The sequence below is a fragment of the Barbus barbus genome, assembly GCF_936440315.1.
Source record: "Barbus barbus genome assembly, chromosome: 49".
NCBI classification, from domain to species: Eukaryota; Metazoa; Chordata; class Actinopteri; order Cypriniformes; family Cyprinidae; genus Barbus; species Barbus barbus.
The window spans coordinates 3,663,924-3,723,845 of record NC_136727.1 but is presented as its reverse complement, the minus strand read 5'-3'; the positions used below and the strand labels follow the sequence as shown (position 1 = coordinate 3,723,845).

At 36.1% G+C, this 59,922-nt stretch overlaps 3 protein-coding genes across 4 annotated transcripts; 2 read left to right on the top strand and 1 right to left on the bottom strand.

Annotated features, from left to right (window-relative positions):
- Positions 1–251: 251 nt before the first annotated feature.
- Positions 252–5,747, bottom strand: LOC306867867 (SLAM family member 9-like). 2 transcript variants are annotated; one of them, XM_079413798.1, is made up of 6 exons: positions 5,609–5,747; positions 4,699–5,034; positions 4,284–4,571; positions 4,097–4,207; positions 3,813–3,877; positions 252–1,280 (listed from the first exon to the last, which is right to left on the bottom strand). In XM_079413798.1, the coding sequence occupies exons 1-6, from the start codon at positions 5,643–5,645 to the stop codon at positions 1,227–1,229; spliced, it is 891 nt and encodes a 296-aa protein (XP_079269924.1). In that variant the 5' UTR covers positions 5,646–5,747; the 3' UTR covers positions 252–1,226. The 2 variants fall into 2 exon arrangements, with proteins under 2 accessions (XP_079269924.1, XP_079269925.1); XM_079413799.1 differs by having other exon boundaries at positions 876–1,280; positions 4,097–4,189; positions 5,609–5,728.
- Positions 5,748–15,692: 9,945 nt separating this feature from the next.
- Positions 15,693–21,545, top strand: LOC306867873 (uncharacterized protein). Its single transcript, XM_079413807.1, has 5 exons — positions 15,693–16,014; positions 16,461–16,796; positions 17,140–17,475; positions 17,836–17,966; positions 19,227–21,545. Exons 1-4 carry the CDS (start codon positions 15,963–15,965, stop codon positions 17,928–17,930), a joined length of 819 nt encoding a protein of 272 aa, XP_079269933.1. The 5' UTR covers positions 15,693–15,962; the 3' UTR covers positions 17,931–17,966; positions 19,227–21,545.
- Positions 21,546–50,487: 28,942 nt separating this feature from the next.
- LOC306867863 (uncharacterized protein) lies at positions 50,488–53,058 on the top strand. Its single transcript, XM_079413789.1, has 5 exons — positions 50,488–50,650; positions 51,093–51,437; positions 51,713–52,042; positions 52,201–52,331; positions 52,863–53,058. Exons 1-5 carry the CDS (start codon positions 50,599–50,601, stop codon positions 52,944–52,946), a joined length of 942 nt encoding a protein of 313 aa, XP_079269915.1. The 5' UTR covers positions 50,488–50,598; the 3' UTR covers positions 52,947–53,058.
- Positions 53,059–59,922: the final 6,864 nt, after the last annotated feature.

Below are 59,922 nucleotides of genomic sequence, written 5' to 3'. Positions count from 1 at the left end.
CAGCTGCTAACCAAAAAAGAACTGTTGATTGCAAAATTAGCATTGTATTGTTCAGTTGAATTGTTGTATGAATTGAGTTTAATAAGCTTAATTGTGAACGATGTGTGCATTTTCTTATATCTTTGAGTGTTGCACAAATCCTTTGGGAAACTTGTGTAAGAATGAATTGGTGGAAAATAACATTGATTATTAAGAAATTTGCCAGTAGCAAGTCTTGAAACAGCTGATTCATTCAAACTGGCTGATTAATTCATGAGCGAAGCAAGTGACAGTTTTTATAAATGGGTGAATAACAGTTCATTTTCACAGTTCATCATGAATCATTGACAGATTGGATGTTTGTTAAAAACGCTGCATCATTCAAGAATTAATTTTTTTGGAAAACTGTTCTGCTTTGCTTAACTTTTGCTAGCAAAACTGGGCAAAAACTGTCAATAAGTATTAACTTATGGTTTACTGAACTGTTAAACCTGTTGTATATCAACAGTGTTTTTTTTTTTTTTTAGTTGCTTTCTGTAAAGTAGAAGTCAAACTGTGAGTATCATGAGCAGGAATGGAAAAAAACACCTTCAACCACACATTATTCATACAGACACACTCCTGACACCTCAGACGCACTCACAAACTGACATCAAAACACCAACGTCTAGCAGCAGATATGCTCGTGCAAAACATGTCTGTACAGAATGAAGCAGGGTTCACTTTGACTACTTTTGATGAGTATCTACGTTTTGCACTTGGAGATACACACACATACAAACCCATAAACACACATACGTTTGAGACTTTAAAGGCATAGTTTGCTTAAAAACTGAAATATATGTCATCACATGCTCACCCGTTCCAAACCCATAAAACTTTTGTTCATCTCCATAAGATACATGAAGGTGTGTTTAATATTCTCTCATCATTTTACATTATCCATTGAAAGTCCACACAACTAACCTCTTCAAGCTTCAAATAGTTTCTAAAGACATTGGGCTTTAATTCACATATATTTACTTTTTGAAGCTTCAAAATAGACTTTTAATGGATGGACCAAATAAAAAGATAATAGGACATTAAAAGTAACCTCATTTGTGTTAAGAAGTTGGGTTTGATATCATGTTGTCTATGTGAATTTTAATGAATGCATGTGGTGATTCTCACCAATCCCAAAACTTAACATCACAAAAGTTTAATTGAAAGTGACCACACAGCTGGATCTGGTACTTAAAAAAGTTTGATCATCCTCTTATGGCGACAGATGCATACTCTACGTGGGTCTCCTCTTTGATTTTCTGTAAAATAAATAAACAAATAAACATTACACACGATATAATAATAATAGTGCTGTCAAACGATTAATCGCGATTAATCGCATCCAAAATAAACGTTTTTGTTTACATAATATATGTGTGTGTACTGTGTATATTTATTATGTATATATAAATACACACACATACAGTATATATTTTGAAAATACTTACATTTATTTACATGTATATAATAAAATGTATATTATTTATATTACAGATAAATATATTTAATATATAAACATGACATAATCTTCTTAAATAAATGCATGTATGTGTGTGTATTTGTATCATAATAAATGTACACAGTACACACACATATATTATGTAAACAAAAACTTTTATTTTGGATGAGATTAATCGCGATTAATCGTTTGACAGCACTAAATAATAATAATAAAATTATAATAGTAGAAATGTGGCATCCAGAAAATGTTTGCCTTCCTATTACTGCTATGGTTATTTGAGCCAGATTGAGATCAGATTCTCAGTAGTGTTTTTTTTTTTTGCTTTTGCTTCAAGGCCTTTTTTTATGAATAGCTACTTCATGAGTTTTAAACCGTAATTACAAAAATTCTTACAATGAAAGCAAATTCAATGCCTTTAAGGGTCGGCTACAACAGCTTGTTGCAAGCAAGCTGTCTTCAAAGAGATACATTTGTATCCTTCTTTGTAACAAAAGAGTGCATATTTGAGCATGATTACCAACCTGGGAGTTACGACCCCCAGTAGGGGTCCCTAAAGATTTACAAGAAGTCACCAAGCTCACTCTAGTTTGAGGGTTGCAAATAGCGATATGATAAATTCTGTTTCTGTTTGTTTCGTGTGGGAAGCATGCAATCTGCGATCCCGTGCAGTTACTGACGCTCATGAAAGCGTGCACTGGTTTTTTTTTTTTCTTTCTTTCTTTTAGTTTCACTTTCGCGTTCAAAATCTATCACTTTCAGCAAGGCCTTGAATAAGATATTTTACATTCAAAAAATCTAAACAGTTTGGATAATAAGGTATCTAGAATTAATAACAATGCAGATAAAATACTATTTATCATTTTGACTTACAGTATATGAAGAGTTCAGATGCAAAAGCAGAAGTGCCATCTGAAATTTTTATCTAAAATGAGCATTTTTATCAGGCTCCCATGTTTAAGTTCAGTAAAAATTACTCTAATGGTAATGTATAGGTCATTTTCTATGCAATTAAAGTGAAATAACTGAACATAAATATAGGAGCCTGATAAAAATGCTCATTTTAGAAGAAAATTCCAGACGGCACTTTTGCTTTTTCATCTGAACTCTTCATATCTCTTTCCTTAAAAGTCTGAAATGTAAGGTTTATAAGTTTAATTATTTATTATTTTATTTTATTATTACATTATAATCGTTACATTTATTACAAACTTAACAAATTGTTTTTATTTTATTTATTTATTTATTTTAATAAAAATTGAATGTAAAAAAAAAAAAAAAAGTTTGGGAACTACTGCCTTAGAGTAATCATCATTAAACAGAAGGTGCGATAGTATTTTGTCCATCGGGAATTGATCAGATGATTGTGGTTTTCAATTGGTGCATTTCATTGACTGATATGTTATTGCCCAGATCCTCGAAAAGCTGTCAACTTTAATTTCTTGGTGAGTTAAGAGTAATAAGAGTAACAAGTAATGGTACTATTGTGAGTGCACAATGAACTGCACAGACCTAGCGGTATGCAAAAATATAAACGTGATGCAAGCTACAAAGAAAAATTCACAGTTTTTCCAAATGCATAAATAACAGCAGATGTGTGACCGTCTTTGAACAGACCTGTGAACCATTTTTTTTTATTGTGAAGTAGCATGTGGAATTTCACACTACAATCCTGCAACATGCAGAGTGCAAAAATCATAGCATCATTTAAACGTGTGACATTATAAACAAATTCTGTTACATGATACTATTGATATAAACTGTGTAAAAAATGAATACAACTAGAGTACTTATCAGATTAAAATGAAATAATAATATTGAAATAATAACAGAATGGAATATATATATATGATGTGTGATTTTGTTGTTGCAATAGCCAGTCTGTGCCAAATGTCTGCGGAAAAAAGAACCGTGTGAATGCAGCCGTGGCGCTAAAAAGCAGATCTGACTTTAATCATGTGATTTAAAAGCACTGTTTCTTGGATTGTTGTACAAACCATGAGAAATGTGTGCATCACTGTGACTTTCACTTTCTGAAGGCTTTACTTTCCTGTCAGAATGTTTCTGCTAACATAAACATGTACGTGTGTAATTTACTTGGGGGAAAAAAGTGCCTCTACTTATATTTTTGCTGAACTTGTTACCAAAATGGTACTAGTACATACAGTTCAGTGCATTATTCACATTTAATGACGATCTTATGGGTTTCATGCATATCTGATATGGTGCTGTTACGTGTGTAAGAATGTGATCGATCATTATACAGACAAAAACACAAGCGCTCACACATCTAAATGTGACTTGACACTGAGACTAAATACAGAGATCTTACCGATTGTGCGTTTCTTTTGTAGAATGCTGGCTCAGAATAAGTGATCATTTCTTCACAAGTCTGATCTGCAACAATAGATGCATTAAACAGTCAATCGTAACTGCTTATTTACAATATATGTATCATCAAATGTAAGCATTAATATTTATTTAAAAATATTAGAAAACTAGATGGCGTTACAACAAAATAATGAGTATAATAGTGACAATTTTGGCTATTAATGGAGTAAAATATTTAGAGTATATTTTCACATTTCTTGTTTAAAATCTGTAGGTAATACTTGCCTTCTCTGTCAATTTTTCTAAGTTTCTTGCAGATGCAATACATCACTACTGCAGCTACAATCAACAGAGATCCAGCAGCTGCAGAAATCGGCACTATATGAGATACAGAGTCTGGAGGATGAGAAGGAGAGTAAAGGAAAAACATTCATGTAAGTAAATGTGTACATTAATATGTGCGCTGCTTTACCTGAACATGTGTGACAGAGTTGATTGATGTCCAGATGTTGAGTCTGGTTGCTGATGGGATTGTTGAGCACACAGCTGTAGGTGTTTTTATCCTGATATTCCACCTCCAGAGGTAGAGAGAGACTGATGCTGAGATCAGACACACTGATGCTGGACAATAAACTGTTTCCTTTGTACCAGGAGAGAGTCACATCACTCACATTCAACACTGAACACATTAATGAACAATATGATGATGATGATGAACATTGTGAAGAGTTTCTGCTGATGACAGGAACAGGCAGACGAGCTGAAAACATGAGTTAAATAAAGAGAAATCTGAATAAATCTAATCATCATTCTTATTTTCACGTTAATGTTTTGAGAGAATGTTAAAATAAATATTTGAAGGGCAGGACAAATTATCTGATACTCACGATAGACAGAAACACTGAATGTTTTTGATGATGATGTTTTTCCAATTATCTTTACTTCATAGAGTCCAGCGTGTTCAGTTGTGATGTTTGTGATGGTCAGAGATCCAGTTTGATGATCCAGCTTCAGTCTGTCTCTGAATCTCCCATCATGAATATCAGATGTGGGGAGGATTTGCTTCTCTTTGTTCATTTTAGCTATGAGAGACGTTTCATTTCTAATAATCAACTGTATGTGGTCGTTTTCACATATTTCAGTAACATCATTGTGTAGTAGGACAGAATCTCCCTCCATCACTGACACTGACTCTATTTCATTTGTTTCAGCTCCAAACACACCTGAAAAACATGGACAGATAAAAGCTCCCTTTGCTTTATAAACCCTGAAATCAGCAGTAGTTTGCATTGTTTAAATATAAACTCAATACAGCAACAGGTACTGTATTTTAAATTAATCTGCTGTATAGTAAAATCCATGTGTAAAGTTACTTTTTTTAAAGAATGAATACATTACAATAATTACAACTGAATTCCTTCTTATAGAGAGAACAAGACGTAAATAGCTCCCTGCATTTGACTCCCTTTAATTCACTCAGGGTTTCCATATTTTTATCCATGCAGTGAATTTCCATGACTTCTGCATGTTTACCGCTGAAAATATTTCTTAGATATTGCTGGAGTGGATTATTTGCATTTATAATCCTTTAAACTAATAACAAAAGACACATGAGATTTGAAAACAGCTTAAGGTTTGGGTTTGTGAAATTTACAATCACCATTTGTTAAAATTATGTTTAAAAACTGAGACTTTAGCAGATGAAAATAATCTCATCTGAACGGTTGCTTTACCATGAAATGGAAAGTAGGCAATATTATAACATTTTATTCAGAAAACAAAACTTGCATAACTTACCGAGCAGGTGCCACCAGCTTAAACAGAACAAAAACATGTGAAATATTAAAAAAAATCAAAGTTCACTAAAAGGTATAATCTAATAAAACCATCTACTGAAAACTCTCAACCTGTTCATCTGGTCTGTAAATCCTCCCACAGCAGTATAAGACCCACCTATTTTACATGTCCATGCTCTGAACATGGTTTGGAGAAGAAGATATATATATATATATATATATATATATATATATATTGCATGTTGTTGTTTTGGAAGTACATTTCAAGTACATGGCAAACTGAAGCTGGATGTACATATATTTATAGTTTTAGTGCATGCAACACAGTTAAAACCATCTGCCATCTCACAGTATTCGTTTTACTGACGCTCATCTTCACAGTCAAACTGAAACCTACTGCGGTGCAAATTTTTCTTTCTTTTTTTAATTTATAATTTAGTTTGTAGGTCAGAGTGGACATTCAGCGTTTATAGGTGAATAGCGTCTTCCTGTCCTGCTGCTAGGTTCTTTGACTCTTTAATAATCAGACAAAAACCATGACGAGACACTTTGTTTCACACAGAGGGAGAGAAACAAAGGAAACACACTGATTCATTTGATCATATTTAATAAATCAAGTGTCGGTTCATGCAAGCCACATCAGTCAAACATTTGAGACTCTCAAAAATATCTTGTAATATGTTGTTTGGATGGTTTTATACAACCAATGCTACATGGATAGGCAGCCAGTTCTCATATGCAGTGAACAAAGCCTATGGTGTATATATATATATATATGGGGAGGGGACATAAATGGGTTTTATGATATGAAGTTGTAAAATACATCTATGAGACATGTAAGTTTGTCTGATGAGTGAAGTTGTGAATTGATGATTCATCTGTGTCTCTCACCTTCACAATCACCAGAACCACTTTAAGACCTTTAGTGTTACTGGTGATTATAATTGCATAATGCATTTTATTAGATTTTTGGGTTTTTGTCAACCATGTAAATTAAAAAAAGTTAGCATGCATTTTTAGTCAGTTTTCTGTTGAGCTCACAGTCCTATAGTGCTGTTTTAGCTGCTGTTGCTCAACCCACCAGAGGGCGCTATTTATTTGTCTCTTGCTTCCTTATTTGCAGCTGTTTCATGAACATTGGACTGAACTGTCAATCATGTGTGTGACGTCACAACGCTCGACCAATCAGCTGCCATGCAGGCAGAATAAAAGGCCCTGTTTACGTTGTTTGAGTGGAGTGAGTGAGCCATATTGGTGTCAGACCATGTTCAACTCTAGCCCTCAAGGTCCATTTTCATCCACAATTTAGCTCCAACCCTAATCAAACACTCCTGAACAAGCTAATCAATGTCTCTAGGATTACTAGAAAGTTACAGGCAGGTGAGTTTGATCAAGGTTGGAGCTACACTCTACAGGAAAATGGAACTTGAGAACCAAAGTTGAGAACCCCTGGTGTAGCCTACACCATCTTAGTGCGCTTGTGTAACACTTTCTGGTAATAATTAGCCAAGGTATCAAACACTGTGTGTACATTAGTGTAATCGGTTTTTAATCTACATTTTCTTTTTGGTAGTTAGTTTAGTTTTGGGTTAGTTGTGGAAATTGTTTGGATGTGAATGTTTTGACCGACACTCTTGTTTTCTATATTTGTATTTCTTTTATTTAGCCTATATTGTTTGTAAGTTATTCACACTGCAGTCTCACTAATATTAGGACATATGAGGCTCGTTTGAGATGAGCAAAATCTGTGCAGAACCTTTCACCGCAAGATGCATGCCGGTTAGAAATGTGACCGAGGGTAGTCTGCCTTGCTTTGATGTCATGCCGATGTTACATATGCCACAAATCTCAAGCGCAGTTGTTCTCTCCTCCAGATTTCACGTTTAGATTACTGCAACTCACTATATTACGGTATTTCAAAATCACAAATCACTCGCCTACAATTGGTTCAAAAAGCTGCTGCTAGATTTATTCAAAATAGTCGCAAATATGATCACATCACCCCTATACTGAGGGCCCGCCACTGGCTGTAAAATGATCTTATTGGTGTACAAATCTTTACATAACCAAGCCCCTAGCTATCTTTCAGAGCTGTTGCATTTTTATACTCCCACTAGAAGTCTAAGATCCAGTGATCAGAATCTCCTTTTAGTCCCTCTGTCCAGACTTAAACATAGAGGTCATCGAGCTTTCTCTGTGGTCGGGCCTCGGTTATGGAACAATCTGCCGCCTGAGATTAGAGTGGCATCTTCTCTATCCGTTTTTAAAAACACACTTGTTTGATCTGGCCTACTAATATTCCTTTCTTATTACTCTGTATTATGGTCTGGATTATTACTCTGTTTTAAGAATGTCTATTTGTCATTCCTCTTTGGTTTTTAATTTATATGTTGTATTATCTCTGTTTTATGTGTTTATGGTTTGATTTTTAATGTACAGCACTTTGGTCAGTCTTTTAAATGTGCTTGATAAATAAATGAACTTGAACTTGAAGTGTATGTGTATTAGTGTCTGTCTGTGAAGCTAGATGCGGAGAGAGAGCTCTAGGAGGAAATCGTCATTTGCCATCACCCTGATGTCCAAGGTAACAGATATATATCTCTGGAGAGACCTATTGCGTCTGACCTCTGATCAATTGTCACCAAAATAATCGTTAGAAGATATGCTTCGAGTTTTATGTCCATGTGTGGAGATTTTCTAAGTTTATCTACCAACCAGAATCTTGCTTATCTATGTATTGACGTAATCTCATACATTGAAGTGAATGTTCAGTTTATCAGTATATATTGTAATAAATATTTGAGAAATGATGTGTGTCTGTTGTATTAGTCTATAAGTGATAGTCAATGTAAAAATGTTTTAGGAGTGATTCAAAACCCACCAGATGGTGCCAATCAATACTATACATAAAAATGATGCCAGTATAAAGGTGTAAATGTGAGACAAAATTGATCTACTTACCTGCACGAGCTGGACAAAACCACTAGTTTCGAGACCTAGTGTGTTAAAAGAATGTTTAAAAGGTAACGTAAAGTATTCTGTGTTTAATTGAGTTTTTTAATTTTTATTATTGTTATAACACAATGCAATCCATATTCAATTCTATATTTATTTAACGAGGAGTAGACATCGATAGAGACAGAACACATTGAAGGGTGATATCAATTTTAATAGGCCCTAAAGTTCATTTCCATGTGCCATTAGGTTAAAAATAAATAAACAAACAAACAAACAAAAAAACAGAATAAATGTGACTAAGGAGCTACGACAAAACAGAGAGACGAAAAACATCCTTGCAGAGAATAAATGTGAACTAAGAGTTGTGAGTCAGGGGTCCGACAGATCAAACATTTATTTGAACTGATTTTTCATGGCGATGTTTGCATACACAGGTTCCTTTGATTTCTGCAAGGAAACACAAACTCAATCAGGAACCTGCTGATCATTAAAAAACATTTATAAAACATTGTAGAATTTTGAATCAAATTCACTCAGAATTAATATTAACTTGAGCACCAACATTTATAAGACATTATTAAAGGTGGGGTATGCATTTTTTCAAAAATGCTTTAGAAAACAAATTGGGCCGAGTACCAAAACAAACTTGTAGCCAGTCAGCAGCGAGGGGCGAGTCTACTCATGGTTACCAAGTCGGCTTATTATACGTCACTTTGGGCTTCTTTTTTTGTAAAGCTGCATGAAAAAATCCCTGGTCGGAGATTGCGGGTTTTTGAGCTTTTTAAAAAAATATGGATGGACATTGGACATTGTTTCAACATTGTTTCTTAATTTATGTTTGCGTATTCTCCAGTGCATTGATTGATACTCTGTCTGCTCGCAGTTAACAGCCAACCAGTGCAATAATATAAGTGCCGTAGCACAATTTGCCAAATGTTCAGCCCCCTCATTAAAGAAAAATCACATTCAAAAGGAAGGCGTGTGACGCTGTAATCCAAGCGATGATAGAAATAGATGTAGAGGAGTGGGATGACTTTCTTTTAGCCTCATTTTTACAATGTTTTTGTAATGTATTAATTATCACGGGTTGTAATAAAAAACAAGTAGCCATATCCTAATACTAAGAGTAAATACATTTGGTTTGAATAGCTTGGTATGACAAGATGTCTTAAAATGTATTTAAACTCAGACAACATTATTAAATTACCTTTTGACTTCATGAATACACATAAATGACAGCTTAATGATTTTTAAATATTCTTAATAATATTATATAATATTTCTTATATATATATACTGTATATAGTGTAATTTATAATTTAACTTAATATTTTTTTTATATTTTTCTATAATATTTATTTGCCGTTTTGTTTTCTATGTCAATTATTTGATAGTTGTGTATACATTATTTTATTTTAAATGGTAGAAAAAACTGTTTTTGACTGTTTCCCCTCTGTACATGGCTGTGGGGACAAGCAGTTTTGTGGTGCTTGGAATTCTTTATAATTAATTACAAAAAATATTGCCACATTGATTGCTCAAGAAGGTATAATTATTCAAATAACACATTGTTTCATTTTTAAAATAAAAACAAAAAATGTAACCAAGTGTAAAATGAAAATGATTTGAAATTTGTGTCAATATGCCATAAATAGAACGCGGCAGCAGTTTACTATCAGGGATTTGTCATGCCACACCGCGCTCGTGTCCGGGATAGACGGTGTTACGATAAGGCAAAAGAACAGGACCTGTGTAAATATCGGATCAGCTTTCCAGCACTGGAGAGAACTCAAGGAGCGGGAAAGCCTGCGATCGGGTGCTGAGGTTGCTTTGTTTCTTCTCTAGGGGAGTAACATTGGTTTTGCTGTGTTTCACAGGACTAATCGCTGCCATACGTATATGTGGGGCGGTGCTATCAAAATAGGGGCGAGACCCTTTTGGGGTAGGGGCGTGTTTGTTTTGGTGATTTCAAATGTCAATATTGGCTACCAGAAATCACTTACCCCACCTTTAATGTTTGTGCAAAAAAAATAAAAATCTTGACTGATCATGGTTTCAGTATTTTAACATCTTCATTAACTTATGCATTCTTTAATGATCACTGACATTTACTTGATGAATAGGCCTATTTTTTTATCTGTAGGACAGCATGTATGTGTTCTAGTAGTAACCATAACAAATATAAAGACACAAATATAAGAGAGGCTGCTAACTGCAGGGCCAATGGGTGGAGTTAGAGGTGGAGCTAGACTAAGCTAGACTAAGTATATGGATACACGAGTGTGTATCCATATACAATTTTGTTTAGCTAAGCTTAAGAGGATTTTCCATTCCACTTCGTTACTTTTCCATTGTTTTTCTATGTTATTTATCATTATTATATGCAGCTATGTTGCTTTGGGTGTACAATGTTGCCATGTCCACTTATTATAAGCATCTTTCAGAATCCTATTTTGGGTACGACCAATCATTCACTGAAGTAACAACATAGAAAACTGTTTTTGGTGGTAAATAAAAAGCAGATGAGCATTTTGAGGCACAAATTTCTCATCAAGTCTCCCCAACCCCGACAAACACGGAGGTCTACCGTTTTAACCCGCAATGAAGATAAACGTATTTTCTTCCGGGAAACACAAAAGGTGTTGGAAAACAGATGCAATGAAAGTTAATGGCAAGTGAGGCTGACGTGCTGTGAGTAGGCTACTGTGAGCAAATTAAGACTATTTTTATTTTTGCATGAACTAAAACTTGTACGTAATAATTTCTGCGTGATAATAAATATAGCTTTGTGCAAATTAATTTGAGGAAATACTGTTAATATTTACAGGTGCATACAGTAGTTTAAATAGCATAAAACATGCTTTTTTCCCCCTACTGAAGATAATATGATCAAGCCTGACCACCCTATCTGTTCACTGACTTTCATATTACACAGAGCATCTCAATCATCAAGCTTTAATCAGACTGCAACATCGTCTTGCAATGACCTTACCGTTTTTTGTGGTTTCGGTTTAGGCAGTGTTGAATCATTTCCGTATATCTCGTTGATCACGACTGCATTAACATTAATCACAGCCATGTTAAAAGCTTTCAATTTTATATTTAAATGTATGCCTTAAAAGAGATAAATATTTCAACACATGCATTAATTACTTGCATTTCTGACTTATACTTCTACGTTTCCGGCAGAAACAGTACATCACGAGGGCAGCTACAATCAAAAGAGATCCAGCAGCAGTAGAGATCAGCAGTATGTGCAGTAAAGGGAGGCCCTGATCTGTAATGAACAAAATGAGCCATAAGAGTGACTGAATCTGTCCGTCCGATCTACAACGAACACTATGAAACATCAGCTGAGTAAATCAACGTTAATGTCAGCTCTGCTGTACCTGAACATGTGTGACAGAGTTGAGTGATGTCCAGATGTTGAGTCTGGTTTCTGATGGGATTGTTGAGCACACAGCTGTAGGTGTTTTTATCCTGATATTCCACCTCCAGAGGTAGAGAGAGACTGATGCTGAGATCAGACACACTGATGCTGGACAATAAACTGTTTTCTTTGTACCAGGAGAGAGTCACATGACCAACATTCAACACTGAACACACCAGTGAACAATATGATGATGATGATGATGATGATGAAGAACATTGTGAAGAGTTACTGCTGATGACAGGAACAGGCAGACGAGCTGAAAACATGAGAGAATAGCCAAAAAACTGGGTAAATCTAGTCAACAAACCTATTTTTGGTGTAGCGTGTTGACAGTCAGTGAGTATTTCTGCCAATTCAAAGTACAAAATTAAGTTATATCCTAGTTTCAGTAAATGCTACCAGGTAAACTCACTTAACAGAATATCTTGCATTGAAGGTCATCACAAATGATTGCTACTCACAATAGACAGAAACACTGAATGAATGTGATGACAGTTCCTCTCCAGTAATTTCTAGTTTATAATCTCCTTCATGTTGAGTTGTGATGTTTGTGATGGTCAGAGATCCAGTTTGATTGTCCAGCTTCAGTCTGTCTCTGAATCTCCCATCAGGACCATCAAATGTAGTTAAGATTTGCTGTTGTTTTTTAATTTTAGCTATAAGAGACTTTTCAGCTCCAAATTCCCACAGTATGTCATCAGCTTCATGTACTTCAGTAACATTAGTTTTTAAAGTGAGCGAATCTCCCTCCATCACTGACACTGACTCACCGAACACATCTGATGAACAGATTTTACACAGATTAAGGCCTCTGGTGGTCTACAAAGCCTGAAATCATCTGTAGTTTGTAACTAAATGTGAATTGAAAAACAGAACAGAAAAGCAGAACATTCTGCTAGCTACAGCACACCGTATGAAGCTATAAAGTCAGCTATAACATGAAAAATTAATCTTGATATTGTCAATGCCTTTGTATGTTATGTATGGGACATTTATATTAGTAAGAGAATAAGTAAGAATAAGTCGTGACGTATTGTCAAGTATGGTGACCCATACTCGAAATTGGTGCTCTGCGTTTAACCCATCCAAGTGCACACACACAGCAGTGAACAAATGCACACACACACACACACACACACACACACCGTGAACACACACCCGGAGCAGTGGGCAGCCATGCTGCGGCGCCCGGGGAGCAATTGGGGGTTCGGTGCCTTGCTCAAGGGCACCTCAGTCGTGGTATTGAGGGTGGAGAGAGCGCTGTACATTCACTCACCCCACCTACAATCCCTGCCGGCCGGGGACTCGAACCCGCAACCTTTCGATTACGAGTCCGACTCTCTAACCATTAGGCCACGACTTCCCCTGGTTACTACCTAAGTATTTTAAAAATAAATTTCCCGACAGGATGTGCATTTGTAAACCATGAAATTGAAGTTACCTTCACTATACCAAATTCCATTATTTTCCATGACTGTTAACACCTGTGAAGAACGTTAATGATATTTAGCCAAAAACACATATTTACAACTTACCAATCGGATGCCACCAGCACAAACAGAACAAAACGAGCATGTGGAACATTTTCTTTAGTTGTTCAGTTGTGAAAAGTCTGATCTAAAACACTTGAGCTGTTCATCTGGTGTGTGAATCCTCCCACGTCAGTGTTTGACCCTCCTATAGTGGCTGAAATGCACAAGCTCTTTGCAAATGACATATGGTTATGTATAAATGCTTGTCTTATCATTTAACGCTTAACGTTTTCAAAAGAAGATGAATGTTCGTAACTCAACAGTTGCTGATAGCCATCAACTACAGGAGTCAATGCGACCAACAACTTTTGAGTTACCAATATTCTTCCAAATATATATTTGTTGTGTTTAACAGAAGACAGAAGTTAATGCAGGTTTGGAACAAAATGAGAGTGAATAAATGATGACATTTTTTTTCTTAATTTTTGAGTAAACTATTAGCCTACCATCTACATCTGAGTCAAACTGAAACCTTCTGCGGTCTTTGGAAATGTGGTTTGATATGTTGGGTGAGCAAGCAGCTCGTAGGTGAGAGTGACCATGTAGTGTGTGTGTATGTTTAGTTTGTAGGTGAAGAGTTTATTCCTGTCCTGCTTCCTAGATCTCACAGCTGATGCCCCTCACACAACAGCTTTAGAGTCAAATAAAATATTGAATTCACCAAAAACTATCAAATCTGAGTCACAGGTCTAGTTTGACTGTTTTGATGTATTCTGTTTTTTTTTTTACTGTAACAAACTATCATGTGAGTTTTTAAACAACAGCCTTCATAAATAAGTTGAAATAAAAACATAAATACATGACAATTAATAAATGACGTTTATGTACACAAATACTTGGTCCAAACAGAGCTGGCTGTAATTCCTTCTTCTGAATCAGTTGTGTCACTTTTAAATGAAGTTTGTGTTTTAGATCCTGTCTTCCTGTTCTTTGTCTTTCCTGCTGCAGTTGACACCTCATACAATGAATGACTGAACGAGTAGGTCAACAGAATGGGGGGTTGGGTATTTTCTATAGCCATGAATTTAATAGGCAAAAAAAAAAAAAAGATGCTTGTCAGAGTATGTAGTTTCAACATCCGCAAATGGGACAAAAGGAGAGTGTGTGTGCCCCCCCCTTCTACAACTGGGTTAAAGGTTGTTAGACCAGGCTTGATGGCACTTTGTGTCACTGAAAGATGAATAAATAATGATTATGTTTTTATAACAATTATAACGTTTAATTACAATGGATTATATTAGTATAATGATATTTTTCTGCTTGCAGCTGGATATTATGAAATTCCACAGGCTGAAAGAAAAACAGCTAAAACCAGCTAGAAGTAGCCAGCTAGTCACCCAGCCTGGTCAAGCTGGTTTTAGCTGGTTGTTCCAGCTGGTCTCCTAGCCTGACCAGCTAAAGAAGTGGCCAAACCCCTCTAAAACCTGATGACCAGCTAAGACCAGCCAACCAAATTAGGCTGGTTTTAGCTGGGGGGTTTTTCAGCAGGCTCACATTACTCGATATCTCCCCTTATATGTACCTTGTTTTACAATAATTAAAATGATAAACTACCATTTAAACTTTTTTATCTTAAAATCAGCCTACTGTAATGTTTATAATGCAAGTTTAAGCGTCTTTCTATTCTAGGCTACAGCAATCCCACAAGACATTTGGAAGCACATTGTGTGATTAGTTCACTTTAGTATTTAGTGTTCCTTCAGTGAATGCACTGCAAAAGAACTGTCGCAGCTGGCCTATTTTTCGTGTTGCAACCTGTTGTCTACTCTGCTGAGTAACCTTACCATGTGGGCAGGGCGGGGGAAAGAAAAGAAAAGAAAAGAAAAGAAGAAAAGAAAAGGCTCTTTCGCCAGAGGGACCTAATTCAAGTATTGTATCAAGTCTCAAAAAGCTTGGGTTGAACTCATTCACAGCCCATCATGGAAATACACACCAGTATATTTATAGATATAGCTTGCTAGCACACCAATAACGTTACCTCAGTTGTTTAATTATAGGCCCTGGTCATTAGCAGAAATCATGGTCACGTTAAAGCAATATTAATTATGAAGCACTTGTTTCATCTAATTCACTTTTCTATTCTGTGATACAGACAACAAGAAATAAAGCACTACACAAAAACAAACTCTGTTGTCGAGTGTCTCCACATTCACCACAGACTGGAATGTGACATGAGCTGGGACACTATGGGGTGGGAATGGAATTCCGAGCACTGCTGAGGCGAAATGGAGATCTGGAGACAGCAGACTCATGCATTTAGACCGGATTGAAATCCACTTCTATCACTACAGTAGCCTTGGCACCACCACCGTGCACTTCTCCCAAGTGCGTGGTTTCATTTGGATCACACCTTTGGCTATATCCATAGGGAGGCTCCTGGATTACTCCTTTCATTTTGACCTAAAAAAATCTGTCAACTAAAAGTTGTGAAAATGAAGCTTCTCTTTTATTTGCTTGCAGTGATCTTGTTTTTACCTGACCACGGTAAGACCTTTATTTATTACAAGTTACAACCACTATTCCGACCCCGATTTCTGTGACCGTAGGTAGGCTCTGTAGTGACAGATTATGGTTAAAGTGACAACAGCGCCTACCACAGTCACACAATTCGTGTAACGGTGTTAATAAAAGGAACCGAACGCAGCTGAAATGCAGCCCAGATCAGTTTCAGTGGCCTTGTAGCCTAGAATCAGGACAGGACAATAACAAAGCAGGCTATCATACTGTCAGTAAATGTTAATGCATTTTACATCGGTGAATAAACTCAAATGTGAATAAATCATACATAGGAAGCTATAGGACTAAAACATTGAAAATTTATCTGAATAGCATTCCGGGTATGTTTCTCAAAATCTTCACGATGTCTAAACAAATCATCCACAGCTATATTGTAGCAGTATTGTATTGTTTGGTTTATATTTCTATTTCAGGTGCATCTGGTGCTGGATCAGATGAAGTGTCGGTGTCAGCGATGGACGGAGATTCAGTCATTTTTCACACTGGTGTTGAAACAAACCAACAGGAAGATATTAAATGGTATTTCAGCAACACTCGCATCGCTCAAATCAGTGGAGATCTCAGTTTTATCTGTACAGATGTTCAGTGTAATAAAGGCACTGAGAGATTCAGAGACAGACTGAAGCTGGACAATCAGACTGGATCTCTGATCATCATGAACATCACAGTCACAGACTCTGGAGTTTATGAACTGAAGATCATCAGCAGCAGTAGCAGCAGTGAAAAAATCTTCAAAGTTATTGTCCATAGTGAGTCATTAATGCATTATATTTTTAAAATAATTTTTATAGATGGAGATGACAGCGTCTAATCATCTCTGCACTGTACATTTTTTTATCATAAATTCACAGTACTGGCTACTAGTTGCATTACTTTCAAAGTAAATTACTGTATGTAAATTCACACCATCTGATAATTTTCTGTTCAAACGAGGTTTTGAAACAAAATAAGTAAAATGTGTTTATAAGCACAGACCATACATTATTTTTCTAATCAGAAGTTTGCTTTCATCTTCACGTTTCTTTCATGTTGTGGAGTTCGTTGTTATTTTCAGCAGAACGATCCTCCAGCAGCTGTTGGTTTGTGTTTTAGGTGTTCCTGCTAAACGTGATGAAGAGAAGACAAATGAGGGAGAATCTGTCATTTTAAATACTGATGAAAGAAGAAAACCAAATGATGTGGTGACATGGTTTTTTAAAGACACTGTCATCGCTCAAACGACTGGCAATCCCAATAAAACCTGTACAGATGTCCAGTGTAAAGATGGTGATGAGAGATTCAGAGGCAGAGTAATGGTGAATGAGACTGGATCTCTGACCATCACAAACACCACAATCACAGACTCTGGACTTTATAAACTACAGATCATCGTCAGAGACAGCAGCTTCAGCATCACCAGAGTGAAGACATTCAATGTTAATGTCATTGGTGAGTAGCCTATAATGTAGTCATTCAATGTGTTTCCTTTGAGGAATTAATTTTTTTTTTAATAATAATATATTTTTGGTTGTGGACTGTTTAAAAAAGCAAGATTTGACTTTATAACACTTTGACTAATGTTAGTAAAATGTAAACAAATAGTAATTTTTCTTGTTGAATAAAATTTCCTGTTGAGTTCTCAGTGATGTGATGTTGTTTTAAATGCTGTTGCTAAAAACAACAGACGGCACCATTTATCAGTTAAAACAATATCACACAACTGATGACTGAAGTAGAAAGGTGTAAATATCAATCAAAGATATGCTTAAATACTGGATGGGTCATCGTTCACTCTCTGTTTCTCTTTAGCTGCTCAAAATGCAGGTCTGTCTTCAGGCACAGTTGCAGGAATAAGTTTTGTTGTTCTGCTGGCGGTTGTGGCTGTAACTGCTGGTTTCATTTAAAGTTCCCATGGGAGATATTTAAGAGCACTACAGAATGTAAGTATTTCATACAGCTGATGATTTACTGTGGGGAGAAACAACTTTTAAAAAAACAGTGGTTCTTGTAATTATGTTCTTAATGTAGGGTGTCACATAAATGTACACTATGAATACTAGGGGTGTCCCCGACTAAGGATTTGCATAGTCGAATCAGAATTTTCAAATCTTGCCAACAGTCGACTGATAGTCAAATCATATGTTTGGGGGCAGGGTCAAAATACATTACCAAGATTCAAGTCAGACTTTCTATAGTCATTACTGACGTTAACACAGGGAAAATGTGTATCGGATGCCTCGCAGATACAAAAGGGGTAAATAATGTTTTATGGGTAAAACAATTCACTACACAGGCAAAAACCTCTATAAAATGTATTGCATTTATTAATATTGCATTTTCATACTACTAATACTACTACTGCTAATAACATTTATATGAGAGGGTCACAACTCAATTGAATTGTGTATGACTGTTCATTAGTAGTTACCTGAGTTATTTTTCTTGAACCTTTACTAGTAGATAATTAATAGTAGTTCTTCAGGAGGTATGACAGAATACATTAGTTATTGATTAGCTAACTGTTACTTAACACAATCATAAAATTGTATTACATACTGATTAGTTAACACATCTTCCTTAGTAGTTAACAGTAGTGAGTAAAGTGTTAATGAATAATTACCTGTTAAATCTTCAATAATTCCTTATTAGTTATGCAGTAAGTAAGAAACAGTATTCTAAAGTGTTACCGTTTTATGTTTTGATTAAAAAATAGTTAACATTAAACGTCAGCGAAACCATAAGAATTCACACAATAGTGCTCTTAATATAACCTACATGACAGGTTCTATGTGAAATCTGACATTTGAGCACCCCCCTATAGCCAAAATGGCATGATCATAACACCTCAGCGAATATTCGACTGTAAGATTGGGAGTCTAATCAGGCTCCTCCGATCAAATCGTCCACTATTCGGGGTCACCCCTAATGAATACATTTTTTGTCCTTTGTATTTAACACCACAGAAGCAAATACTCACCAGTGATGCATTGTCAAAAATAGTTTCTTAATAGAAAATGGTAATTCAGAAGTTTTAGATGTGGCATTGATTGAAATCCAAATAGTTCAATTTTGTAATATTGGAATACACAGTCGATGATGCAGTTATACTGCAGGTATGCAGTGCAACTGACTCATCAATTACTTGCATTGTACGAATGTGTGTTTATTTTTTATTTATTTATTTATATCATTTTTTTCAGGGGAATGATGTTAATAAAGACATTGCTTGGGACACGGGAGGACGAGGCTGCCTACATTAAACAATGTAACAACATTTAGAATTTTGATACTTTCATTGAACGGGAACTCTAAAGAGAATTAAACATGATGGAAAGAGGAGGATCCATTGAAACTCTATTGAGAGTAATTGTGTCATGAGTCCAGGATTTCAATTTCGATTTAAAAAGTGATTTTTGTTAGAATTTTAAAGCATTTAGCCTTAAAGGTGCTGTATGTACATTTTTGACTCTACTAAAGCATAATATATGTTTGCAGACATTTAAGAAACATGCTAAGTTGTTTATCTGAAAACAATGCTACAGTCAGTTATTCTCCTGTGTAAATGTGCATTCTGGGATGGAATGTCTGTCTTTGTTTTGAAACCCGCCCACTGCCAGTTTACCCAATTGTATTTCGGCACCCCAGGTTGCCAGTTGACGGAAAACACAGCGTAGGCCTATTTAATTTAATTCATCGTCATGTGCGCTCGTTCCTGGTTCCTGTTGGTGTCGTTAATCTGGCAACATGCGTGTGCATTAAGTCAGAGGAGGAGGGGCCGGGTGAAAAAAAACTCTCTACAATATTTTGAATTTGGACTGCAATACCTAGTTCAACCGCTAGGTCAGTCCTACATACAGCACCTTTAAAGAGTATATGAGCAATAATGTAAGAAACAAAACAATGCATCACTAGCAATAGATCAGTGCTTGATGTTTTTCAGTATATGCATTTATCAAAGCTGCTGTAGTGTTCTACTGGAATAATGAGCGATCATCTCTTTCTTATACAGTGAATGTGTTTTACACAATTACCTCACCAAGTAGAGCATTATGTCAAAAAATGTACTCCTAACACAGGCTTATATAGAAACATACTCTTCATGTTTCTACTGGTTTTGACTGAAATCATTATGTTACTAACGTAGACACTAACACTAACCCCAGCTGGCCCAAAAATAGCTGGTTTGTATATGTCCCCCAGCTACACTGGAACCAACACCAGCCTTAAGATGCCTGGAAATGAACTGATTTATTTTTAAGCTGGTGAAACACTTTGCTGAGATGTTTAGTGCCTTTAAGTGGAATGCTGTGTTAAATTATTATGTCCCTTGTTCCTTTTTTAGGATTGGTCTTTTGTTTGAAACTAATGTTAAATGTGTAAATGGCATGTACGTAAGAGATATATATATGAATACGAATATATATGAATATATCAATAAGAACTGGACACAAATGTTTGTTTTCCCAATCCTAAAGGTAGTAATCTGTTATTGTTGTGTTTCTTGCAATATGGCCAGTATATTTTTAGACATTTTTCTTTTGTTTTCCTTAACCATCAGCCAAAGGATACAGTGCCTTGAAGTAAAACCCACACTATTTTAATTTCTGAAACAAGGATCTTTGTATGTTTATGTGATAAATGTTATTAAAACATATGATCGGTGTTGGGGAAAGTTACTTTTAAAAGCAATGCATTACATTATTACGTTACTCCCTAAACAAGTAACTAATTACGTTACTTAGCTATACTTTTTATGTGTTTTGTTACTTTTGCGTTAATATATTTTTGTGTTTGTTATCAGAAATAATTGTGGACTAAGCTCTCATTGAACCATAGAGTTAAAATTTCAACATTGATGCACTAAACTTTCACCATAAGTTAGGCCTACAGCGATTGTTACTGTATAAAACTGATAATGTGGTAGACACTACTCAAAAAGGAAATTAGAAACAATGTGAGAGACTATCTTACTCTCTTTAACGAAGGCGCCATATTAAAATATAAACATGAACTATTTTGGGGGAAAATAGTCTATGATAACTTTGGTCGGACGGAATGAATGAATTACACTAATAGTAGGGCCTAGGCAAAAACAACATTTCAGACATGGTTTATTCTGTGTGCATATAAAAGTACTGATGGGGAAAACAAAGCTTTTCGAAACATTGAGTCAATTGCTTTGTAAAATGCAGAATCCAGAATGGTGTAAATGCAATGAAAACTCAGACCAAACGTGCATAAAAACACCTTTACAAACCAATTGTAAACGTTTTATTGAAAATGTGTTCTATTAAATAGCTGCTGCTTTTCATTTTTGTTGTTTTTGACCAAAGAAACGCACAATAAATGTGTTGGAATCTCCAACTTTATATGGATATTGCATTTTATTTTCAATCTGTTCAAGAAACAAGGGCGTAAAAAACAATGATTCTAAAAAGACAAACTCACAACATACACACTGTTTTTCTACAACCTGTGAATGTGACAGTTTAATTGCAGACAAATTCCATGTTGAACAGAAAATAAATAAATAAATAATATATAACAAACATACATATTTTGTCTTTGGAGTGTTACAAGCTGCTTGATATAAGATCTGTAAAGTTGCAAAGATTAAAGTCTCAAACCCAAAGAGATATTCTTTATAAAAGTTAAGACTCTGCCACGCCTTCGTGGTTAAACGGCTCATTTAACCACGCCCCCACATGTCTATGTCACGGTGTGGGAATATTTGCACAACACCGCCCAAACGTATACGCGAGTGTGTGCAGCGCATTTTACGGGCACATTTTTTCGATAAAGAATTTGCTACTATTCAAACTAGAGTTTTTAGCAGTGTAGAGTAGCGCTTGTTGTTTGGCGTTTCTCTGATCACAAATGCAGACATGGTGTTATGTTTACGCGACTGTATGAGTCATTATAGTCCTCACTGAATGCAACAAATGCTTCGTTTACAATGGGTTTTATTGTTTTAGTTTCATCGCGCCGGGACACGGCATCACAACATGGTATGGGGCGTAACATTTCCATCACACGCTTGAGGTATTCGGCCAATCACAACGCACTGAATAGCTGGCCATTTAGAGCACACCTCGCTTCTCAAAACGATGAGCTTTGTAAAAATCGACACGTTTCAGAAAGGTGGAGCATAGAGGAGCAACAATAATCTACAGTATGTGGAAAATAATGTGTTTTTTAACCTTAAACCATGTAAACAGATTGCATTACACCAAATACACAAAATAATGTTCTTTTTTGAAACATCATATGACCCCTTTAAATGTACGATACTTGCATTGAACGAGTGTCCAGATGCAGTCTCAGATGAAAGTTTTGATGGTTTGAAGGTTTGGTGGTGTTAGAGTTCTTTAACCTGTTAACCCGCATCGGCCCGCGGGCGGGCCGGAAGGGCGTGGTCGGGCGTGGTCGGACTTTTTATTACCTTTGTTTTAGAACAATATTCAATCAATTATCATTAACTATATATCATTTGAAAGCTAAAACACTCAAGATTAACGATGTGAGCTTGTTTTTGAAATCAATACACCAGAGAGGAAAGGGTTAACAGAAATGCTGAAAGACCGGCCATTTAAAATGAACAAAGCGAACCGCAGTACTCACGTTTGATCGCCAATAGCGCTGGTCAGCTCAGACTATTCCAAGACACACCAGCATACATTTCAAGAGAAGGGTCCACTCTTCAAAATGCATCCACTTTTTAATCCAAAACAACGAAAAAATAGGGGAAAACACGATAGATCCTCCTTTGTTTACATAAGCGATTCGAGTTATAGTTATCGATAGCGTCCATTTTCCAATAAATATCGATTATAATTCGTATTCCAGCTTTGAAACGCCATCTATTTCCAGCAGAATCGTCTCTTCCGAGTAAGAATAGCCCTCCCTCGTCTCTCTCCTTCAATCGCAGGAGCTGTTATAACCCGGGACAGTAAGCGCGTCCGTGAATGGGTCAGCGAGGTGTCAATCCGGACACATCACAATAGGGGTGTTTGAAGCCAGCCAATGCCTCGCCAGCACAGTTTTGATGGATGGAAATGTTAGCCAACCACAAGGACGTTTAAAGTGATTGACAGTTTGAATAGTTTACGTAAGATTGTTTAGAGAATAGCTCGGCGTATTGTCCGTGTGTTTTCGTGCGCTCTCGGGTTACGCATGAAGCGTACACATAATGGCGTCGCAGCGCTACACAGACTGGCTATCAGCGAACAGATGTTGTCCAAAGCTCACATCTGAATCTCTCCATCGTGGATCTTCGACTTGAGAAGTGTTTCTGTGGCGTTTGGTGGTGTTTTGGAGGACGTGGGGAGAAAAATGGCTAATTTAGTAGCCGAATACGCGCTGAGATCGCTGGGAAGCGTGGATAGCATTAGCACGTAAGTGTCTCCACCCTCCTCTTGAATGTTTATGTGTCTTTATCATGTATTTGCAGCTTTTGTTTCATGTTAGCTGTTTTAGATTCTAAAAATGACAACGGAGAGGGATAATATGAGGGGATTACATGAGTTTTGTTCGTGTGGGTGGGTGGGTGTGTTTGTTTGTGGGTATGTCCCGGTTATTGTGTGTGTGTGCGTGCGCGCGTGTGTGTGTGTGTGTGTACAAAATGTAAACAGTGTTGCAAGTTTGATTTGTTTTGCTTACACACTTTCTCACTCTTTTTCTCTCACTCTTCCCTGTCTTTTCAGAGGTCTGGTGAATCCAGATGGTCAGAAAAAAAACCATTTTAGTGGCTGCTAGAGCGTCTTCCTCCACTGTAAATACTGTAAATAGTTTTTTTTTTCTATTATTTAGTAATATTAGTAATAGTAATCTATTACTATATTAGTAAAATAGTAATATTCATAATATTCACCATATAAAATAAATAAAAAATACAAATGTTGTAAAAACAATGTATTTTGCATGTTTTGTGTTTTCACTAGTTCAAAAATGATCAAATCTGTTTTGGTTCACTGTTTTCATTATTGGAATTGTTCAGAATAAAGACTGTTTAGTTATGTTCAAATTCTGAAATAGTTTTGTGTTTTTTTGTGGTTTCATTGGTAGAGCAGTTCTGAATTGATATACATATGTAGTATGCAGTGTCTTATGGAGTCTCTAAATAGCATTTTTGAAAGGATTCCTAGACTTTTCTTGAAATAAAATATCCAAATGACTTTTCCAAAGCTTTTCTTGAAATGAAATACCATAAAGATGTACTTTCTGTAAGTCTTTACCTATAAAAAATTTATTATTTCATATTTTATTTCAGGAAATATTTAGGCGTTTTTTTTCAAAAATGCCATTTGTAGACTAACCAAATGACTAAATGAGTCAGCACTACAAATGCTGTTCAGAAATAGTTTTTTATTGTGTGTTTTGGTGGGCAGAGCAGTTCTGAATTGATATACATATATGTATTATGTAGTTTTGACTCATTTGGACATTTGTTTACAAAGTGTCTATTTGGGGTCTCCAAATGGCTTTTTTGAAAGGACGCCTAGATTTTTTTTAAATAAAAGCTTACAGAAACTACATTTTTGGGAGTATCATCCTCAAATTTGAATCAAAACATGGTCAGATGTTCAGCTTTATCTTTATGGTGTTTTCAGGCCTTTGGCATGAAAGTCTCATCCATTTTTCCCTTAGTGAGCTTCATTAAAACATATCGCGAGTCAATTTCATGTATATTTTACCTTGTTTTACTCTATTGCTATACTAATTTTGAGTTATTATGACTCTAGAGTAACAAAGGATCAAGTGTCTAGTTTCAAACAACACCAGATTTTTAAATATAGACCTTAGGGTTCAAGAGCTACAGACATTTTTATTTGGTTATATCGTTTTTTACAAAATGCTCAAAAATAGGGGCGCAGGGTAACAGGTTAAATTCTTCCGAGTTTGAAGGGTGATAAACTCCAAAAGATGTTATTCTGGCTCTGTGGTGATTGGGTGTTTTCTCCCAGATGAAGGTGATGAGAGAACTAGAGAGACATTATCTGAATGAAATGAATGAAAAGTCAAGGCTGAAGCCTGGCTCAAACTTAAGGTACAGAACACTTCTAGCTCACATCCTCATCATCTCAGTATCTAACAGAACCGCAGACTGGGTCACTGATTTGAGAGCTTTATTTGCTATAGAGGTCAATGGTGACTTGCACTTTCGGAAGGAAAGTTTACAACTCTTTGTCTCTGAACATGGCAATTTGCATATGTAATTTGACTGGGTGTTGATGCAAAAACTACTAAAGATTCATAGGAAACTAATATGTTGCATAGTTATCAACATAAAATATACACTCTCATTTAAATCATCAGAAGACAAAATCATATATACTAAAAATGGTGTAGGTGAGATTACATGAAAGAGTGTTTATACCATAGGCATGCGTAAAACAGTATACAATACAAAAGACAGTAGAACATTAATAATATACACAATGACCATAATGATATGTGTGTTCATTTACAGAAAGGTTTTTCTATGAATTAATTAGAGAAGAGTCCATTTTTATGGGCATTATGTGTCTTTCCTAGGGAGAAATGCAGTGATAGTCGCTCTCCCGCATTCCTTTAAGCAATAAAACTAGTGTTATCAGATGGTTTGTTTTTGGTTGCCATAGAACCAGAGGCCTGTTCTGCCCTTTTGAGGTGTTAGTTGCATTTCGGGGGAAGAGTCCATAGACTCTCATAGTTGGCCCTTTGGTTAGGTGAGGGGGAGTTAGAGCTTATTTGTTAATACTTTGTGAGTCACAAAAAAATGAAATCTGTTAAATGACTTACAAGTAAATTAAAATGTTATTTACATGTGAGATTCAAAAAGACTTTTGATATCCATCTATGGAATCTTTTTGTAATCTGATCATTTAACAACAACATTCCAAACAAAGAACACTGGACTGAAAGTTGTGACAGAGGGGTCCAAAGCTGAGAGGGGTATGTTTACAACAGACCGATTTACTTTAAATTCACTTATTTTATGTTGTAAAGTCTTGTTGTTTTCAACTGAAAGATCCCCCAGCAGCTGTTGGTCTGTATATCAGGTGTTCCTGCTGTTGAAGTAAATCAAATAATGACGAAATCTGTGACTAAACGAGAATCTGTTACTTTATGTAATAATAAAAAAAGTAAAATAAAAAAATATATGTGATAATATGGTATTTTAATGACATTCACATTGCTACTGCACATCCCAGTAAGATCTGTACAGTTGTCTAATGTAAAGATGGTAATGAGGGATTAAGAATCTGGATCATCAGACTGGATCTCTGACCATCATGAACACCAAAACCACAGATTCTGGAAATAAAACTAATCTGGAGGAAAGATCTCCAAGAGAGCAAATATGCCCAAACCTCTCTCGATGTTATGTATCTATTCTGAATTGGATTCTCATTGTTTGATTATGTAATTGGCATGATACATTTTTACCTGACCAAAAAAAAGGTGTTATATTTGATGCTTGTGCTTCTGTTAATATTGTCAGTGTTGTTCCTTAAAAGTTGGTGTGTGTTTAAAAATAACTCAGTTCAGTCCTACCAATGAAAGGTTTCCAAGGAAAATGAAACGTGTCTCCACTTGCTGAGAAAAATGCCTGTTTTGCACTAAATGTCCACCTGTCACAATAATAGTAATCCTTTGCATCTTGCTGATGAAAGTTTCATCTTTGGGCAACTCAGTTCCTCTGGGTCAAGTAATACACCTCACCTGTTTGATCCAAAAAAGAGCCATGAACATCAACAGACAAAGATTATAGCTTTACAACATTTGCCTTGTCCACATGAACGCATGAAAAATAACATTCACTTGTAGAATTTATTGTTCAATACGGCCCAATAGTTCATATTAACACTCTCAAATTATGGAAAAATAAATGAACTCACCAAGGATAGGAGTCCCATTGATTGACATCGACCTCAATACCATAGTCTCTCTAAAAAACAAGTAGGTTTTTCAGGTTGTTTGTCACATTTTTGATTAATTTTAATATACAGTATATACTGTATACACTGCCGCGTTAAGCCTTTGCGGGGCCCTGGGCTAAAGCAGCTTTGTGAAGCAGGAGTGATAGGCAGCAGAGGATTCCGCTTGGTCTTAAAGCCTAGCTACAGTGTGAAAACCTTGTCCCACAATGTTTTTGCACAATTTTGGACACAGAAGGCCACCAAATGGGAATTAAATATTCCATGGAGCGATTTATAAAATATTGAAAAATAAATACGGTGGGTAACTCGAAGCGTGGGTTTACAGATCACAATGCAAGCGGGAGAAGTCTCATATTATAGTCGGTCATCACGATCGCGGATGACAACATGCAGGATCAACACTGTTCATTAAATTATTGTACATTTAGCCAGTTTAATATGGAGAGACACTGAAATGCAGTCCTTTGTTTATGTGTTTTTGACCTACACTGTACAAGATGCGATCAGTCCGCTAGGTTTGTACATTAGCATGGATTCACTAACTTTAACGTTAGCTAGTTTTAACCAGAGATACCTTGCTAAAGCACAAGATAACATTAACGTTCTGCTTGAGCAGATGAAAATTGGAACTTAATGAGTGTATGACAACCAGAAGTTAATGTTTTTGTCTTGGGGTTGAATACTTAGGGACATTTTGCTCTGTTTTGTTTGGATTCAGGAATTATAAAATTAATTATATTGCCTATCCTCTCAGGTCAGGATACCTGGAAGTACCCCAGGCGCATTGTTTTTCCATTTTTGAAGCATAAACCCCATAAAACCAATGCGAGCTTCGGAGCTTCTATTGTTTCTTTATGGTGCTGAAACCTAAAGATGTCCGAGTTCCGCTACCCGTGCAACTGATACTCGACTGCCATTGGCTAGTCTGCGTTCGAGGGGAGGGGCTTACCGATAGGTCAATTCCAACAATGCCTTAAATATGGGACGGTTCCATATTATACGGAACAGTTGGCAAGTCAACCCTGTGTTGACGGTGCTGAGTAATGTTGACATGTGCTCCTTGTCAACCAGTTGGATATTAAAGACTTCTGTTTTGTGAACTCCTTGTCTCCGTGTTCCTTGAGAATTGTGACAGTTGCTACTTTATTGTACAGATGTGGATTTAATTGTTTTACAGCTTGAGGCTTATTCATTTCACTTTTGGTGTGAAGGCTTTTAAATTCAAATAAATAAAACTTTTTTTTAATATATTAAAAACAACATGGAAGCCCAGCCCAGATGAGTAACGCAAGTACATAATGCATTACTTTTCGTAATAAAGAAATAATTTGATTTGCATTTACATTTAGTCATTTAGCAGATGCTTTGCAAAGCGACAAATGAGGACAAGATAAGCAATCAAAAATAATAACCTAACAGTTTTGTGACCAGTTTTGACAAGAATACAACAAGATTTTGGACAGAGGTATTAATTATGCCTTCATCATAATGTACAGACCAGCCTTCCGCACACCCCAAAACAATATATAACATGTGGACTTCTTCACGTTACCATGTTTACAATTTGGGTGTCTCTGCCCACTTTTTAATTTACACATGACCACAGGAAAAGGCTGGTTGCTCATAAACAGATTATTGTCCTGTAGAGTTCCTCCTCCTCTGCCACAAACTGCTTTAATATCATTTTTATTTGCTTTTACGAAAATGTTGACGTCTTTGCAGTCATTTACAGTTCCAGAGGCAGTGATGTTCCTGCTTCTGATTTCTTTGTCACAATCTTACTCAATCACTTGAGGACACTAATGTTGAGTGAGGAATTTTTTATAACGAGGCAGTACATGTGGTGGTTGACCATAAGCAGTTAAAGAAGCAACCAAGAGCAGCAGAAGAATCACAGCAGACTGATGGATCTCCATGACCTGGTGAACAACACAAACATTAAAACACCTTCTACTGACATTTGTCTGTGATTATTTAAGAAAATACTGATGGGACCCTTCTTTTGTTTTACTTGCACGTCTTAGTTTAATTTAACAATGTGCATGGTTTTTCTGACAATTTAATTTGTTTCTCTGGATTTGTGTTAAAGTGTTTTTGTCTGTACTTTGTTTCATCTGCACCAAGACAAATGTTCTTATATCTTACACTTGCTCAGTAAAGTTATAAAGTTCTTACCTTGTTGTTCTGGGTAAATGAATATTTTATTCTCAGTTGTCTTCTTTTACATGGAGGCTTTACAGTAATCAACAGCACTGTTCTGAATAAATCTCACAAAAATACTGATGCAACTTGCTCCAAATGCAAGATCAGACTTCAATGTTGTCCATCAGTATCGATGTAGTTTTTTATTGCAAAACTAACTTGACTTTTAAACACTGGACTAAGCAAATATGACCTTGACTATTCTCTGGTGTCACGAATCCGGGATATGAACTTCCGTTCAATCACCACACCTCCGATTACATTGACTTTCACACCACACAGACTGTTACACATCACCTTGAACTACATTTCCAATGTTCCATTACACTGATTGCACACAGCTGTACTAATCGCACTCTCACCTGAATGTTATTACACACACCATATAACATGAGGCTACGTCCACACGAAGACGGGTTTCTCCGTATCCAATCTTTTTTTTTTGCCTCGCTCTAAAAAAAATTCTGTAAAAACGGAGTCGTCTCAGGAAATATCTGTGTACACACGGAATCACTGAAACCGACTGAAAACGATGTAGTACACATGCCAGACCAATATGTGGCGCTGTAATTCTGCCACAGAGATACACAAAAAAACAGAGAAGAAGACCTGGACCATGTGCGTAAACCTTGCGCGCTGAATATAAACTAACACACAAAGCAGAAGATTTTGCTTTAATAAAACTAATGAGCTCAGTGGGTTCTGCAAAACGAACACAGGCACGTAGTCTGACATTGTTGTTGTTGTTGTCGCTGTTATGTGACGTAGCGGTGTCTGATTAGGGGCGAGACGTGGGCTGATGACGTCATCGTTTCAGAAAATATACGGATTCACCGTCCACACGAAAACACGAAAACGGCGTTTTCAAATTTATCCACCCTGGGACCCGGTTTCAAAAATTATCGGTTTCACTCTTCGAAAACGCCGGTTTCGTGTGGACGAAACGCCTATACGGTAAAAAGGTATGCGTATACAGCGAAACCCGTCTTTGTGTGGACGGGGCCTCAGTTCCTGCTCAGATCGCTGAGTATTGTTAAGCGTTTATAACTGTGTTAGCTGATAGCTACTTCATGGAGCCTGTCCTAGTTTTCCTAGTTTATTCATAGTCTTGTCTTGCCTTGCCTGTTTTCCCGTGTATCAGATTTTTTCCTGTGTATTTTGTATTACCCTTTCATCTTGTCGTTCGGACTCTGTTTGCCCCTGCCTGGACTACTGCTGTGTACTTGGATTATCTCTCTTTGCCTTGCCCTGTTGAATATTTTTCGCCGGAGACTTATCACGTCTGTCCTTGGATTGCTCTTTGTTTTGCCTACACCATACCTCTTTGCTTGTGTTTTGACCCTGCCTGTTTTGACCATGTCTTTTAATAAATAGCTTGGCATATGGATCTGCACGCTTCCTCTGTTCACACCGTTACAACGGGAAGCTCATCTCCCTTATTTGTTATTGGGTGATTTTGCAAATATTAACCCTCATGTACTGTTCTAGGTCAATTTGATTTTTTAGTTGTTGGAAATATGAGTTAACTTAGGGTCATGAACAATTAGGGTCATAAATATGCATGCAAAGTTTCAACATGCTGATGTGTTTTGACCTGTCCACAAAAATGTTTGTTACGTTCATACGGTTGCTGAGTCAATTTGACCTGCCAAGGCAACACTGTAAAAATTGCTGTAGTTTCTACAGCAAAATTTCACAGAATATTACTGTTTAAACATTTTACAAGATGTAGCTGTAATTTGCAATGCATTATGGGTCAATTAAGGTTTTACAGTAGTTAACAGTATTAGTCCATGTCAACTGTAATTGATTTACAAGAAGTTGTCACTGTAGCTCTGTAGCTCCTGGTTTTTACAGTAACTTATTGTAGTGTGGCATTATGGGATTGCGCGCGCATCATTCAAATCTGAAATCCAGCCTAGGTGTGTTCGGTTCCAGGACTCCCATCATAGGAGTCGATGGAATCTCCAGTTTACTGCACATAAATTACCAAGGCCGCTAGTCAATTTCATAATAGGAGGCTAGTAAATTACCATAATTTTATCCTACGTATTTTATCCTCGACTCCATTTAACGTGACTGTCCAAATCACTCTAATTTAGCGGTGACATGAGCTATGAATTCGTCACATATTATAATGGTCGGGGGATGGCGCTATTGTCTTAAACAGCATTGCATTTTTACTACATGTCTTATTTGTAATTTCAAAATTAATGTCATAACACAGTTATAATTTTGCTTTATAAAATATTTAATTTGATTGGTGGTACAGTTCTACAGTGTATTATTATAATTGAATTTATTAATAAAATGTAAGAGTTTGTTTATTTTAAAATAAATGCCTTTTTGGGTGTTAATTTTGGTCTCATTTATGTAAATGCATTTTAAAAAAATCACAAGATAATTTTCATTATTTCTTGTAGGTGCAAAGAATAGCAGCTGGTGGGGAAAAATGTTTGATGTCTCAAGACTCTCTGAAGCTGATTATATTAATGTATTAATTCTTATTAATCCTGTTGTAAATAATTTGATAAACATGTATTTAACATTACATTTTATATTGAAATACTGTATTGTAGGTTACATTATTGCTTATATTTATTAATTTCAGGTGCACACAGTGGCTTTTGTCTAGGTCTATTCGATGGTCACATGGTTGTGAATTCATACCTCAACTTTGTGGCTGGACTTGCAGTCTTATTACAACTTCAGTCTGGCGTCTCGGGAGCAGGCATGTTTTGCACACTTGAATTATTTCAAAGGTAACATGTTTTACTTGAGTAATTTTATTAAGTTTAAGTACTGGTAAATGCTAATTGTATTGTATAAGTAGCCTTTTTACAGTTATTTTATTGAGCTAGTTTCATTCAATACTGAACTTTATTCTAAAGTTTAAAAGTTAATGTTCTACTCAGAATATGGCTTTTTTGTGATATAACAGGTATTTGTAGTTATTTTGTGATGCTATGTCATTTTTATAATATGAGTTTAGCTATTGAAAGTCTGACATTTTTATTTTCACCAGTAAAAGCCTTGCAATGGCTTTCTGCCAGTTTTACATCTTTTTTTATTCATTTGTAAATTTAAATAAAGATAGTTCTCATGATAATGCATTTAAATCAGTATTTTACAGTTTACAATTAAAATTATTCTTTGCAGCATTTTCATTGTTAAATTATTACGACATCATCTTGGATTTAGGGGTATTTACAGGATTTTATTGGCAACTTTTGTTGCCAGGTAAATACTGTACTTTAGTGAGATTACAAAATATTGCCGTAAAATAAACTACAAGTTTAATTCAATGTTACTGTAAAAATACTACAAATGACTATTTCACATACAGCAATTAACTGCAATTTTCTAGTAGCGTTGTAGCGACGCTACTGCCCAACACTGGATATTAAATTATAGTAAGTCTTAACACATTTGATAGATATACTTTTATCTTCATTGTTGAAATGTGCAAAAATGATATTGTCTTCTTAAAGTTGAAGTTAAAGTCCATCTTCCTTGTTATATTCTTGTGTCCTGTATATGTTATTATTCTAATAAACACACTTTCAGACCCTGAGCCGTGAACTACTAATAAGATAACTTTTTTCAAGTAATAGTAAAGTAGCACATTGAGTTACTTTTTTCAAATAAGTAACTCTAGTTAGTTTGTAACCCTGAAGGTTGCGGGTTCGAGTCTCAGGTCCGGCAGGGATTGTCGGTGGGGCGAGTGAATAACCAACGTTCTCTACACCCTCAATGCCACGACTGAGGTGAGACCCTTGAGCAAGGCACCGAACCCCCAACTGCTTTGTTCACTTCTCACTGCTGTGTGTGTGCACTTGATGGGTTAAATACAGAGCACAAATTGCAAGTATGGGTCACCATACTTGGCCACACGTCACGTCCTTTCCTTTCCATTTATTGACTGATAGCTCTCCTGTCTGCATGTTAAGATAAATCGGGAGTAAGTGCAGAGCTTTTGTGTGTGCTGTGTAAACATGTTACTGTAGTTTAACACTAAATGTCAACATGGATTTACTCATCTCACTTGCACAAAAACAGATTCAGTATTCCTCAAAATGAATAAAAATGGATAATTAAATGTCAAATAACACAGATATACTTTATTTTATTAACCAATGGCTTAGCTGCTGACCTTCGATGATCCAATTCAACTATACTAATAAGCAAAAATGGCTTTATATCAGAGGTCTTCAACCCTGCTCCTGGGGACCCGCTCTCCTGGAAAGTTTATTTCCAACCGGCTTCAGCACACCTGCCTGCAATTTTCAAGCTGTCTTGAGGAGCTTGATTGGCCACTTCAGGTGTGTTTGATTAGGGTTGTATCTAAATTCTTCAGGATAGTGGGTCCCCAGGAACAGGGTTGAAGACCTCTGCTTTAGACCATTGGTCTCAAACTCAGTTCCTGGAGGGCCACAGCTCTGCACAGTTTAGCTCCAACCCTAATCAAACACACCTGATCCAGCTAATCAAGGTCTTCAGGATAACTAGAAACGTCCATGCAGGCGTGATTTGGAGATGGTTGGAGCTTAACTGTGCAGAGCTGTGGCCGTCCAGGAATTGAGTTTGAGACCAATGCTTTAGATAAACTTGTTTATTTATTTTTAAAATGAACTTTGTCCTATTGAAACGTTTGTTTTAGCTGCGCTCTCTACTGTACAGACTTACATTTCCTTCAGCCGGAGTCTTATTCAGTTCACTTTTGGTGTGAAAGCGTTTTTAAATTTACAAAAAAAAAAAAGTTTTATATTAAAAACAAACAAGCGAGCCCAGCCCAGATGAGAAGAAAGTAACTCAAGAGTAATGCAATAGATTAACTAAGTTACGTTTTTAGGGAGTAACGCAATATTGTAATGCGTTACTTTTAAAATCAACTTTCCCCAACACTGGCTATGAAGTATAAAGACAAAAATGTAAAGTTTATGGATATTTACCTTCAAATTGGTGTTGTTGAGATGGAAGACAATCAAGCATTTATTAATGTACTATGTCCCTGTCAAACTAAATAAATAAAAGCAGATGCAATTAAAGGTAGAAGTTTTATTGAGGATTACAGACGGGTGGAAAAAAACACCAGTGTATTTCTTTCCTCAACTGTTTTTCACATTAACTACTCCCATTAAAAAGTTTTTTCTTTTTTTAATGCTAAACAGAGTGCACATGATACGCACAATTACACACAGAGACATGCATGAAGAATTGCATATCTTCAAAAGTAGTTGTAAGAGAGCTTGTTTTTTTGCACTTGAAGACAAAGAAAGGCAGAAAAGAAGCTCTGTTCAGCCTGTCATCTATACATTAACTATGCCCTCATCATAATGTACAGGCCATTCTCGATCACACCCCAAAACAATGTAACGAGTGGACTTCTTCCCTCTATATTTACAATTTGGGTGTCTCTGCCCACTTTGTAATTTACACGTGACCACAGGAAAAGGCTGGTTGCTCTTAAACAGATTATTTCCCTGTGGAGTTCCTCCATTTTTTCCGCAAACTACTTGAATATCATTTTTATTCGCTTGTATGAAGGTATTGACTTTTTTGCAGTCATTTGCAGTTCCAGAGGCAGTGATGTCCCTCTTACTGATTTCTTTGTCGCAATCTTGTTCACTCACACTAGGACCGAAATGTTGATTGAGGAATTTTTGATAACGGGGCTTTATATTATCTGGCTGACCATAAGCAGAAACAGCCAAGAGCAGCAGCAGAATCACAGCAGACTGATGGATCTCCATGACCTGGTGAACAACACAAACATTGAAACACCTTCTACTGACATCTGACTTACAAAAGCAGTTTGTTTTTACTTTCATATATCTTAGTTACTTTACTTTAACCCAGCAGTGCACATTTTTGTACATAGAAGGTCCCTTTGTCTTTCTTTGTTTGAACTTTTTTTTCCATCTGCACCAAGACAAATTTTCTTGGATATCTTATACTTGCTGAGTAAAGTTATACAGTTCTTACCTTGTTGTTCTGGGTAAATTAATACTCGTCCTAACAGTTGCCTGGAGGTTTTGCACTAATCAACAGCTGTGTTCAGATAGTCTTGATGCTAGCAGTCATCAACTATGGTGTGGAGCAGTCGCAGCGCAGGATCTCCGGAGAATGATCAAGCAGACAGAGAGATCCAATGTGCTACCATGACACTCTCAACTTTACTAAGGAAGATGGGTCATATTTATATTCATACAGCAACATGATGGACTGGGCGTCCAATCAAAGTACTCAGAGGTCAGACAATACCCTATATGAATGACAAGTAAGGTGTACAAGGAAGCAAAAAATACATGGGCAGTGTTGGATGTAGTCTAATTCTGAATCATACATGATCCATGGGCGGTGTCCTTTGCAAGTGACGTCACTGACGAAAGAAAAAAGTAAAAAGTAAAGTCGTGACGTATTGTCAAGTATGGTGACCCATACTCGAAATTGGTGCTCTGCGTTTAACCCATCCAAGTGCACACACACAGCAGTGAGTAGTGAACAAATGCACACACACACACACACACACACACACACACACACACCGTGAACACACACCCGGAGCAGTGGGCAGCCATGCTGCGGCGCCCGGGGAGCAATTGGGGGTTCAGTGCCTTGCTCAAGGGCACCTCAGTCGTGGTATTGAGGGTGGAGAGAGCGCCGGACATTCCCTCCCCCCACCTACAATCCCTGCCGGCCGGGGGCTCGAACTCGCAACCTTTCGATTACGAGTCCGACTCTCTAACCATTAGGCCACGACTTCCCCTAACAGGCGAAGGTGACTGAGAAGCCACACCCTGGGTTTGCTAACTGCCATAAAACATCTAATGAAGAAGGAAGCCTCACCCTTCTGAATCTTATGCTGTGTTCACGCCTTGTTGTAATTACCGTAATTCCGAAATAACAACACTTGATGTTCAACTATGTGTTGTTCACGTCCTAGGACTGGGGATTATCTGTTTCTATAGCAAGTCAACAAAATGAACCTGCATGAAAGAATAGGCTTGTTTGAGATGCGCCTCGTCTTGCCTCGCTTGAAATGTAGGCGAGAGTAGGCGGCTGCAGTGAGGGGAGGAGTGAAATAAGCTCATTCAAGACGGATAGTTCTGCTCTCTCGGAATAGAACAGATACTATGAGATCAAAAGAGGATTTTGCATTATTCTCACTCATGTGCTGTGCTGGTGAGAAACATGATATAATTTCAGCTCTGTTGTTTTATATGAAAATACATGCATATTTATCATTAAAACAAACATGTACTTTAGATTTTTATAGAAATATGACAACTATCACATATTTCGCACAGAGATGTCATAGTGTTTGGGAATATTCATTCATAATTCAAATACATAATCACATGAAATCAGATAAAAAATAAAACATTTTAGCAGAGAATGCAGCATCATGGTTGTCTGAACCAATGAGCATTAAGCTGTGTCGTCAGTCAGTCGTTTCCCATCATGCCCCTGATAGCACACGTACATCTCAAAGACGTATATTTGATGTCTGCCTTCACATCTGCAAGTTTTTTAGGGTGTTTGCTCATCTGCAATATGTCTATATGACGTTTCCTTTTAGATGTCAAATAGACGTCTATTAGATGTCTTTAAGATGTTTATGATTCAGAATGTAAAACTGGCACCTGAAAGACGTATGGCAGATGTTTGTAGACAGCAGATGCTTTCCAGATCAAGAGATCTTTAACAGACATCTTGCAGACGTACATGTGCTATCAGGGCATTTGATCAGCGCAGTCGGTGGAGAGCAACTGCGCTCAACTGCTCAATCAGTGACCAGTGTATGACATAAAAGTACAGCGAGAGTGATTAGAAAGCATAAGGATCCGTCTGCTCTCTTATGGCTCTCGCGGTACTTTGATGTCATATACTGATCATTCTGCGCAGCGCCGCTTCAAGTCAAACACACCTTTTTCTAAACCGGCATGCATCTCGGGGTGATCACCGGTGATCGGTTCTGCGCAGATTTTGCTCATCTCAAACAAGCCTAAAGTTATCTCTGTAAAACGCATAATTAAAACATCACATTACATTTGTATGCTAATACTGCAGAACACAGAAAGCGTGTCAGGTAAAATTATTTACCTTTTTTTTTTGTTTATTAATGACGGCGATAAATGTGTTATTGCTAACTTAACAACAAAATAACATTATGAAACTTACATAATGTTTTTGTATTATAGTATCTATATCTATTTTTCGAACAAGCTTTATTTAAAACGTCATATTTTTTCTCTGGTTCCACGTGAGGTGCAGCGGTCACATGGTACAAGCTGCATTCACGCCATGTCGTATGGGACGTTCATACGAGTTGAGTCATCATAACGATGTCTTGTGCGTTCAAGTTACTTTGGTCGGAACAAGATTTAACTTTTCTACATGCAATTCAACGATTTTTTAAAACTACAAAATAAAGAATGTGTATCATTGTGTTTTTGCTTTTTTCTGTTTTTATTGAATCTATGAAGATGATGTGAACTGAATCATGGTATGTTCTATGGTACTTATACAATAATATAATATTTTATATATGTAGCTTATGTAGTGGGTTCGTTTCTAAGATGTGTGTGTTGATAATAAAGAGACTTCACACGATGATGCAGTTGTCATGTGGTTTACTTTCGGCTTCTCAGTTTCTGCACTGAAACATAAAAGACACCATCAGACAGAAAAGGGAGAATCTTAGCCATGCCCAGATAGCACACGTACGTCTGCAAGATGTCTGTTAAAGATCTCTTGATCTGGAAAGCATCTGCTGTCTACAAACGTCTGGCAGACGTCTTTCAGATGTCAGTTTTACATGCATTCTAAATCATAAACATCTTAAAGACATCTAATAAACGTCTGTTTGACATCTGATAGAAAACGTCCTATAGACGTATTGCAGATGAGCAAACACCCTAAATAATACGTCTTGCAGATGTAAATGCAGACATCAAATAGACGTCTCGGAGATGTACGTGTGCTACCTGTAAATCATTACAATACTTTTTCAAAGTATATTCATTTAACAGGAAATGCATTCAAACTTCTCATGGATGATTAAAAGTAAACAGATATAACTTTAATCAATCATAAATTTATACCTCATAACACAGATGAAACTTACACTCTGTTTTACATCATTAAATTACGAAACTCAGTAGCGTAACGCAAGTGTAATGGCGGCCATTACACAAATTCATACTCTGAATAAACATACTCTTTCAACGTTCATAACTTGAATTACTAATCTTTCAATAAAGAAAGGGTACCAAACAAACACACTTCACACAGAAATTCCATAAACGATGAGTAATTAAAAATATTTAAGCACTTTTATTCTGAAGAGCCGATAAAAACACACACCTCTCATCACCATGACATCCTGCCAAAGAGAGCGAGCTACCTGAAATTACTCTTACTCACGACTTAACTTGCGTGGCAACACTTCATGAACATTTTGAATAGATTAACAAATTCATAAAAAGGGAAAACCAAAATCAATATGTAAGAAATACAAATATACCTGTATAAAAAAAATGAAAATAACACTTTACATGTGCTTTTAACCACATGACCATACATCCCTCATGCAATCTCTCCTAATTCAAATTGCAAAATAAAAGCCTCGTATATTAGTACCATTAATTAATAGTAATTTCAATAATCTAGTGTAACATCATTACACTTGCCACACTAATATAGTTTTATTTTACATTACAAAAAATGAATAATTTTATTAATTTCAACAAATGTATCGTCTGCATCCATTGCATCCGACACGTGGCGGCTTTTTAAGACTCTTTAATCTATGATTGTTTTAGATTTTAAATAAAATCAATATGACACAGAGAGAAACAATAAAATGATTATCATTAGATCATCTTTAACAGCTTCAGTGTTTCTGCCATTGGTGAATATCATTTAGTCATTCACTGCAATTTCCTTTGACTCATAACAATAATCAGTAATGTTCACATTATGTCACATGAATCTTACGATCGCCTATTGCTTGGTGCTGGGATGCTGTTTTAGCTGCTGATATTTAAAAAAAAAAACACCAGATGGCGCCACTAGATACAGTAAATGTGTGACAGTGGAAAGGTCAAGGCTAGAAGGGATACAGCTAAAACCAGTAGCTAAAAATAAGTTACATTTTCTACCTATTAGATTGTGTTTTATTAATGTCCCCACCTACATCTACCCCTTACAATAATCAAAAAACAGTAATTATTGTTGTACAGTGTGACATAAATTACGCTATATTGCATGCCCAGTAGCTGCAGCTGTAGCCCTTCTAGCTTTAAATCTAGAAAGGTGTAAATATAAGTTAAAGATATTGTTAAAATTGATTATCATTCTACATCATCAATCTATAATAATAATAACAACAATAATAACAATTTCATGTATCTATCATTACAGCTTCAGGTTTGTCTTCAGGTCCTGTAGCAGGAAATAAACCAAAGTAATCTGTGTTTAATTAAGTTTTTATCATAAACAGGCAAAAGTAGGCAGTGATCAGGTTTAGCTACATTTTATTGAGTTCCTCATATTGGGTCATCAGTGGTTTCTCTAGGAGAACAGCAGCATTTATTAGCTCTATCATATATTCCAGTAGACGTGGAATTTGGTCACCGTTTTTTGGTGACATTTGCATACACAGGATCCTTCTTTGATTTCTGCAAAGAAAAAATAGTCAATCTGATGCAACAGAGCGAAAACATTTTTAAAAAGTAACTCAGAGTGAATATGCAGACCAACATTTACGAGGCCTAAACATTTCTGTAAAATAGCTAATTCATTTACTATAGCTTAAAAATTAGTAAAAAAAAAAAACAATAGTAGAACTGAACATAATTTGAGTAGCCTATCAGGGGTTGGCTTTCATCATTGTTACTCCAGTCCAAATGTTTACTAGCAGGAATTCATGAATAAGGCCAGATCATTGTTTGCTTCCCCATGTGTTACGCTCATCATTTGCATCAAGATGATCATTTGCCTTGCCGGCGGTCACTGTCCCGTATCGGAGGAAAACATCTGCTTATCCAAATGAATGAAACGCGATTGCATCGTCACTGATAATCAGCCTCTTGTAGTATTCAGCACTAAAATCTTATTCACTTGCAAGTGCAAAACCAAACAAATACAAACAGCTTTATTCACCTGTTTCCATGATGGGCTAAGCATATAGAGTTACACAGACATATGCAACAAATTGCATATTTACTCAGGTGTTTTACTACACTTTTTCTTCCTATGATCCTGCGTTTGATGAATTCATTACACAACATATATTTGTGTCTCGCAAAGAGAAACACACAGCAAATACATTACCAACCAACCAAAAACACATATTCTTTACTTTGCACAAGTGTTGTCTTTCTCGCCGATATGCCTGATCATTTTGAGTTTTAATTGTGCAAAAACAAAAAGCACAAGAAGTTTTTGTCAGGTTGTTGACCTGCCAAGACCAGATATGATATCCACCAATCAGAGAGGTTTCTTAATCTCACCAGATTTTTTTTATTGGTTTAAAGCAGGGCTGTCCAAACTCGATCCTGGAGGGCCGGTGTCCTGCAGAGTTTAAGATCAAGCTCTTACTAGGTATACTAGAAACTTCCATGCAGGTGTGTTGAGGCAAGTTGGAGCTAAACTCTGCAGGACACACGTTTATTGCATAGAAAAAAAAGTGTAATGTAATGAAAGTGATGAATCATGACTGAGGTTGACATACTGCCTAATAGATACTCATTTCTATTTATTTTTTTCAGATGAACTAATCATTGAATAGGCCTATAATAATAAAATATTATTGTATTTGAGGTAAAAAATTAAATTGTGTGTGCTAATAGATTTGTGAGAAATTAATTCTAAACGCTTTGCAAAATGGACATTTGTATACAATATGTACAAAACGTAACATGAAAACTTTTTTTTTTTTTTGGTACTGAATGTAATAACCAAGGCAGATCACCCTCATCTGCTCACCGACTGTCTGATGCATATTGCATACAAATAAATGCATACAAACATAAAAATAATAAACCAGCTTCAATCAGCCTGACTGACTGCAACACATCTTGTAACAAAGTCATAAATGATCTTACCATTTTTTGTGCTGTTAGTTTCCATGCTGAATCAGTTCTTGTCTCGGCTGCATTAACAATAGTCACAGATGTGTTAAAACAACAAAGCTTTGAATATTATACCGAAATCTTTGCCTTACAAAGCTAAATAATTCAGCATAGGATTGCTTTCTGACCTGTTTTTCTACATTTTTTGCAGATGCAGACTGCAGCTACAATCAGCAGAGATCCAGCAGCAGCAGAAATCAACACTATGTACAATAAAGGTAGGCCCTGATCTGTAATGAACAATTCTGTATAATAGATCAAATTGGTCATTAACACGAGTGAATTGTTTGTCTGATCTACAACGAACACTATAAAAACATAAACACTGTGTAACAACAGGTAAATCAATATTAATATCACCATACCTGAACATGTGTGACAGAGCTGTTCGATGTCCAGATGTTGAGTCTGGTTGCTGATGGGATTGTTGAGCACACAGCTGTAGGTGTTTTTATCCTGATATTCCACCTCCAGAGGTAGAGAGAGACTGATGCTGAGATCAGACACACTGATGCTGGACAATAAACTGTTTCCTTTGTACCAGGAGAGAGTCACATCACTCACATTCAATACTGAACACATTAATGAACAATATGATGATGATGATGATGAACATTGTGAAGAGTTACTGCTGAATACAGGAAAAGGCAGGTGAGCTGAAAAAAAATAGAGAATAACCAGAAATATGGGTAAATCTAGTCAACAGTGTTATTTTTAGCTCAGTATGTTTAGTGTGTTGATGGTCATTGGTCAATGAGAATCATCTCAAACTATGAAGTTGACAGTATTTGTGGCATAAAGTTATTCATAAATCACCTATCTTTTCATCCATTTTCTTCCCTTCACTCAGCTCACTCAGAATGGTCAATACCATAATATAATGTTCTACATGTATTCCCTGCATCAGGTTAGTTACGGACTAAAATCCAGTAGAGATGGAGCATAGGACACACCGACTGTATCTTTAGAGATCCGGCCAACACTTGGTATTAGTTCAAGTGTACTTGGATTGTAAGGGCTTATAATGAATTTCCGTTTAGGTCAACTGGATGTTGTTCGATCAACCTAAATAGGGTGAGCCTAACCTCTGTTTACTGTAATATTATCCTAGATAAGTGCATGGGAAACCATGGCATGACCAATCCAACGCTACTATCAGGGAAAGTAATGTTAGTCCGCTTATATCTATAGTAGTGGTCGTGACATCTGACTACTGTAGAAATAATGTTGCTTTATTTAAGTGTGTACAAATCTATGAGAGAGAGAATGAGAATGAGAATGAGCTTTATTGCCAGATATGTTTCCACATGTGAGGAATTTGTTATAGTGACAGAATAGCGACATGAGCACCTGAATGAACGAGTAAAATAATATATAGAATAATCAGATGTCTAGATAAATTATCCTATGAATAATCAATAATAATTGGCATTCTAACCTAAATTTGAGGTCATAATAGAGTCAGATTAGAATTGAACTTGAGTTAAATAACTTTGCAAACTTAAAAAGACTGAACAAAACCAGACACGATTGGATACATCTGTTGGGCTAACTGGGTGAACCTTGAATGAATGAATGAATGAATTTATTTATTTATTTATTTATTTATTTAAGCGAGGACCATCATGCCACAAATGCTGTTGAAGGAGCCTGACTTGTAATTAATAAAATGAGAATAATGTGTTTGGACAAATGGTCTCTACTCACCATAGACATTAATACTGAATGTTTTTGATGTAATTTTTGTTCCACTTATCTTTACTTCATAGTCTCCAGCGTGTTCAGTTGTGATGTTTGTGATGGTCAGAGATCCAGTCTTGTCATCCAGCTTCAATCTGTCTCTGAATCTCCCATCAGAACCATCAAATGTGGACAACATTTGCTTGTTTTTTTGTATTTTAGCAATGAGAGACCTTTCAGCCCCGAATTTCCATATTATGTAATCATCATGTATTTCAGTATCATCAGTGTTTAGAGTAACAGACTCTCCCTGCATCACCGACACTGACTCACCAAACACACCTGAAGAACAAACTGACTTTAATGCTTCTGGTGGTCTACAAATCCTGAAATCAGCTGTAGTTTGTAACTAAATGTGAACTGTAAAACAGTGACTTTAACTTAACATGAACATAACATGTACTTACAACATGACACGTTGAATTCCTCTTATTATTGTCAGTGCCTTCATATTTTTGAATATGGGACACTAATTATTTTATTACTTTTAGTGTTGTTCAGCATTACTACCAAAGGATTGTTTAAAAATAATTTCTGGAAAATATTAGCATTTGTAATCCTTGATAATAAGGTTATTATTACCACACACAAACACAAAGGCCTCAAATTCTCAAAGTAGCTTAATGGAAGATTCGCTCTGGTTGAAATGACATTCACTATAGAAATGTCCATTATTTTTCATGGCTGTTAAAATATGTGAAGAACATTACTAATAATAAACAATATATATATATATATATATATATGTTTATAACTTACCAGTGAGATGCCACCAGCACGAAAAGAACAGAACAAACATGTGAAACATTTCTAATGATGAATGTACTCTTAGCTATATTGAAATGAGACATATACTGGTAACCAGCCAATGTCTGAGCGAGCTTTTACCACACGCGGTAACCTTTAGCAGAGTAGTGTGGGATTACAAATTTATTAAAATGATAAATCTAGGTTCCAATGTAATAGTATAACTATTTATATAACTATATATAAACTGAAACAGTGTGTTTTACATTTTGAGGTAAAGATGATGACATTCTAAGATGAAGTCAGGCAGCCCAGGTGTCTGAGACATTAACCTTTTGTCTTTAGGCACTTCCTGACCATTTGGGTGATACTGTCAGGCTGATTGGATTAGCATTTATACAGTTGAATAGTTATGCTGATTGAATTAGGACTGGTAACACTCTAGAGTCTGGGGCGGGTTCCTAAACCTGTATACTTCATTTACATGCTTTGTTCCGAGTGTATCCACCTCTATGTAAATCCCTCCCCCTTGAAATGTATATAAACTACAATGTATACTGTTTGAGTCAGACTTGGATGACTACAGCGACTACTGCGAGTTCTCAATAAAGAGTAACTTATCCCAAAGTCTCCTGGTCTCTGCTTTGACGAAGGAAAAAGTTTCCGACAGTTTTGGTGCCGTGACCCGGATAGAGCTCCTCACCTGAATCCAAATTGAAACTTCAAGCTCAAAGATCTGACTGCATTCCAGACTGAATCTTCTGAATCCAGATTGAAACTTCAAGCTCAAAGATCTGACTGTGTTCCAGACTGAATCTTTCTGTAAAACCAAGGGTTGGTGAGTGCCACTCTATCCAAAAGAACCTTTAAGACCAGTACAAATGTATTATCCTCTGCGCCGTCAGAGAAGAGTTAACAGACAGCTGTAGGGTTTGGTTAACTAAGTTATCCTCTAAAGTTTTCTTTTAGAGATGAAATTTATCCTCTGTTCAGGCAGGGAAGATTAGCATTACATGTTAATATTCGTTATCCTCTGTCTAATCAGGGAAGGTTGTTTAACAGACTAGTTTATCCTCTACGTTGCTAGAGAAGGTTTATCCTCTGTAAAGTTAGGGAAGATTTATCCTCTGCTTTACCAGGGAAGGTGATTTATCCTCTGTGTAGTCAGAGAAGATTCATCCTCTGTTCAGGCAGGGAAGATTAGCATTACGTGCTAATATTTGTGACCCTCTGTTCAGGCAGGGAAGAATTGGTTATCCTCTGTTCAGGCAGGGAAGATTAGCATTACGTGCTAATATTTGTGACCCTCTGTTTCGGCAGAGAAGATTAGCGTAAAGTGCTAGTAATTTGCGTTATCCGTTGCTCTGGCAAGGAAGGTTAACAATAGTTGATGTGTTAACAAGCATACCCTCTGTTGAACAGAGAAGTTTTAGTGTTTTGATTGTGTGGTAACAAAGAAACTCACAATATGTTTAGAAAGAATGCTAGACTGATCCCCACAACTGAAAAAGGTGGTCTAGCGACTCCTTTGTGGTCAGATAGCGAATTCAAATCACTGTTAGGAGTACAAATGAACCTAATAGTCACTGAGAAAGTTAGACAAGAACTAACGCAGAAATATGAGATTCATCCAGACAAGACTTGGTCGGTAGATGAGTGTAAAAAGGTACTAGGAGCATGTATTCGCAAGAACAACGTGAAAGGCATTATATGCTGCCACAGAGAATTTGGTTTAGCGCTAGCTACACAACAGTCTCAGCGTAACTCAGAGCTAGAGGAACAGAACAAAGAGCTCCGTGCTAGAGTATCCTCTTTGACTAAGAAATTGAACCGAAACAAAGCTTCAGCAAAAACTGACGTGGAAGAAGTTAGTCAGCCTGATAACAATTATCCTGACTTAAAAGCTTTCTTTGAAACAGATGTAACCATCCAATCAGTAACTGATGTGCCTGTAGATTCAGTGAAGGTATGTGGCGCTAGGAGAAGATCTCAGGGAATTGAGGGAACTGAAAGTGTTCCTCCCAACTCTTCTGTTGTCCAAATACAAACTGTTGCCAAAGTGCTAGGACCTAAAGATATAGAGAGACTATCCCAGAGTTTACCCTCAGCACGCACAAATTTTTCTGAATTTAGAAGAGCATTGATCAGCAAAATGCGTCTCTACGACATGTCATTGGCAGAAGTCACACAGCTAATGTCAGAAATTCTAACTGAATCTGAATTCAACAGTTTTGAGTCTGCTGTTACTTCTGAACTACAACATGCAAGTAAAGGCGATTTGAGAGAAGGTGTTTTGAAAATTCTAAAGAATATCATGGGACCCAAAATAGACTGGTCCAGAATCACTAACTGTGTGCAAAGGAAAGAAGAAACTGTAAGTGAATACACTGAAAGGTTTTGTCAGTCAGCCGTAACTTACAGTGGAATAGTTGATGATTCTGAAAGTGTGTTAGATGACAAAGGACCCCTAGTCCGCATCTGGGCAGATGGCCTTGTAGCTGAATACAGAAGAGCCTTGCCATTTCTAGATCTAACTTGGTCTAACAGAACTCTCAGAAGTAACCTAGACAGGTTAGCTACTTGGGAAAGAGATGCTGATGTTAAAGCCAGAGTAAAGATTGCAGCAGCATCCTATAAGGTCAATACAGAGAACCACCAGAAACGTAAATGTCCTAAGAAGGAGGGCAGTTGTCATTACTGTGGCAAAACTGGACACTGGATGAAAGAGTGTAGGAAAAGTAAAAAGACATTAGGAGAAATTAACAGCTTTACTCAGCTCCTACTCAGTCTACTTACTTATCTGAAGCAGCCCCTCCCCACTTCACCGAACTGTTGGAGCAGCTTGCTCAGGTGTTAACTGTTAGGGCTGTGAGTGCTTAACTTCACTAGTAATGTACAACAAAGATGAAAGATCCTTTGTAATTTAAATAACAGGAAGGTGACTGTCACGTCCTTCCATTGAGAGAACGCTAGCTAAGTACACTCACAGCCTTCAAAGCTATACTACAGCACACTCCAGTCACTCACCTATCCTCTCTGGGTTATGATGTTTGTTATGACTGATGTTCCATTAGAGGATGGAGATGTCGCACAGTAAAGTTCGTACACCAACTACAGGGACAGACTAGGACACACAGACCAGTGAGAGCCCAGGGAAGAACCGAATGCAACAGGCTTCGGGGGCCAACCCTGCGGTGAAGACTCCCTCATAGGCCTTCCCCATCCACTAGTCCATCCTTACCTCACTGTTCCTTAGGTGTCGCAGGAATTAAGAAATAGGGAAAGAAGGAACAACAATAGCAGACTCAGATCGAACAAAGGACACAACCCTAGTGTTTGCAATCTTTTAGAACAAATACTGCTCTGTCGTCTTTTGTTTTCTTTCTTACTCTGTGCAGATACCACTTGATGGCTGTCCCGAGACCCATACGTACCGACCTCCTCACCTGCGTATGAAGCCACAACCTCTAAAAGACTAATAGACCCACTGCCGAGCCAACTGTCACGGAAGACAGAACAAACAAAAAAAAAAAATACACAACGCAGAGACTCACATACGGGAACTTCAGTCATCCATCAACATGATCAAGATTGTCGTACTACTAACAAGATCCAACAAGACATTTTTGATCTTTCAGAAAAAAATACACAAGATGACTGAAGATAATTCTTCATGGTTCGGAAACTTAGGTAACCCCTGGCTGTGGATCAAGGAAATAGCAATTCTTCTGTTGTTTCTCCTACTGGCGTACTATCTATGCGTCCACAGTATCAAGTGTTTCATTCAACAAATGACTCACGCGTCTCACGAGAAAATGACAGTTCCAACCAGAAAAGACTATTACCCGTAAGAACTTCACGGACCTTAATTGCATGTTTGTTTCTGTGTCAGCATGCAATTACAGAAAATCAACACAGAGCATGTGCTATGTGCCTGTAACGATCACAAGTTACACGAATGAACTTTTAAGTGTCTAAATTTGTATTTTGTGAGAGTTATTAGAACTCTCAAAGGGGGAACTGTGGGATTACAAATTTATTAAAATGATAAATCTAGGTTCCAATGTAATAGTATAACTATTTATATAACTATATATAAACTGAAACAGTGTGTTTTACATTTTGAGGTAAAGATGATGACATTCTAAGATGAAGTCAGGCAGCCCAGGTGTCTGAGACATTAACCTTTTGTCTTTAGGCACTTCCTGACCATTTGGGTGATACTGTCAGGCTGATTGGATTAGCATTTATACAGTTGAATAGTTATGCTGATTGAATTAGGACTGGTAACACTCTAGAGTCTGGGGCGGGTTCCTAAACCTGTATACTTCATTTACATGCTTTGTTCCGAGTGTATCCACCTCTATGTAAATCCCTCCCCCTTGAAATGTATATAAACTACAATGTATACTGTTTGAGTCAGACTTGGATGACTACAGCGACTACTGCGAGTTCTCAATAAAGAGTAACTTATCCCAAAGTCTCCTGGTCTCTGCTTTGACGAAGGAAAAAGTTTCCAACAGTAGCGTAGAGCAGCTGAAAGCCGCATGCACTATTAGTTCTTTCTTCACTTTATGGTGCATATATGTAAACCAAGTAAGTGGATTTAGGCATATTTTAGTTGTTTTACAATGCACAGAATCAGTAATCACACTCTATGCATGTTTTTTCACTGTTTAAGTGTTTTTGATTGCTTTTGGGTCATTGTCTATGAAAGATCTCCCTCTATATTCACCATGTGTGCCTATTTATGTAATTCTAATCACGTGTTATATTTCATTTATTATTTTTATTATATGCCCCATTTTTGAACCACACACACCATTTTTCAACAGTCATTCTCTAACTGTGTTAAACATGAACAATTAGATGAGTTAAAATTGAGTAAATCTTTCTTAATTTCATGCTAAATTTAAAATAATTCAAATTGGAAAAAATAGTTCATACCACCTAACATGTCACATTGTGACACTAGCAGCATATCTTTTGAGTCAAAGTGAAAGCTGCTGTGGTTGGTTTTCTGTAGAGATGTGGTTTTAGTTAGGCAAACAGTTTGTAGGTGAGAGGAGGATTCAGTGTGTGTGAATTTATATGTGAACAGCTAATGCCCTAAAAAAACAGCTTTAAAATCAAATTAAAAAAATATTAAATTCATCACAAACAGTTATAGCTTCAGTCATGGTCTCTTAATGGCTAAACACCCTTTGGCTCCGCCTGCTTACTATTACTATTAATTACTATAACCTGTTTTTCATGTCCACCCTTTCACATGTTTTGTACAACGACTTTGACTGCTGATCATAATGCCCTTCCTCTTTTCACTAGACAATTCACTGTTTCCTCGAGTTCAAGTCGTGGCCTAATGGTTAGAGAGTCGGACTTGTAATCCAAAGGTTGCGGGTTCGAGTCTCAGGCCGGTAGGGATTGTAGGTGGGGGGGTGAATGTCCAGTGCTCTCTCCACCCTCAATACCACGACTGAGGTGCCCTTGAGCAAGGCACCGAACCCCCAACTGCTCCCCGGGCGCTGCAGCATAAATGGCTGCCCACTGCTCCGGGTGTGTGTTCACGGTGTGTGTGTGTGTGTTCACTGCTGTGTGTGTGCACGTTGGATGGGTTAAATGCAGAGCACGGATTCCGAGTATGGGTCACCATACTTGGCTGAATGTCACTTCACTTCACTTCACTTCACTTCAGTGAAAAGTATCTGAAGCAGGGCTGCGATCACTGAATGCTGTTTCTGCTGAGCATGTTTGAGCATTTCCTGGTAATGTGGTCGATTACAACCAGCATGCACAGTTTTGCCTAGCTTCTGTTCCCTCATTTGTGTTTTCTCTAGCTGCTGTTTGTTTTGTATGTTTTCTCTCTGTGTTTGCAGGGTGGAGTCAGGAGACAAGTGCTGAGGATTACATGTGATGAATTGACTTATTAGAAGGTCATTCTTTCCCAGTGTGAGGCGCTCTGACACCAGGGGCTCTTGTGGATTCATTATGCATTTAATTATGTATCCCTTGTAGTTTTATTAATTATTATCTCTTTATTTTTTTCTGTTTCAATGTTGCATGTTTAATTGATTTATGCATTCCCTTAATAAATATCTACTTTTGGGTACATTTTTATGTTGCCTCCATGTTTGTGTTATGCTGCCCTCAGCCAGGTGGTTTGTAACAGTTTTCAAAGCCTCATTAGAGCCCATACACACTTATTGTGACTGTCACTTTATATATGTATATATATATATATATGTGATTATTGGAGAAAAAAACAAGTATTTTCCACCTTTTTTCTTTTTCCACCTGCCTGAACAACTGGGTAGGGGTTATTATGCCAGACTCAATTTATTTTATTATTTAAAAAATATTAATGAAATAAACTATCATTTAAAACTGGTTTACAGAAGTCTTCAAATCTCTTTAAAATAATAAATTAAACTCCAGATTAAGCTTTAGTAATATGCAATGAAATGTACTACTGCAATAAAAGTAACTTATCTATCTATCTATCTATCTATCTATCTATCTATCTATCTATCTATCTATCTATCTATCTATCTATCTATCTATCTATCTATCTATCTATCTGTCTATCTATCTATCTATCTATCTATCTGTCTATCTGTCTATACATACAATATTTTACAAAAGGAACATAGCGATTAGAATTTTTTGCATATGCATAACGTTCACTACGTCATCACTCTGTCTTCTTCAAGGAAACTCGTGATTACTTTCACTCTAAACAGTGAAACCTCCGCATCGCCATCCAGAAAAACAGAAGGCTTTCATGAAACAGAATCTGCATTCATAAGAGAAAAGTGGTGAAAATGAAGCTTCTCTTTAATTTGCTGGCAGTGATCTTGTATTTTCTTCACAATGGTAAGACCTTTATTTGTTCAAATCACTTTTCTGCTGCTGTAGGGATTTCTGTGACCGTGTATATGGTAGGATGCATAGTGACTGTGGGATAAGTGTTGAGATTATGGTTAGGGTGCCAACAGTACAGGGCTAAAATCTATAGAAAAACATGGCGCTATATTATCTGAGTCTTAATTCAATGGAAAATAACATACTTTTCTTTTCTTTTTATGGGTAATATTCATGACACAGTCTGTGTTGTGTTGTTGAAGCACATGAATGATTGATATACGTTTGATGAATTAATGTGTAAATCAATGATGTTCTTCTGCTGTTTATTTTCACAAGTTACATTATGAATTCACAAAAATCACAAAATTTATGATGTGAAATTTATGATTTTCACAGCATTATTGCACATATTTGCCTATGACTTCTGTTTTTGTTTCTTCATGTGTGTCAGGTGTTGAGGCAGATGAAGTGTCAGTGATGGAGGGAGATTCAGTTACTCTACACACTAATGTTACAACAACACAATACGAGATTATGTGGTATTTCAATACAACTCAAATTGTTGAAATCACTAGAGATCAGAATAAAATCTGTAGAGATTATGGGAGATCCAGAGATGGTCTGAATCTGAGAGATTCAGAGATGAGAGATTCAGAGAGATTCAGAGATGGTCTGAATCTGGATCATCAGACTGGATCTCTGACCATCACGAACATCACTATCAAAGACTCTGGAGATTATGACCTACAGATCAGAAGCAGCGACAAAGAAAAAAACTTCAATGTTACTGTCAGTGGTGAGTTATTAATACATGTATTGAACATACAGTATATACATATATATATATATATATATATATATACTGTATATATATTTACAATGATATTCAGAAATATTTTCTTTGCCCGTATATTAATTCACATGCAGTAGATGTCTCTATATATTGAGGATTTGTTAATGTGTTTGAGCACAAAAGTTTTTTTCTGGATCAAAAGGCAAGAATGGGCTTGTGCAATTGCATTCGTGTTTTCCCCAAAAGGATCCTCCTGCATTTGTTGGTTTGTGTTTCAGGTGTTTCTGCTGCTGAACGAGATAAAATGAATAAAAAGTCAGTGAACGAAGGAGACTCCGTTACGTTAGATCCTGGTGAAATAAAAAACCCAAATGATGTGATGATGTGGTATTTTGATGACACTAGCATTGCTGTAAAATCTGGAGATCGGAGTGAGATCTGTACAGATGATCAGTGTAAAGAGAGATTCATAGGCAGACTGGAGCTGAATCCTCAGAATGGATCTCTGACCATCACAAACACCACAACCACAGACTCTGGAGTCTATGTACTGAGGATCAGCAGCAGCACAATTAGCATCAGCAGGAGCTTCCGTGTTACTGTTATTGGTGAGTATATAATTAAGTCAGTGAATGCATTTTCATTTGAGTTTTTTTTTTTTAAAGTAGAAAGTAGAAAGATGTAAATATCAATTTTGATATTGTGAAATACTGAATGAATGGTCATTATTTAGTAATAATGATTTTATTCTCTTTATCTGTTACAGATTCAGGTCTGTCTAAATTTCATGTAGGATTAATTGGTGCTGCTGTTGGTGCTGGTGGTGTTCTGCTGGTGGTTGCAGTTGTATGTGGTGTTTGCTTTGGCAAAAAGACCCATGCACCAGTACAACAGAATGTAAGTATTACATACAGCTAACTTTTTTACACACCTTTTTTTTTTTTTCATTATAATTCTTACATAATTATATAGTTATAAAATGTAGGCTGTAACGTAATTGTAAACTGAATAGTCATCTTTTTATCCTTTACTTTTAACACCACAGAAGCAGATATTTAACTGTGGTGCAAAACAATCAAAAACACAACTAACTCCCAAATAAATTAAATAATAATTCATATAAAACAGTGCAACTTCCTTCAGAGAGCAAGTGTCTTATTTAAAAATGGCAATACAACAGTTCAGGCATTTTAATTGTGGTGTTGAAATCACAATAATTACATTTTGTTTTACTGTAATACAGAAAATGACAGTTTGATGTCGTTTTAAACACTGTGCTTATTAATATTTAAGAAATGAAGTCACCTCTGTATGGACAACAGCAAAAACACAGTCTCTTATATGATATATAGTATTTTTGTGTTTGTGTAACACTCAGTTTGTCCTCCTCTTTACTTTCATCATTTGTGAATCTGTGTTTTCTTACAGGAGCGTGATGATGATGATGATGATGATGATAACTTGCCAGCTGATCCGAACAGCATTGCTTTGAGGAGAAGGACACATAATTAAATCAAACTCAGGCTGTTTATCTTAAGTTATTTTGCTTCTCAAGTAAATGCATCTTGATTTAAGAATGTCTGGGTATTTGTTAAGGAAGACAAGACCAAAAAAGTAAGCAAGTAAAGAAAAAAAAAAAAAAAGAATAAAAATGCAGTGTATGACCATGCACGATTTTACTGCTGACACACAGTCTCATATCAGAGATGTGCTGTTTACAGCCTGCACTATTAATAGGACAGTATCAATACAATACTATGTTGCTAAACACTAATGCTAACCCTTATTCATCCACCTTCATCAGAAATTATACGAATTGACCAACTTTGGATAGCATGGCTTTTTATATATCCACCAGCTACACTGGAACCAAAACCAGCCTTAATAAGCCTGGAAACTAATTGATTTATTTTGTTAGGTTGGTGACACACTTTACTGAGAGTATTTATGGTGTTCAATGCCTGAAACTGGATGCATAAATAATAAGGCTGTATTAATGCTTTTACTCTGGCGTTAAACCTGAAAAACACTTGATGTGATGTTTATCAGGAGGAAATGTTTCCGCAAAATGAACCCACAAATATGTGTACACTTGATAAAACAATGCTGTTAAATTATTAGTAAGTCGTCATACAATTGGTAGATATATTTTTATCTTCACTGTTGAATTGTGCAAAAATGAGTCAATCTTCTTACCCAATGTTGAGAACAGACATCTGCGACATTTTATAAGGTGCTGATTAGTTCTTTGATTTTATTAAGAGGTGCTGATTATTTATTTAGTTTTATTAAGAGGTGCTAATTAGTTATTTGATTTTATCAAGGTGCTGATTGTTATTTTTTATTTTTTTTCTATTTAGAGGTACAGATTAGTTCTTTGATTCTTCTCTTGCTCCCTTGTTCCTTTTTTTTTGGATTTGTCTTTTCATATGGTGCTCACTGTAAATATATAAATAGCCTCAATAGAGATGAATGGTGAATTTTTAATTATTTTTTTTTTTCTGTCAGGAAAATATTTTCAGGAGAGTAATTTATGTCTCAAAGCTAATATGCTGAACTCTTCACTAAAGCCTGTACCACATATTTGACCATAAATCAATAAGTGGACATTAATGTTTTTATTTTCTAAACACTAAAGGTGTTTTAATACACTGTTATTAAATATTGTGTGCATTGCAACACAGAATATTGTTAGACATTTTCCTTTCTGTGTCCTTACCTTTATTTCTGCAAACACAAAAAGTGCTTTAATGTAAAACCAGTAATGTAATTTTATTTTATGAAACAAGGGAATTAACTTGATCTTTGAATGTTTTTGTGATTAGCATTATTAAAAACAAATTATTCACTTATTATGGCTGGAATCCTTGGGTCTCTAAAATATAAGTGTCTCTAGAAGAGATCCAGGCAGACGAAGTGTTTCCGTAAAAGTGTAGTTTATTAAAAATCAATTATAAGTATAAGTGATACTGATTACAGATGATTCAATGTTAAAATATGGAAATTAAAGAAAAAGATAAAAAATGGATACAATATCCAAGCTGCACAGATTTTGCTAAAACTAAGATGAAAGTTTTTTTTTTTTTTTTTTATTCAATCTGAGTAATCTGATCTGAGTATAGTAATATTCAAGAGCCGAGAGATGAAGATCTTCAGAGCATGCAAAGAGAAAGATTGAAGATGCCAATTTGAAGGAGTATTATATAGGCTTAGATACCTATGTCTTTATGGAATATTCTCGTCTGATCAAGAATGTTCTTGTCTGATCAGCAAAATATTAAAATTATTTACCTACTATTTTCCTTTCCCCTCCCCCTTACTTAGATAATGTCATAACAAGGTCAACTTGACTTGTCGGAGGATGTTGTTGTGGTTCTTATACCCTTTGAGCAGAAATAGCAAGCTCTGCAAATCTTCCAATAACGCTAGGCCCAGAATATGTGTATGCTCTAAGAAGAGATGGAAATCAAACACTTCCATACATATACAAACATTATTATGCATAAAGAATAAGTTTCCAACATCCTGTCTAGCACAAATGGAACATAACAAGGTGTACTTTCGAAGGAAAAAGACATAAATGCAATACGTCAGTGGACTATGAGCATATGTAAAATTAGGCATTTAAAACACAGACGGATATGAAAAATAAATGCAGTATATAAATGAAATTATAATTATCTGTATTTTAGACACACCAATTCCCCCACATGAGTCTTTTATAGACTCACCAAACAACTCAAATTGAAAATGTCACAATTAAACTCAATTAGAATTCAGCCTATTATAATTGATTCAGAAAGGCTCTTGGTAAGGATGCAATATATATATATATATATATATATATATATATATATATATATATATATATATATATATATATATATATATATATATATATATATATATATATATATATGATGGATAGATAGAAAAAGGAACAGACAGAGACAAAAACAACAAAAGCAAAACAAGACAAGAACATTTTCAGTTCAGTTTCCCTAAAATACATCAGTACACGGATTAATAATATGCACATCCGCAGAGCTGCTTCTACCTGAGAGAGAAAAGTTTATAAGTAAGTCTTTTGTTATCCTACATTTATGATAAGATCACTTTTGGTTGATGAAGTCCATCACGACATCCTGTGATGAGGAGAAAAGTGAAGTTAAATGTGGGGAGACAGGACAAGCGTCCTTGTTCTGCCTTCCCAAGTTATACAGCGCGCAAATATGGCACTGTTTCTTTTTGCCACAATAATAACCCAGGCCAGGATAGTTAACTAAATTCATCCATGGACATTATTTGTGTTAGGCATAATTCACATTGTGGGCCCACTTAGAAAATTTGAACAGCTGTTTATGGCCTTTCGTCTGGCTTGGTGCACCATCACTCACACACACTTCCCAACAAAATAACAACAGACACAGTTATTCCTTATCAGGTTCACATCATAGCAACACCAAATTCATGCACATCATTCTGGAACCTACAAAGGAAGATAAGAATATTATTCATGTAATAATAATAAAAAAAGGTTAGCAGGAATCATAGCAGCATTCATAGTTAAACTTTAGCGTTTATATTGTCCGTGTTAATAGAGCTTTCAGCAGGAAAGATTTGAACTTGCATGAAATGCATCCATCGAGTCAAGCTTGGCTCGATTTCAAAAGGCACAGAAGTTGGACTTGTCAACAACACTGAACAAGGACCTGTATAACGAGAAGACATGGGCCCAGTAATCCCAAATTTCTCAATAAAACTTCGTACTTGTATAGATTTTGTGCTTTTAATTTACCCTCATCTGTCTCTCCCGAACCTATAACAAATGTGTCCCTTGCGGGTCTAAATGACCTGAAGGCCTTCAACATTGCACTTTTTATTTTCAGTCCTGAAATTCTTTTTTTTTATCTGTTTTTTAACTTTTTTTTCTAATTATTTATGTAGGTTTTGTTATAATTTTTGGTGATTTTTTATTTTATTTTCCTTAGAAATTAGCATATTTGCATACATTATTTCACCAAAAAAACAAAGAAAATACTATTTCTACCTTAAACATCATTATCCATCAGGAACTAGGTCACTGAGTGTCTCTGAGGCCACCTGGCTGGGAAAATGACAAAAAACTGCATTTATAGTTTCTGCCACTAGATGGGCCTATTGAACCCTATGGAGATTCTCAACTGAGCTCAAATAGTAAAATCTTGAAACCTACACCAACTTGAGGCTTCATTTAGCTTTCAGATATATCTCAAGGCTTTCATATATATATAAAAACATTTAAAAACAATATTTGTAAAAATAAATATATATAAATTTATACTGTATTAAAACATGCATATCCATACATTTTCATATGTAATAAATATAAAATATAAATTAAAAAATATAAAAATGATATCAAATCATTGGTCTTCACCTCATCACTTAAATTTAACTGTGTTTGGTCAAAAAAAAAAAAGGCAAAATGATATTAATTTCCCAGCAGAAACATTATTTATGCTGTAATGTATGTCTATGGGAGTGTGTGTACCATGTGTGTGTCTGTGTGTATGGATATGCAAGTTTTTTTCTGCATTGGGGACATTCTGCAGATTTTCTATGGTAAAAAAAATCCATTGATTCCTATGGCCGGGTTAAATGTTTTTACTTTTTTTATTACACCCACATAAAATCATCGAATCGACTGATTCTTCTCGCGTGTGTGTGTGTGTGTGTGTGTGTGTGTGTGTGTGTGTTCCCGGTGCAAGTGTGACAAAAGTCAAGAAGTCTCGGATCATAAAGATCAACACTCAATTTTTAAAAGATCTTTGAAAATCAGTTTTGGTTCGTTTTGACTCGAGGCGCGAATGATGGTTAGGAGTTATTAATGCAAATATTAGCCTACATCCATATTAATCTAGATACATTTGAAAATGCATCTTTTTCTCAACGTTTTGGCCTTCTGCCCATACTGCTTTTGCCCAGAGAAATCCAATGGTTGTTTCTGTATTGTTGTTTTATGCTACATTCCTGCAAGTATGACAGAAAATGTACTTGAAATTTCTGTCCTGTGGCAATTATGTATTAAGACTCATATATGGAATGGCATTTGAGTGTGAGCTGTGCTATAAGAAACTATAAGAAATTTTTTGTGTGTGTTGTTGTTAATTATATCTTATCTTATAAACCATCCTCTACCCTTAAACATAACCCTAACAAAACGCCTCTGCAGACCACTAGATTTAAATAGAAACATGATTTGGCCTATTTTTTAGCAGTGAGGTCAGCTCATTAGTCAAAGTTCAACACTTTCACTTTATCAGTGAGGGCATTAACACCTCACATGTGTAGTAAAACTAATAAAACGGATACTCGGTACCCATTTCATTCCTGTTACAAAGTAGTTTTCTTGTTTACATATTTTTTAAACATGCTTTTTAAAAGACATTAGAGTTTTGGTAACAGGACTGAGAAAAATGCATCCATCTTCCACTTAAGAATTGTGTAAAAAAAATAAAAATAAAAATAAAGTTACCTGAGATGGACCAATACCGATTTTGAATAGTTAAATATGTACTAGATTTAGTCTTTAAAATTTGAAGAGTTTTGGAAGGAAATGCCCCAAATGCTATTATTTTGGTGTCTGCTGAGTTGCCTTAGAACATTAAAATTGGGAGGTCAAATTGACCCGGGAACAGTACGAATGCAAACAAAAAATTAAAATAAATAAATATTGTGGACAGGTCAAAACACAACAGCTTGTTCAAACTTTGCTTGAATGTTCATGCAACTGATATTTCCAACAACTCAAAACTCAAATCAGGTCAAATTGACCCGGAACAACACATGAGGGTTAATATTTGCAAAATCACCCAATAACAAATAAGAGTGAATAGTCAAGGTCATATTTGCATAGTCCAGTTCTGAAGAGTCAAGTTAGTTTTGCAATAAAAAACTGCATCGATACTGATGGACAACACTGAAGTCTGATCTTGCATTTGGAGCAAGTTGCATCAGTATTTCTGTGAGATTTATTCAGAACAGTGCTGTTGATTACTGTAAAGCCTCCATGTAAAAGAAGACAACTGAGAATAAAATATTCATTTACCCAGAACAACAAGGTAAGAACTTTATAACTTTACTGAGCAAGTGTAAGATATAAGAACATTTGTCTTGGTGCAGATGAAACAAAGTACAGACAAAAACACTTTAACACAAATCCAGAGAAACAAATTAAATTGTCAGAAAAACCATGCACATTGTTAAATTAAACTAAGATGTGCAAGTAAGACAAATGAAGGGTCCCATCAGTATTTTCTTAAATAATCACAGACAAATATCAGCAGAAGGTGTTTTGATGTTTGTGTTGTTCACCAGGTCATGGAGATCCATCAGTCTGCTGTGATTCTTCTGCTGCTCTTGGCTGCTTCTTTAACTGCTTATGGTCAACCACCACATGTACTGCTCCGTTATCAAAAATTCCTCACTCAACATTTGGGTCCTCATGTGAGTGAACAAGATTGTGACAGAGAAATCAGAAACAGGCACATCACCTCTGGACCTGCAAATGACTGCAAAGATGTCAACACCTTCATACAAGCGAATAAAAATAATATTATAGAAGTTTGCAGAGGAGGAGGAACTCCACAGGGCAATAATCTGTTTATGAGCAACCAGCCTTTTCCTGTGGTCACGTGTAAATTAAAAAGTGGGAGGAAATACCCATTTTGTAGACATGGTAAAGGGAAGAAGTCCACACGTTCTATTGTTTTGGGGTGTGCGGAACGCTGGCCTGTGCATTATGACGAAGGCATAATTAATACCTCTGTCCAAGATCTTGTCGTATTCTTGTCAAAACTTGTCATAAAACTGTTAGGTTACTATTTTTGATTGCTTATATTGTCCTCATTTGTCGCTTTGCAAAGCATCTGCTAAATGACTAAATGTAACTGTAAGTCAAAGACTGCATCGTTTGAATATACCTGCATGTCTTCATGCATGTTTCTGTGTGTGATTGTGCTTAACATGCATGTTGAAGAATATTTAAGCACGCTGTTTTTGAATGTGCAAAAATAGATGAGAGCATGCAAATGCAAATGCTTTTTCTGCTTGTGTAATCCTCAATACAACTTATCTACTACCATTCAATTTGTCTGTTTGATTGTCTGAACACCATTTTGAAAATAAATATCCATGAATTTAAATTGTTGTCTTTATACTTCATAACCAGTGCGGGGAAGTTACTTTTTAATAGTAATGCGTTACAATATTGCATTACTCCCTAAATAAAAGTAACTGAGTTACTTACTTATTACGAAAAGAAATGCATTATGCACTTGCGTTACTCATCTGGGCTGGGCTTGTTGTTTTTAATATATATATATATATTTTTTTTTTTGTAAATTTAAAAGCCTTCACACCAAAAGTGAAAAGAATAAGCCTCAAGCTGAAGAAAATGTAAATCCACATCTGTACAATAAAGTAGTGACAAAGACATTGGATAATA

Bases quoted from the DNA above. Each gene is read 5' to 3' on its own strand.
- LOC306867873 (XM_079413807.1), top strand. From the start codon at position 15,963: ATGAAGCTTCTCTTTTATTTGCTTGCAGTGATCTTGTTTTTACCTGAC. The intron at 16,015-16,460 runs GTAAGACCTTTA...TTTCTATTTCAG, and splicing joins CTTGTTTTTACCTGACCACG to GTGCATCTGGTGCTGGATCA. The intron at 16,797-17,139 runs GTGAGTCATTAA...TTTGTGTTTTAG, and splicing joins CTTCAAAGTTATTGTCCATA to GTGTTCCTGCTAAACGTGAT.
- LOC306867867 (XM_079413798.1), bottom strand. From the start codon at position 5,645: ATGTTTTTGTTCTGTTTAAGCTGGTGGCACCTGCTCG. The intron at 4,572-4,698 runs GTGAGTATCAGA...TCATGTTTTCAG, and splicing joins ATTCAGTGTTTCTGTCTATC to CTCGTCTGCCTGTTCCTGTC. The intron at 1,281-3,812 runs GTAAGATCTCTG...TTTATTTTACAG, and splicing joins ACAAAAGAAACGCACAATCG to AAAATCAAAGAGGAGACCCA.
- LOC306867863 (XM_079413789.1), top strand. From the start codon at position 50,599: ATGAAGCTTCTCTTTAATTTGCTGGCAGTGATCTTGTATTTTCTTCAC. The intron at 50,651-51,092 runs GTAAGACCTTTA...CATGTGTGTCAG, and splicing joins CTTGTATTTTCTTCACAATG to GTGTTGAGGCAGATGAAGTG. The intron at 52,332-52,862 runs GTAAGTATTACA...GTTTTCTTACAG, and splicing joins ATGCACCAGTACAACAGAAT to GAGCGTGATGATGATGATGA.